The 56,160-nt window shown below is 38.2% G+C and overlaps 1 protein-coding gene across 3 annotated transcripts; it reads right to left on the bottom strand.

The window, feature by feature from the left end:
• Positions 1 to 10,154: 10,154 nt before the first annotated feature.
• On the bottom strand, positions 10,155 to 36,012 carry LOC131928800 (uncharacterized). 3 transcript variants are annotated; one of them, XM_059284930.1, is made up of 8 exons: positions 35,657 to 36,012; positions 26,566 to 26,712; positions 23,527 to 23,689; positions 21,757 to 21,857; positions 20,985 to 21,128; positions 14,944 to 15,145; positions 10,543 to 10,646; positions 10,155 to 10,341 (listed from the first exon to the last, which is right to left on the bottom strand). In XM_059284930.1, exons 2-8 carry the CDS (start codon positions 26,645 to 26,647, stop codon positions 10,226 to 10,228), a joined length of 912 nt encoding a protein of 303 aa, XP_059140913.1. In that variant the 5' UTR covers positions 26,648 to 26,712; positions 35,657 to 36,012; the 3' UTR covers positions 10,155 to 10,225. The 3 variants fall into 3 exon arrangements, with proteins under 3 accessions (XP_059140913.1, XP_059140914.1, XP_059140915.1); XM_059284931.1 differs by lacking the exon at positions 35,657 to 36,012 and adding an exon at positions 34,381 to 34,640; XM_059284932.1 differs by having other exon boundaries at positions 10,156 to 10,341; positions 14,944 to 15,109; positions 35,657 to 36,010.
• Between the last annotated feature and the right edge of the window lie 20,148 nt (positions 36,013 to 56,160).

The following is a 56,160-nucleotide window of genomic DNA, read 5'->3' as shown; positions in this document are numbered from 1 at the left end:
TTTCTTTAGAAAATATATACTTTAACCCCCCCCCCCCCCCCCCACCCCCTTCCCCTTCCCTCCCCCCCCCCCTCCCCGCCACGGAGAATCACGTCCAATGTTCCCTCTAACCTGCGCAGTCGCGCGGCCGCGCAGTAGTTTTGAGTAGTTTTGAACCTGCCTTGCAGTCATTTTTACAAAAACATATATCCTTGTATAAGACTTTTAGAGCACAGCGTACACAAAATACACGTAGCTCTCTAGCTTTTCCCCTTTTCACCACTGGTGAATTTGAAAACTCGTTGTTTAAAAAGAAAATGTTTTTTTTTATCAAAATATGGTTTATAGTTAGTTTGAGATATATATAAATATGTTTTAACGATTTAAAATAAAAATTTACAAAAAACTACTTGCTATATGTGCTAGTGAAAATTCTAAAGTGCTCAAACCGCTTACTGTTTTTGATGTGAGCACTTTTTCCCACGTTTTCTTTAACTTGCTTTCTCTGTGTGTTTCTGTGTTTGTCTTTCCAATCCAATCTTGCGATCGAAATTTCTGGCACTTCCCAGTTAGCTAGCGCGCTGAAATTTTCAGGGAAGCTTTGTTTTGGATGACAATTGAATATTCTATTGTTTTTATTACTAAATTAATCCATGGAAACATTTTATTGATCATTTTAGACCGCTATATAATTGTACCAAAAAACGTGGGGGAAAAGGGACATTACCCAGTAACTGTAATTTGATGAAAACAAGGTTCGGCACTCCCCCTCTTTTTGCTTACTGAGTAGTTGTCACGCTGTGTTTGTGTACAAACAACCAGAACGTAACAACTGGTGGCCAGTATGGGGGAGACGATATGGTCGAGTGGTTGGGCACACGATTGCTATCCCACTCGACACGGGTTCAAATCTATGTGTTCTAGTCAGTAACGTATTCACACAACGTGTTTTTTACGAGTTGTCTTTTTACGAGTTGTCTTTTTACGAGTTGTCTTCGTTTACCCAAAAAAAAAGTGAAAAGATAAAATCGATAGCAAGATTTACATGCAAACAAACAGACAAACACTAAAAAGTAGAAAATAATAATCATTAAAAAAGTTTTAAAAAACCCACGTTTTCTGATTGAACTAAAAAGTAGAAAATAAATACTATACATCACAATAATGCAAGCGATCACTCTACTATAAGCTATCAAAAACGTGGGGCGCCGTGATTTTCTTACAGTTTCTAATACTGTTGACTCTCTACAAGCTCCCTAATAAAAGTCAATAGTATTATCTAATCAATAGTAATATAACTTTTACTTCGGCGACCCACGTTTTTGATAGCTTATAGTAGAGTGATCGCTTGCATTATTGTGATGTATAGTATTTATTTTCTACTTTTTAGTTCAATCAGAAAACGTGGGTTTTTTAAAACTTTTTTAATGATTATTATTATAAATTTGATAAAGGGAACAACCTCGTTTTTTTTTAAAAAAGATTTATTGCCCCTTAAAGTGCTCAAAGCCGGTGTGATGAAAATTTGTCATTTAACCCGTGGTTATCTTCGGTTGTCCTAACTTGTAGAAAATCCCACCTTATTTTTAACCAATGCTGCATTATGATCAGCCATACCATCATGCAAGTATCGTAGATTGATACACCCTCCCTTAAGCAGTTTGTTAACTCTAAAGTAAAGTTTAAAGTAAAATTGAAACTAAACCTAATTAAAAGTACTTATGGTGATGGTTAAACTAAAAATTAAATTAATAAAATTTAATTTTAAAACATATTACTGTTTAAACAAGGGAGACGAATCTCCTGGTATAACAATGATATAAACAATGTTTTTTTCTAAACTCATAAATAAAAACAATTCACCTAGTAGCTAATATGTTGATTTTTGAAGGTGACTTTATTTATGATTTCGGGGGGGGGGGGGGTACCATTAGGGTATTTAAGCACCATCAAGTGAGTTTAATAATATTTATCAAATATGTATCCTTAAACATCCATTAATTAGGATTTCCAGTTATCATCCTGACACCCACACATACACACACACAACTCTCCCTAGCAGCTTGATAACTAACCTCTTTCTATCTCTTCTTACAAAAAAACCCCATTAAAACCCTAGTTTAATGAAGTAGCTTGTGATCTTTAATTAGCTTAATGAAAATTACAGGCGTTTTTTTTAAAGCCGAATAAAATTTGAAAGTTTAAAATTTTCAATTGATTATTATTATCAAAGAAATAAAATATGAAAGATACTCATATTTTGTTAACGCTTATATTTCAAGATTCACGTATAATTTGAAATATTCTGTCAAAGACTTGAAAGAAACACGAGTTGTAATTGGACACATCTATAATTTTAACTCAATTAATTGTATTTGGGTCATTGATATCTATTTGCGTCAGTGAGCTGATGAGATTAATCTTTTTGGCCGAACTCTGCTCATAGCATGTTTGTATGTAAAAATGTGTGTATGTCAAGCTTTAAATTAAAAAAAAAAAAGATAAATAAAATTATATACATCCACATATACATTAAATGGTGACAGGAGATATTTTGTCTGAGATCATTTGTCCATGGTATCATTTGTCCTGATATATTTTATCCTGGTATCTTTTGTCCGTGAGATTATTTGTCCTTGAGATCATTTGTCCGTGAGATATTTTGTCTGAGATATTTTGTCTGAGATCATTTGTCCTAAGATTATTTGTCATGGAACCACATTATATATATATATATATATATATATATATATATATATATATATATATATATATATATATATATATATATATATATCAAAGGAAAATAACATTTTTATTTCTCTGAGTGTAAATCCATTGTCTCAAGAGGCAAAAGGCGCCACATATGTATATGTATATGCATGTATATATATATATATATATATATATATATATATATATATATATATATATATATATATATATATATATATATATATATATATATATATATATATAAAGAGAGAAAGAGAGAGAGAGGCAAGGGCTAAGCTTTAGTCCAATGATTGACAAAGACCCCACAGCGCTACCAACTCGACCAGTCAACTCTCCCGTCAGACCAACAAAATCAATGACGTAATCATCGCCCTTGTAACCAGACACAGTAAAGCTCACCTCACGAAACAAATAGATCGTTCAATTGTATCCAATCCGCCTCCCACGGTCCGCCCCCACCGTCAGGGGTATTTCCCTTCACCCTCACGTAGACCCACTTCATCACTGGACGAAATCATTGTGCCGCTATTAAGTACTGAGCTCAGGGGGAATAACTTATGAATTTCCATTCGGTTTTCATTGCGCTACGCCGCTTCTATTCTAGTTCTTGGTCGAGGGGAGAAAATAAAAGCGAGCAGAGATTACACTGCACACAATTTACGTACATGCTCGCTATTCGAGAATATCGAAGCTGGTTATATAGGTAAGCGATAAAGGCAATATTAAAACATATATGCACAATATACTGCGCACCCATCTGTATTTATGCATATAGAACTGTATTAGTAATTGCATTTTGCATACATATATATAATATTGACCTATACATAATGTATTTTATGCACTTATATATATATATATATATATATATATATATATATATATATATATATATATATATATATATATATATATATTATAATTTATGTTCAACAACCCCTACCAACCTACCACAAGCTAATCTGCTACACTTAGCAACCATCTACCAACCCACTCGTAGTAACGCTTCAAGTAACCCAGTCATTCAGCCTAGTCAGTCGATCCTTTACCATATTACCATATTACATTTGAGACGAACCAGAAAATTTATCGCCACAGATTCTATAATCTCTGGACAATAACAATCCCTTTTAATTACAATCCTAACAGGACAATAACATTCCCTTTTGATTACAATCATAACAGTATACTAATGAACTCCCCTTCCCCCCCCCCCCCGATCCTAATCCGATTCCTAATATGACAATAACAATCCTAAACATTACAATTCTAACAGGACTGTATCAATTCCATAATTCTAATCCCAACGGGTCAATAACAATCCTACAGATTTTAATCCTAACATGACACAAATATTTCCTGCAAATCTAACCTTATACGATAAAAACAATTCCAAAGACTTTGGATTATTGCCATGGAAAAATCTCTTCAGATGTAACGATATAATTTACACGTAAACTCTCATTTTATGAAGATATTGGGAATCATTCAGCTACCCGCTTATTATTATCAAAAGCCATTTATCGTAATTGTATTGTATGTATGTTGATTAGCACGCCAACATCTCCCCGCTACCCTCTCTCAACAGCCTGCTATAGAATTATCTCATGTCGGAAGCTACATCATAAAAACGAGCGAGTTATGTGCGCACTCACTTCATGATGTAGCTTATAACATACATTTTTTTTTACATAAAGGCTGCATGCTATTTATTTTGAAAATGATGCATCACCTATTCAGGATCAGATAAGCCGAGAATAAACACAAACGAATCTTGGTTGTGTTTCTTTTATTAAAGGGGGATAATGAAAGTTTGATGTTTTTGTTTGTAACGTCAGTTGAAAAGATTTTTGAAAAAAAAATGTGTTTGTTTTTATTATATTTGTTTTAGCGAAACCTTTTTCAAAGGCTGAAGTGTTTGTATAATTTTCTAGCAATCTTTGATAACAAGAGCTGAGTATTTTCTCATTATGGATGTGATAATAAATGTAACACATAGAATGTAACTTTCGTCCAGATTGCTTTACATTAAGCATTGAATAATTCTCAAACATGATCGTACTGTTGGAGTATTAAGCCGTTCTCTCAGCCGAAGTGAGTACTCATCACCAGTTGGGGATGACTCATATTCTATAAATAGTACTCACGGACGCGCCTCTGCAATATAGCTAAGACACTGGACGTTGTGTAAGTGACCCGTGGATATAGTGTAAGTGATGTATGGATAGGGAATAATGGCTTCTTAATTAATTACGAGTCATCTATGGATAAAATCTTGTATAGCGTGTTGGTGACAAGGGTTTCAGACATATGCTTAAAGGGCACCCCGTCAAAAGAGCGCACAACAAAAGAGCGCCGACATAAGAGCGCAGACAAAAGAGCGCCGACATAAGAGCGCCGACATAAGAGCGCACTAATTTCCCGACAAAAGAGCGCCGACGTAAGAGCGCAAACTAAAAATCGAAAAACCATATTTAATAAATAAAAAAAGAAAATTAACTTAGATCAGAAGGCATCGTTTGATGTTAACTCTTTATTGTTTCATTAAAAAACTAATTGTTCAGTTTCTTTAACTAAAAAACTGGTACAATCAACGTGAAGTCCAATTATTCAAAACTCAATCTAATAACACATACACAGATTTTAAATGTTAGGCCTAAAGTGAGAATATAAACTGAAATGAAATGTAACAAAATAAAAATAAGTTCCATCAGCATTTGCTCTGTCCTGTCTATATCTGTAGCCTTCGACCAATATAATTACCTTCCCTTTCTGTGATTCGATTTTCTCCATGTTACTTGGGTTAGAAATATTTTCAAACTGCATTCATAACATATTAACCATAATATATAAATAAAGACGTGTTAACCATGTCCTATTCGTTTAGCGTACAACATATGTTTTTTATATGACTGCGCTCTTATGTCGGCGCTCTTTTGTCTGCGCTCTTATGTCGGCGCTCTTTTGTCTGCGCTCTTATGTCGGCGCTCTTTTGTCGTGCGCTCTTTTGACGGGTCACCATGCTTAAAGCTATACAAAATATAAATCTGTCGTTGCTATAAAATATTCGCAGCGGGGGGATGGGGAGGGGATATGGTAGGGTAGGGAGAGTCCTCGATAATTGCCACCCGGCAACACAAGTCTATCTCACCTACGTGTTATGATCAGTGCTTGGTTAGGTGATTAGATCAATGTACCTAACATTAACCAACTGTAGCCTCTCAGTCTATCTCAGTGGTATGATCAGTGCATGGCAGAGGCGTAGCGACCCCTCCCGGCGCCCGGGGACAAACTTTCAATATATTTTTATATTTTTAATTCAAAATAGCAGCTAAAATGAGCTTATTTTAGCGTCCCTAGGGTCGGCGCCCGGTGACATATGTACCCCTCCCCTTCGCTACGCCTCTGGTGCATGGTTAGGTGAGTAGATCAATGACCCTAACATCAACACACTGTCACCTATAGCCCTACCAGTCCCTGTTATTCAACACCTCCAATATTTTTTTCTATTTTTAAACGTCACTTTAGTTCTAAAAACATCACCGCCACACCCAACCTCTGTTTCAGTTCTTTACAGCGGAAGTAGAGCCACGCTAAATTTACATAATCCCATAACAAGTGTTTAGAAAAAAGGGGTCGAGATCACTCTAATTAACATAACAAATAATTACTTTGATTGAGACCGACCCTTAAGCTTAACAAATATCGATAAAAATCAAGTGATCGGGCTGATCGATAAATCAATCGCACGTTTAGAATCCATTCAGGTTTTTTTTTCTTTTCAAGATATCGTAATCGCTGAAAGATCAGGGCGGCTTTTCAACGCAAGACTATTGGATTCGATTTCTGTTTACACTGGAAAAACAACGGAGCGGTGTGGGGAAATCGGTGTTTAGATTACAGCTGGTCGGGTGATATCGATACACATCGGCCGCGACACGCGATACTAGTCAAACACCAGCGAGGTTTAAAGCTTGACGCGGCAGGGGCGATAGAAATGTCCTGATAAAGTTAATAGCCTTCCCTTGTGTTTCTCATATTCAACCCCTTACCTCCCCTTTTTCCTGTTTTGACGGTGATTTGATGATTAAAAGGTCTTTAATCTGTGATACGTTTCAAGCAATGGCTTGTCTAGGGGTCGTCTATAAACGCCCCACCCAGTACAGGGGGACGGGTGGGAATTATGTGAACACGTAACGCTAGGGGGGGGGGGGGCAAAGCATACACTTTGAATCTATTACAGTTAAAAATCATTTTTAATGAAACATGATTCCATTAGAGTTGGGACTGTGTAGAATTGATCTCGGATGTAATATGCTAGCTCAAAAGCTGCGATTTTGCTAAAGTTTTCTAAATAGTTGATGTCTACCTAGGCACTGATATTATATGAGTGCATGTGTGTGTATACAGATGTATATTTTTAATATATATAATTAAAGATTATAAAATTAGCAACACGTATAAATTTAAAAAACCAAATATTTTATTCAAATAAAAATGATAAGACAACAGCTGCTTATATCACGTGACATTTCAAGTACACATGTACAACCAAGCACAAACAAACTTGACATGAGTGTACGTGTACACCGTGTGTGCTCACGAATACATGCTAGATTCAACTTTTGGCACTCACTCAGATCGTACAACTTTAATTTTGGCACTCGTACAACTTAAATGATGCTCATTGGAGAAAAACTCAATTCATTTTCGCATGGATGAGCAGTGTATTAAACATACAAGCATGATGTATTCGTTTTAATTTATTTCCTAAAAATGTTAAGTTTTTCGTGTGTGTTTTTTTTTTTGTATGTTATTTTATTTCTCAAATCAGTTACAGATGTAATTGCTTTATTTCGAACGTTCATATCGGTAGATAACAACAGGCAAAAGACTGCTAACCTGAAAGTGTTGAGTCTGGATCCCCAGAGTTTGAGTCCTTATAACGTCACCTAGTCCACCCAGCTCTGATAGGTACTCACGTTAGGGAAAGAAAAGGCAGCTGGGCATAGCGCAGACCACAATATTCTTTCAAGTGGTGAGTTCACAGAAACAACGGACTGCTAGGTTCAAAAGGTTACTTTTATTATCCTTTTACTAAATCTATGTTTGTTTCTACCATTACAACAAATGCAAGTGAATATTTTACATATTATGAACCCCACATATACACTAACAAAAGGTAAGATAGTCTGGTACCTCACGGCTACAAAATATCTGGAATCGATGTGGTTTTTTTCCCCTCAAAATATCAGACGAGCATCCTAGCTTTAATCAAACAATTAGAGTCTATTCCGTTATGCCTCATCAATTTGTAAAAAAAAATCCAATCAAAATTATATAATTACTCAAATGACATGTTTTCTGGCTATTATTTTGTTTACACACGCTTTCATCTTTAACAAACTGTTACGCTCTTTCTTTTTTACCGCAGAATTTTAATTAGGCTCCACCATTTATCTGAACCCATTTTTGCTCGACCATTTACCTCAAACCACTTTTGCAGGCAGGAAAATATCTTCAACGTCAGCAAGAGATGTAGTTTTGAAATAAGTTGTAAAGAAGCTCATAGAAAATATTTTTGGCTTACAAATTCGGCTATTTACCTGCCTGCTGCTCGTAGACTGTGTAATTAAAAGAACATGCCTCAGATTATTTTCATTGAGTGGGTTTAACAAAGCACATACTTGAGCTAATGTGGTGGGACGTGTTTGTATACAAGTTATTAAAGAAAATATGTTAGAGTGGAATGTCTTTATACAGCATACAAAAATAAACAAGTCAGAAGGCATTTTTAAATGTTTTTGAAGAAAATATGTTTGAATGGGACGTTTTTAAATATGTAAAGAAAATCTGAAGATTTTTTTCCCTATAAGTTGTTCAAGAAAATACATTTGAATGGGATGTCCTTAAATATTATACAAAACCTAACAGAGGAAGATTTTTAAAAAAATTCTTTAAGTTATTGTTAATAAAATCTGTTTGTCTTTAAGGAACATACCAAAAATAAAAAGGCTAAGTGGTTACTTGAGCTACAGAAATTGGGTGGGGGGGAGTAAAGTGGTATGATGATAGTGCACATTCTCCTGGGGTAAACCTAACGCGATGTAAATTGGCAAGTGTGTCCCACAAAGCAGGCTACTAGCAACGTTTCCCGTCGTATACGTAGTCATTGTGATGAAACGATTACGTCATGTTGCCAAAATGTAAACAATGTTGTATATGAATATGTATGTGTAGATAACCGCAGAGGTATCCCGAAAAATTTTGATGCGGAAAAAAATGGCTTAATATCGCGAGTAGTAGCAATTGTGATGAAGCAATCGACGAAATTGAGAAAGAAATGACAGGAAGATGTGTAATGAACAAAATTTGTAAAGGAATAATTTGTGTGCATTTTTGTGTATGTTTGTAGAAGGCTTGGCTTCCATTGGCGTGAATAAATCTCCATTTCTTAATACACGTGTAAGAATTATTTTCATAAAAAACTGGACCATTGTGCATATGAATTTGTGTATCTATTTCTCTGACATCGGCCTATAAGGGTATGGTATAGTGGACTTTTACTTCTCCAAGTTAAGATAGGAACCCATTAAAGCTGAGTGGACTCCGAGATATAAAGATAATCATGTTCTAGTTATGTACCAAGTCACGCTATAAATGTAAATAATGCCCTAATGTCATAAATGGTTATGAAACACGACAATGGTGTGTTTACTTCTGACTACATTGTTGTAGCTTCGTTTCCCCTGCTAGCGATGAATGATGTTATTTAAATGTGACGTCATTTTATTTTTTCATTGTAGACAAATGTAAAACTCGTGAATAAACATGGTGCTTCATTATACAACACACACATATAATCCAGGCTATGTTGAAATGTGTACATGATTACAGCACATTTTAATTAAACACGTCAACTACACACCACAACTACCCACCTCAACTACATACTTCAACTACACACCTCTCACATGCACGTGAGCTACACATATGAGATACATAAACCTCAGATACAATTGTTATGATTACACCCATACTATCTACACACATAAGACACACCTGACACCACATACACACACACACATTTTCACATCTAACACACGTGGCGCACCTGGTACAGTTAACACACATAACACACCTGTCACATTTGACAAACCTGACACACCTGAGACACCAAACGCACCTGACACACCTGTTACACCTAACCAACCTGACACACCTGACACACCTAACAAACATAACACACCTAACATACCTGACACACTAAGCACACCTGACAAACATAACACACCTGACAAACATAACACACCTGACACACTGAACACACCTGACAAACATAACACACCTGACACACTAAACACACCTGACAAACATGACACACCTGACAAACATAACACACCTGACACACTGAACACACCTGACAAACATAACACACCTGACACACTGAACACACCTGACAAACATAACACACCTGACACACACACCTAACACACATCAGGTAAGAACGTTACGGGTACAAGAACTCTGGTCTTGCCGGGCTGCCTATCCAGTCACAGTCCACGTGGACATAGACAGGCCTTGACTTTGACACAGATCTCAGTTGACCGTCCAGCAGGTTCCCGCCTGGCGAGAAGAAAAATTTGTTGGTTAAAAATGTTGGATGACTTTTTTGAAAATTTTGGATCAGAAATATGTTGGATTTTTTTTTTAATAGTTAGATCAGAAACATGTTGGTTTTTTTTTAAATAGTTGGATAAGAAAAATGTAGGATTTTGTTTTAAATGTTGGATCTAATTTTGTGAACTTTGAACTCTATGAACTCACTATTATGTCGCGACATCTCAAATTTGTAGAAGGGGTCATCTGGCATGGGAGTGAACTCAGCACACATAATGGCGTCCTCATCCTTGCTGACATACTCCTTGGCTCTACGGGGGGGAAAAGTCACAGAGTGAAACTATTTTTTTATTGAAGATATCAGCAATTATTGTTTACCCCCTTATAAATAGTATGTTTAGTAACGATCATTTAGGTACCATTTAAACAATAAAAAGCTCGAAAATCATTGGTTGTTTGTTGTTATTGTTTTTGTTGTTGTTGCTGTTTTTTTCGTACGTCTTCGTCTGCATTGGACAGATCACTGGGTTACTAATTATCAAACCTACCGATCCCAACTCTTTTTTTTTTAAATATATCCCAACCACCAGTTTGTTTTAGTGACCCTTCTCTGTGAGTCGCGTGACAACGGGACTCTTCTAAGTCTGTGACTTATAGAGATATAGTGTCGTCTACCACCTCCTGCCTACCCCCACCCTCACTTTTCTTTTTTTTTCTTAAATGGGGATTTGTCTGCGGTATTCCCTCCTCTTTACATCTACCGACCTTTTACAAGATGCTGTCGTCTCAGCAGGGGCGTAGCGAGTGGGGGCGGGGGGTGCGGACCGCACCGGGTGACACCATTTAGGGGGGTGACACCAAGGCAAAAAATAGCAAAATATATAGAGAAAAACTTGAGGGGGGGTGCAAATCAAAAGTTTGAGGGGGGGGGGGTGGTGCAAATCGAAAACTTGAAAGTTTGTCCCCGGGAAGGGTTGCAACGCCTCTGAGGGGGGGGAGGGTGACACCATTAAGTGCCGCACAGGGTGACACCCGACCTCGCTACGCCACTGCGTCTCAGTGATACGTCACTGTCACCTACCTTAGCTACGATGCTGTCACAAGATGACTGACGCTATAACTAACTTTATTTATTGAACTATTCATATAAACCCATAGCTCCGCCGATGAACCCCATAACTTCTCTAATGAATCCCAGATCTCCACCATTGGACCTTATATCTCCGCCAATGAACCCTACATCTCCGTTAATAAACCGTACAACAACTCTAATAAACCCCCACTACTTCGCCAACGAACTACATAGTTGCACCTCTGAACTTCACAACTTGTCCAATGAGCTTTACTTACACCGATGAAGTCTTTAGCCACGCCTATGAACCCCATCCGTCACAAGCCTTTAAATAGCCCTCTCCATGTACCACCAGTCTGTATTGACAAACACCAATACACCCACTCTTTACAGAGTCTCAAACAACCCGCCAACCCTACCTCCCTTCACGTTCTGACGTCACCACCACCCTACCAACCACATCCCCTGTAGACAAATCTGCACCAAAAACCAACGAACATTTGTCAATAGACCTAGTTTAAGACGGTGTCTACAAATTGACACATTTCTACCCGTCTATGTTTATCGTTTCTCTGATCTAACTATAGAGACTCATCAGTCTATTTTAGTCTCTCTATTTAGTTAGGCAAAGATCTCATTAGGCGATAGTTTAAATAGATATGTATGCGATGTCTAGTAAAGTGCTTGTAGGATTATTTATACATATATAATTACTTGATATTCGGCCTACTTAAAGTGAAGGGCATGGTCGGTTGATAGAGCGGTTCTATAGTTGTGAAAGTGGTTCCACTACCCTCGAGCAGATGAAGCTATTTATAGACATAAGACAACTGCTGCTCCGATGTTCTTTGGGAAGCAAAGTCTAAGGAAGTCGGAGTCAAATGGCCATATAGCTCATATCATGTTGGCCAGAGTCAAATGGCCCTATGGCCTATATTATGTTGGCTCATTACACTAATTTACTATGCCGTTGGACTTGTTTAATTTGTCGTTTGATCCCAGTGTTAAAATTAAGAATGAAAAAAAGAAGAATATTTCCGGCTACCAGAAATCACTCTAAGAAACTTAGTACAGGATCGAAAACTTGGAATAAGACTTACTCCAGCAAAGTGAAACGGTGCTCAAATTAATGTGAGCATACAAACAAACACACAGATACACACAAATACAGACAAACTTTCAATCTTACCGACTCGGGAAGATTTACAACGATCTTGGCAAGGTTACAATACCTCTGTACTCCGTATACGAGAAAGAAAAACGATAGCTTTTAGGTTTGGTGAATGTTACAAAAGACTCGTTAAATTTTCTTATCAAATTCATTTTCTGTCTCGAGCTTAAGGAAGAAAATCGGGAGTTGTCTCTAAAAATATTGTCATTTATTTTATTTTCTAGTTTACATAATATTCCAGTAGAGAAAAACTGTGTTAAAAACAAAACAAAACTTAATCTTCGTTTCGAGAAAATATCCCCTCTCTTTTTAAAACTTCCGGTTTGTCTGAAAAATTTCCCATCAATCAATCGTCGGTGACGCCTCCCGTATCAAGCAGCACCAAGCAGTCATTCATGGTCTTTACCCACAATTCCCATCACTTCCGCTCCCATACACTTCCGCTGAATTTTTCAGAACCCCCCGGCCTCATTTCTATTACTCTGTCAGCGCCGTTTAATCCGGCCTGCCTCTACCAACTGCCCCCCCCCCACACACACACACAACTCTGCCGGATGCCGCCAACCTACTCCTCTCCCTGTTCTTTGAAGTTACCCGTTTAAAAAATAATAAATCGTTAACCAGATACCTAGTCGTTGCTATGGTTACTAAGCGTTGGTGATTCTATTTCCGGTAAAACCTCTATGATTCCTGCGTATCTTACCCGCTAATAGTTTTTCACCTCGGCTCTCTAATTAGGGCCCCATTTAACAAGTGGAACAAAAAATTTTGAAGTTGAATTTACTGCTTTGATTTAAATATTTTGTCAGGGGTTGCTGGTAAGCTCTAAGCTAGTGTCTGTCATCACCAACATGATAGTTGTGGATTCGAATACTTTTTGTACCAGAAATTCAGTTGCAATGCTATGATGTTAGCACTTTTATCAGTTAAAATTCAATTCTGAACGTGACCACCCACCTAAATAGAAACACCGCCAACGTGACAACTCACTAAAACACAAACACCCCCAACCTGACAACTCACCTAAACACAAACACCCCCAACCTGATAACTCACCTAACATAAACACCTCCAACGTAACAACTCACCTAAACACAAACACCCCCAACCTGACAACTCACCTAAACACAAACACCCCCAACCTGACAACTCACCTAAACACAAACACCCCCAACCTGACAACTCACCTAACATAAACACTCAACCTGACAACTCACCTAAACACAAACACCCCCAACCTGACAACTCACCTAAACACAAACACCCCCAACCTGACAACTCACCTAAACACAAACACCTCCAACGTGACAACTCACCTAAACATAAACACCCCCAACCTGACAACTCACCTAAACACAAACACCTCCAACGTAACAACTCACCTAAACACAAACACCCCCAACCTGACAACTCACCTAAACACAAACACCCCCAACCTGACAACTCACCTAAACACAAACACCTCCAACGTGACAACTCACCTAAACATAAACACCCCCAACCTGACAACTCACCTAAACACAAACACCTCCAACGTAACAACTCACCTAAACACAAACACCCCCAACCTGATAACTCACCTAAACACAAACACCCCCAACGTAACAACTCACTTAATGCAATCGTCCTAAAATGACACCCCCCTCCAAAAAACAACTACAAACACGTCCAACGTGACCACTCACCTAAACACAAACACCCCAACGTGACCACTCACCTAAACACAAACACCCCAACGTGACCACTCACCTAAACACAAACACCCCAACATGACCACTCACCTAAACACAAACACCCCCTACGTAACAACTCACTTAATGCAATCGTCCTAAAATGACATCCCCCTCCAAAAAAACAACTACAAACACGTCCAACTCACCTAAACACAAACACCCCCAACGTGACAACTCACCTAAACGCAAACACTCCAACGTGACAACTCACTAAACACAAACACCCCCTACGTGACAACTCACCTAAACACAAACATCCCCAACGTGACAACTCACTAAACACAAACACCCCCAACCTGACAACTCACCTAAACACAAACACCCCCAACCTGACAACTCACCTAACATAAACACTCAACCTGACAACTCACCTAAACATAAACACCCCCAACGTGACAACCCACCTAAACATAAACACCCCCAACCTGACAACTCACCTAACATAAACACTCAACCTGACAACTCACCTAAACATAAACACCCCCAACGTGACAACCCACCTAAACATAAACACCCCCAACGTGACAACCCACCTAAACACAAACACCCCCAACGTGACAACTCACCTAAACACAAACACCCCCTACGTGACAACTCACCTAAACACAAACACCCCAAACATGAAAACTCACCTAAACACAAACACCCCACCATCACGTTTGTCACACAGAAACTTGACACTCTCCCCGCTCATCAAATGCAACGTGGCATTCCGCTGCCATATCTCCAGCGACTTGGCGTGCTGGTACGTATAGTTCCACCTCCCCCTGAGTTCCAGAGGAAACTTGCAACCTGGTACTGTAGATGTGATCGATAAGAGGGTAAGAGTTGGGGCTGGAAAGAACACGGGAAGAAAAAAAAAGAAACCAAATACATTAATGCATTCATATAGATCATAGAAGTTTTCTTGTCTGATTGTTGTCTGTCAAGGGGAGAGAACCGTAAGGAAGTCGTCGTTTCTCTCCCTTAGTTTATAGGGATGATAAATCATGTTTATGGTGTTATGAAATGTTTAATATTTGATTTAAAAATTTAATAAAATGTTTACGGATAAGATAACATTTTACACTAAAATTATATAATTTTATTGTGATAACTATAATAATTAAAACTTTTGTTTAGTTCTAGTGGAGCCAGATTTTTAAAAAACATAAGAATCGGCTGTTCTCGACATACAAGGGAGAGAAGCGGCATTGACCGCCCCTCAACCTTGGCAATTATACCATCCAATCTCCAGGGACCGCTGGCTATTTGACCTCTGTAAAGGATACAGATTGCGTCCCTGACCAGTGGTCGTCTAGAAATTTCATCAACACATTTTTTAGACCCAGATAGTATTGCTCTGTCTGACTGTTTGTAAGATATCAGGAAAAAAAAACCTGGTCGTCTTGGTATTTAGGGGTATTCTGGCCTGAACATACCAACATATATTATAAAAGGATTCGAGGTTGGGAGGTTGATAAAAATACACATTATGTGATACATAAAAATATAATAAAATTTTACCAACCGCTGTTAAATCCTTGCATGTTATAGGGGATTAGAGGTTAGCTTTTATTTTTTTTTATTTAACCCATTTTATTCTTGAAAATTAGAAATATTTTTTTAAAGAAAAAACCGGTTCCATATTTTAAATGATTTCTGTATCGTATTTACTTTGAATCCAGAGCAGGGATTAAGTAATCGTACATTAATAAGTTTATTTACAAGTTTTGAGCTGCTGAATTCCACTGAAATAGCTTTTTTTAAACTAGCATTAGACCCCCCCCCCCCCATAAAGTTTTTTATCACATATAAAATATCAACGATAAATCTAATAGACACATACATTTTGTACTTTGTTTGATTGAGATATATTTTATTTTAATTTTACTAATAAATATATCGTGGATTTAGTTTAATGGATACACGTTCATACTCTTAGTATTACTAACATATACTAATGCCTATTTTGTCTACTTAGTTTTACTAGCACATACAGGATGTACATGTTTTAGATAACCCAAATACTTAGTTCTAGCTGCAGGCAAATACCAAACAAATATACAAGCAAGATCGATAACTCATGCACCCAGACAGGTGATCTCCCATTTTACCTGAATATTTGCTCATTCATAGCCCACTGCACTGAAAACGTTGTGTGATATTTGCTCAATGCGCGTTATTTCTGCTACACTGCACGTGTAGAATACGAGGACTCCATTCAGTACAATAAAAATGGCTGCCCATCACTGACAGAGCCCCTAGCCCACCCCACTCTCCACTCCTCTACACCCCCGCTCCTCTATCCCCACTCATCTTTACACTACACTCCCTGATCCTTTATCCCACCCCACCCCTACACACTCAATGATCCCCATCAGTACCAGCTGTCTGCTCATCTTCACTCACTACTCCCCCACACCCCCACACCCCCACACCCCCACCAGACCACACTATTTGTACACTGGCTCCCTTGTCACAAGCCTTCTGCCTTTTTATCGCTGCCTACACCAAGAGCTCTTACCCAACCCCTCACTCCTCCCCTACCCTAGATCCCATACCCTAACTCCCCTACCTCTACTCCCCCTCACTGCTCCCCTAACCTAGCTACCCTAACCTAGCTACCCTACCCTACCTCCCCTACCCTACCTCCCCTACCCTACCTCCCCTACCCTACTTCCCCTACCCTAACTCCCCTACCCTACCCTACCTCCCCTACCTCCCCTACCCCAACTCCCCTTCCCTCTCTACCCTATATCTCCTAATCTTACTCCCAATCTGCTACCCTACCCTAGTTCCCCTACCCTAGCCCCCCCCCCCCGACCCTAGCGTCCCTACCCTGGCACCCTTACCCGAACACCATAGCTTCTTCACAGACACCATTTCGCCACACCGCAGTCACTTCACAGACACCATTTCGCCACACCGCAGTCACTTCACAGACACCATTTCGCCACACCGCAGTCACTTCACAGACACCATTTCGCCACACCGCAGTCACTTCACAGACACCATTTCGCCACACCGCAGTCACTTCACAGACACCATTTCGCCACACCGCAGTCACTTCACAGACACCATTCAAAACACCACTACGATACACCAGAGAAGCGTCAGAGAAAAGTATTGACTTAACGGTCCTTCAGAACTCTAATCCGACCCCCTAGCCCCTCCTCATTTAATCCCCCACAGTCTGACACCGGATATTCCGTGATTTCCATTGAATGGAATCTGGTATTTGAGGGGGCTTCTGGGAAGTGGAGAGCTTAACATGTAAGGGAGGTAAACCCGCCGGTATAATTGCCAGAACAACTGTGGTAAATCCGAAAGATAACATTTGATTGTCGTCCCTTTCTGGGCGATGTTTAGACATATTACTTGAAAAGTGGGGGTATTACGATATTACATTTTGGAGGGTGGTTTTTTTTTCATATTTTGTATTGTGTTCTATTTAAACAAGATTTTTTTTTTTAATTCAAGATAGTTTCTTTTTTTTTTTTAAATGACGTTTGTATTTTTTTACATTTTAGATTTTTGTTTGAAGTCTTTTGTTATCAAAACTTTTGTAGAATCGAATCTGCATCGCATGTTCTACACAGATTCAAGTACTGACTAATCGATAATCGCAGTGGCAAAATCGGTGCCGCTTTGAGCAGTAGCTAGTCCCTTGTTGGCCTATTTGTCTTCGGTAATATTTTTTTTTCTTGCTGTGCTCTTTCCCTTCTTCATTCTAAATTGTAACAACGAAGGGGTTACAAAAGTCAAATAACAAGACCAACATTTTTCCTTCAATGTAATTCAGTACTACGTATCAACATGTAAATGCGTCGTCTTTGCTCTATGAATTCAGTACGTTTTGTCTGAATGTATTGCCCTAAAGTTTGTTCAAACAACTCCACATCAGCGAGATAAAATTGTTTGGTTTCAGAGTTTTCAGGCATAGTCAAGCAGGTTTTATTTTTTAGTAGACAAAATTTTTTGAAGCAAATCCTGATAGAAAAGCAGGCTGCAGTCGGAGTCTATGGATACTATAGCCCCTAACATGTTGAAACGTAATGCTTAATTCTGTTAAAAAAATTAAATTTGATGATTTCAAAGCTTTTTCTCCAAAATGGGTTACTATCGTATAGCTCCACTCCAGTGTTTCTTCCAGACTTTTTTCTCCGGGGGGGGGCACTTGAAATTTTCGGGGGGGGGGGGCGGTAAACTTTCTTCGAGGGGGGGGGGGCGGACACTGTTAAAAGTATATATTTTCTATATAAATTATATAAATTTCATTTCGTTCGGGGGGGGGGGGGCGGTAAAAAGCCCCCCCCCCCCCCCCCGAAGTGATGCCTGGAAGAAACTCTGCTCCCCTCATCCATGTGCTCAATATATTATTAATATAGTTTTTTTTTTTTGTTAGCTTTACATTTCAATTGTATATAAAAAAGAAAAAAAAAACAGTTATGGATTCTAATAAAGAAATGTAGCATTTTTAAAAGTATGTTCTCAGTAGATCGTAACCCTGTTTTACAAATAGTAATATGCTGTCGTATACCGTAAAAAAAAACATATTTCTTAAACGCACTTAAAGAGCACAAAAGGTAAACAAACACACCACATCAAAAACACAACACAGCAAAAACACACCTTGCATTTGTTTTTGGGTAGAGGAGGCAGTGTTTAACAGCATCTATAGATTAACATCATTTATATATTACCTATCGAAACGCTAACCCTAAACTAAATCTCGACCACTACCCGTATAAACACTTGAGATAACAAACTACGGATATCGAACACATCACAGCATTACCCCCTCCCCTCTCATCTCCCCCCTCCCCCACACTTGTGAAATAGTACCCCTAAACAATTTAATTTTTTCTTAGATCAATAAAAAAAAATTTCAACAAAATACAGGGCATTAAAGTAGGCGGAATAACTCCGCGCTAATGCCAAACGGCAGAGTGCTCGGCAACTCTGAGAGAACAGGTTCTGGGGAGGTAGTGGGGGGAAAACTAATAATGGCCTGCGTTATGGTCTGTAAAATGGCACTTGTAGCTCCACATAAAGCCGGATTTAAAACGAATCCGGATAGATCTGGGGATTGCAGTCCGTCTGACATTTTGTTTGAGGAGGGGGGGGGAGAGGTAGGGGATTGTATTGTTCATGTGGGGTAATAAAAGAAAGCATAAAAGATTGTTTAATGGGCCATATAGACAGGAGGGGGGGATTCATAGAGAGATGAAGTGGGTTGAGAAGGCAGATATAAAGCCACGTCTTAGAAGTCTGTTTGATGAACTAATTGATAAACTAGTACATACACAAGGGACAGGTAGACAGAGAGACGGACAGACGGACAGACAGACAGACGGACAGACGGACAGACGGACAGACGGACAGACGGACAGACGGACAGACAGACAGACTGACAGACAGACAGACTGACAGGCAGCCACACCGAAACACACACAGTCGGACAGACGGACAGACGGACAGACGGACAGACGGACAGACGGACAGACAGACTGACAGGCAGCCACACCGAAACACACACAGACGGACATGCACCAACACAGACAGATAAGCCTAGAGGGCTTATACCGATAAGCATGCATATACACATTAAGACATACAAACACATACATCGACACACATGCCATCATTGACAGGCACGCACATACACATGCAGGCTTACACATACACAGATAGACTTACGCATACACAGATAGACTTGCACGTATACAAATACATACACATCAAACTTGCACAAACACAGACATGCATATACACATACAGATGTGCACATGCACAAACTCCAATATACACTTGCAGGTTTATACATACAGACATGAACATATACATACAGATTTGTACATACACATACAGACTTAAACATACACAAACTCGCAAAATAGCAGACAGACTCGCACATACACAGATAGACTTGTACATACAGAGACATACGTGCACATGCACAAACAGACTTACACATACACAAACAGACTTACACATACACAGACAGACTTACACATACACTTACAGACTCGCTCATACACAGACAGACACCAGACAGACGGACAAGTAGTACAAAACCACAGTAGATTTGAATTATTGATTTCTGTGAACAATTAGCGCCGTATTGATCTGTTAGCCTATGAATGAACATAGGGAGAACACACATACATATGTAGATCCTAGACACATACATATGTAGATCCTACACACATACATATGTAGCTCCTACACACATACATATGTATATCTAAATGAGGTAACTCCTTTATCTAGTAACCAATGGTCCTTAAACTACACTGTTTGTTTTAACAGAAATCAGTGGTCCTTAAACTATACTACTAGTCACAACAGAAATCAGAGGTCCTTAAACTATACCGCTAGTTCCAACAGCAACCAATAGTACTTAAACTAGGCTGTTAGTTACAGCTCTTAATTCCATATTTGGCTTTTATTTGAAGCCTATTTTATTAAAGGCTACAAGGGGTGAGTCAAAGTTATGCTTAGCTACTGTTGCTATTTTAAAATCATTTTAATAAGAGTTTTTTGGTTACGAGAAAGAGGGGAGGGCTAAAGTATGTATTAAATTTTATAATCGGGTCGGGGTTTGAAGTCCGAAAATGGCCAAAACATCGTTACATCATAATATTGACAAGGATGAAGATAAAAGTGAAGATAAAAGTTTGAGACTTACGGGCACGTCGTATAAAGGCGTTGGTTGTGTATGCTGGATGGTGCTCGATGTAGGAGCCTTGGACGTCACAGGTGGTGGCTATAGATAGCTTGGTGTCTTTTTCGGATATAACGGGGCTGAGTAGGTTGGGGCCGTCTCCTGGGCCTGGGGAATGGGGGGAACATAATTAGTTAAATTTAATTGGGGGGTGGGGGCTGGGATTTCTTGTCCGTGTTGTCGACTTGACAAAAGGTCTTATAGTCGTGTGGTGTTATGGTGTTATGGTGTCATGGTTTATTGTACTATAGTCAAGCTATCCAATAGACGATGGTTCTTATGCTCGATGAGTATATGGTTGAACGGTCTTATGGTCGTATGGTGTTATGGTGTTATGGTTTATTGTAATATGGTACGAGGGTTCTTATGCTCGCTGAGTGTATGGTTGAGTGGTCGTATAATGGTCAAGTAGACTAATGATGGAGTGTTCTTATAGTCGAGTGGTCGAGTGGTCTTATGGTCGTGATCTTTAAGTCGAGTGGTCTGAAAGTCAAAAGTCACATTGGTAGAAGTAGAATGATCTTCTTGCTTTCCTTCAAAATATAATTTAAAAAAACAAGGAAGAAGAAAACTCCACACTCTTCCCAAAGGTACAGTCACTGAGACACAGAAGATCACCCTAATGGCTTGGAGATAAAACAACGCGCTGACCAGTGTCCAAGATCCCCCCCCTCCCCATGACTAGAAGATAAAACAACGCGCTGACCAGTGCTGACCAGTGTCCAGCGGTACTCACCTATGAGTCTCAGCACCACATACTCAGCCCGAGGGTGGTCGGCGATGTAACTGAACCCCAAGCACAGCACCCCGTCATCCTCGTTCTTGTACTTGGGGCGTCTGGGAAATATTGAAACACAGAAATGTTTTGATATGCTGGAGGGGTAACTCGGGGTTCATGTAGTAGGGTATTGTAAAGGGAGGCGCTATGTTCCATAAGGAGGAAAGTCAAGTAAGTCAAGTATTATAAGGGGAATAAAGCAGACAAAATGGTGGGAGGGAAGCAAGGTAGGTTGTGATAGGGGAAGTAAATACAAAGTGGGGTAAACGAAAATAAACGGGTAAATAATTAAAGGGGAGGTAAGCACAAAGTGGTGTAAGGGGAAGTAAGCTGGCGAAGTATCGCAAGGGGAATTTTTTTTTAATTGTAATATAACGGGAAAAAGCAGTAGTGGATGTTTTTAAAAAACCGACAAGGATAAAACTAACAATATGGAAAAATACCTATAGGAACAAAAGCCTTGACAAAAGACCAACATGGACAAAATGCCGACATAGACAGAAGGCTGAAAATGGTCAAAAGTCTGGCAAAATCCACAATCACTTTACTATTATCGAACAATCAAATAACAGTCATTGCTCAATCTCCAAAAAAGTAAGGAAAAATCTCCACGTAATTAACTGTCAAACCATTTCGTAAGAGACACATTTTACGGCATAATTTACTGCTAATTAATTAATCATAATGTAAGTAATAATTCTGAAAAAGGAAAATTACAGACAGCCATTAACCCAGCTTCCACGTATTCTCTTCTCGTGCAGATTGTTATAACTCTAACGTTAACGTAGTAAAAATTAACGCATTTTACTGATTAACCCAAGACGCTAATTCCAATGCTAAACTCCTTTGTACCCTTACGTCCGAATTATCTAAATGCCTGCCATTACGATGAGCCCGAACATTCTTCAGAAAAATATTTTATTCAAGTAATCTCAACCAGCGTATGGGGCCGGGCCTTCAATTTCCCCAGGAACATTTCAATTTTTTTTCGTCAAGAGTTTTGTAGAAATGTATTAAGGGGGGGGGGGGGGTATTTTACTTAATATAAACATTAAAAAAACCGATTTATCAAACTCGTGAAATAGGTAATTATTTCTGCTCTTGTTCCATTAAAAGAGGTTGCCTAGTTTTCTTACAGTGGGTCGTGAGATTTGGGAACACAACGAAACAATTGTTTTATTTAACACAAGGCGGACTTCCACTCGGGCGATAGGTTCAGAAAAAAAAAGAATTCGTCAAACTACTATTTTAGTAAGTCCATTATGTTTATTTTATAATGTAATGTACAGATCAGATTTTAGTTTAACAAAAAGCAAACGGTAAATTCGATGTGCAGATTGTTGAGGCATAATAATGTAGTTTGAGTATTTTTTGCAGCTTATTCTTTATTTCTTTCTTTACCCAAAAAAAAGCTGGAAGTCGTTTAAAGCTGAGAGTACTCAATTTTTTGCCGGAATTTTATTAGGATTTAAAACTTAATTTCTACCTGCGCTATGTTACGTTTTAAACCTGGACTCATCTGAGCAAGCAAATGTTAACAATATAACTCTGCTAACTGTCTACTTTACTCACCTGAATGTTAACAACAGAACTATGCCAACTGTTAACTTTAGATTCACCTGAGCAGGTGAATGTTAACAATAGGTCTCTGTCAACTGTTAACTTTAGATTCACCTGAGCAGGTAAAATGTTAACAATGCAACTCTGTCAACTGTCAACTTTACTCACCTGAGCAGGTAAATGTTGCCTTGACTCTCCACGCACCTGTACTTGATGACCTTGGTCTTGCCATGCTTGTAGACGACCTGGTGAGCACGGATACGGATGAAGACGTGCTTGCTCTGGTCAATGAAGTGCCACTTGTCCCTCAGGCGTTGTTGCGTCACACAAGCTGCACGTCAAAGGGGGAAAAAGTTTAGCTGGAGTTGTCGTTCGTTTAAAGAAAAAAAAAATAAGTCGATAGTTTCCCTTTAGGGGTTATCCGTAATGATGTCCACGAGAAAAGGAAGGTCAGATAAAAATAGACGAGTGTGGAAGGAGATCGGAAATTATGTTTTGTATTTCATTTATGGTTGGTCCCTTATCATTGAGTTATAGCTCTTTATTGTGTATTCTTCTTCTTCGTTCTTAATTTTTAGTGTTGGAGGGGATCGAGCCTTATCTGCCAGAGGGTTTGAACTCGAGACATTTTCGCATTTATCAACCATTAGCTTTGGCCGACTCAACCACGCCTCCATCACAATTAAGGATACGTGTCAACTGGTTATGCGCCATTGAGGCCATTGACTCCGATTTCAGCCTGCTTTTCTTTTGGATCTGCTTCCATAGCCTTTGTCCAACCAAGAACAAACTACAAGGCAGCAGTTGTTTGATTTTGGAGTTGTCTCTCCTAGAAGAGTTGCTGTCCCAGCTAACGAGACTCATCTGCCCGAAGGTTCGAACTCGAGTATTGTGTATTATTTTGCTAGAACTAAGTTCCAATTTTTATTCAGGTCAGCTTAAAATGCCTATACTTGTACGTAGAAATGCCTTAATGCATTGCAAAATAATTATCAAAGCATGAAAAAAAATAGACCAGCCTAAAGTAATATGCAAATCGTTTATCTTGTATTTAATAACCTCGTAAAATTTAAGCTGTGTGTTTTTCTTCTAGGATTTGACCTTCCGTTCTTGCTACTGTCCCAGTTGCTACATCCACTATGCCAATCTCTCTCTACTACAATCCTAATCCCATACCGGTACCTTAAGTTTACAAAGACAAACTAATTACAATCAGATGTTTTTAATTAAAACCCACATCTACTCAACCGGGTAAACCTCAATCGATGACGTCATTAAAGATTGAAAGAAAACTAATTAACTTTTAAACAGCGTGTCGTGTGCTCTGTCCCCACCCCCACACGCCAATCCCCCCTCCCCCTATGCCCTCCAGCTCCACTTAAAGACGAAACATCAATTTGATACTAATGGATAAATAATTCCCAACAGCGTGCATTTGGATGAGTACTGAATCAGCTGTGGTGAGCGGATATTTTTCTAGAACATTCAGACCTAACCGTGTTTGTCGAAATTGATTGCTTTAATGGTAGTAAAATATAAATTAAAAGGGACGGCGTGGTCGTGGGTTAAGTCGCACAGTTACCAAGCTAGAAGTCTGGAGTTCTGTTCTTAGACCTGATTGTAAAATAAAAAAAGTAAAGTTTCCTTTTCAAGGATGACGGGTCCATTGAGCAAGTGAAGTAGAGTGTTCACCTGTTTCTGTGACCTCGACATATGAAGAGATAGTGAGGTCAGCACTATCGGCCGCCTTTGCTTTCCCTAATGTGTGTCAGGTACTCATTAGTGCTGGCTAGACTCAGGAACGTTCTACTGACTTGAACCCGGATTCGAACTCAAGACAGTCAGGTTAGCAGTCTAGCGCTCTACCGCTAGGCCACACGGTCCCAAGGCCAGTATGTATCAGACACTAAAAGTCTAGAGATTTGTTCTCAGGCCTGGGTACACAAGACTTCTATGAAGAGTACCTGGATAAAGCCTGGGTACATAAGACTTAACTGACGAGTACCTGACTAAAGTCTGGGTACACACGACTTCTATGAAGAGTACCTGGATAAAGCCTGGGTACACAAGACTTCTATGAAGAGTACCTGGATAAAGCCTGGGTACACAAGACTTCTATGAAGAGTACCTGGATAAAGCCTGGGTACACCATACTTCTATGAAGAGTACCTGGATAAAGCCTGGGTACACAAGACTTCACTGACGAGTACCTGACTCAAGTCTAGGAAAGCTAAGGACGCAGATCTGCCTACATTATTCTTTTATATACACCAGTCAGTAAAACAAATACATTAAATAAACTAACCCCCATAAACTTTCTGGTCTAAGAGGGTATTATAATTTCTTTTAACGTTTATTTAACCCGTTAAAGAAAATAAACTATAAAAATATCAAGCCTTTTTCTTAACTTTCAAACGAATGTGCCGTCTGTATAGCGATATGGACCATTAGACAAACAAGTGTTTGGGGGCATTAAAGACATTTGTAAGAAATAAAAAATGCATTCAGTAAGTACATAATGGAATGTGTATGCAACTGTTCACATGAGACGACAGATACTACATCAGTTTAGCGGAGGAATGCTGTTAATTTTTACCTGAGACATGTATTAATTGTAATTACAACTAACGAGGGTTGAGCAATTAACCAGGGTAAGTAAGCCAGACTCGCTACCGCCCGCGACATTAAAATACATTAAGTCATACTTCCGGTCGTTTGGGCGCTGGCGTCCCTCGGTGGTGAAAAATAAAGGGGGTACAAAATGCCCAAGTGTGAACCTTTTCTAGCCATGTTTAGTTTAGTTTAGTAAATCGAGTTTCGTATTTAACAGGTCGGTATAAGGGTCCATAACTATAAATACATTTTATTTTGCTTAATCAAGACAGAGTGGAACGCCGGAGATTTGTTTCTGCCCTATACTCCACAGAGAGTGATGAGGATTAAGTAAGTAAGTTATCGGGACACTGTTTATTTTGGAGTGCCGTTTATTTGGGTCTAATTGAAAAGAAATAATTAGGGACAGTGTGTTTTATTTTTTCTTCGCATCTTAGTACAGCGGCCTAATCCAACAACTTCCTGACCCTCCCATCCTCTCTCCTCCCCTCCCCTCCCTCCCTTCCTCCCTCCCCTTTCTCCCTCACTCCCTCCCACAGTAGTACTGACGTACAACACTGCTGGGGGGTCAAAGGTCAAATGGCGTGTACTTACTTTGACGCCGATGACGTCTGGACCACGTGACCGGAATCAGCAGCAGACAGGTGAGTGCTATGAGAGAACGGTGGATATTCATCCTTCACATTATGTTGGCGGCTGGCCCAAGGTCAAGGTCATGGCCTTTTGTTGTTCTTGTCTTCGCTGTTGAAATACAAAAAAAATTGCCCTATTTTAAAGTAATTTAAAGTACTATAATGAAATTATATTTTTTTAAGTTGCAGGATTTCCTTTATCTATGCCTTTGTTTAAAATTTTATTTTGTTTAATTATTTTAAACTGATATTCATTGCCAGATTAACCCTACAAATAAACCGTGAGTGATCTCCCCTAAACTTTCTCGAATATTCTTATATAACACTACGGGGGATGGCTACTTGTGATATAGACATGATTTTTAATTACTTTAACTTTTTAAAATAGAATAGAATCTCGTGGAAAAAAATTGCGCACCAAGCAAACGCCAAGCAAAAAGTGTATAATAGTGCGGAGTATTATTAGTACTTAATAAATTCACATGGGTTTTTCGAGAAATCGGAAATAGAGTAAATTACTACTTCCGGTCAACGGAAATTACTCAAAATTTGAAATTACTTGAAATTGCATTTATCTAAAATAGTACTCAAGTTATAGACTTTTGAAAAATTTCCATTTACGGTTATCGGAAATCGCTGAAAAGTTGATACGGACCTACAAATGTGATATAATACTTGTATAAGAAATTTCATCAACCTAGCTGTAACGGTACTCAAGTTATCGTGTTTACACACACACACACACAGACATACAGACAAGATTGCAATACAATGTTTTTCCGACTCAAAGAGGTGTAAAACGGCGAGATTTGCAAAAAAACTTTTTTTTGCACTATTACAAGACTTTCACCATACTTCGTATACGAGAAAGTAAAAAGCGGACGATCAGTAGGTCCGTTATTGTTATCTTCGAGCCTAATTTTACTTGGCTAAATACAAAAACATAGCCGCGATTTAGCAATACTTAAACCCAAAGTTTGAGGGATAATATTTGTTTAATGATGAAATATCTTAATATGCGATAGCAACCAAATAAATATGTAAATCTGGCTAATTAGTTTTTTCTTTGTTCTTGTTTTTTTTTTTCAAATAATTTGAGTTTTAAGATATTAGATAATTTTTTTTTCTGCGAAATAATCCTAACAATTCAGATTGCCATACCGCTCTGATTAGCACAATTTCAAACGTGTCCAATCGAACTTTTTTTTTTTCAAATGTACTCTTGTACTTAACATTTATATCCCATCCCAGAATCCCAGAATATATAAATATGTAAAATCATGGGGGGGATTAATTTCTCCACCCGGAAATGATCCGCCACCATGGTTATGGGTGTAGGGAATACAGAGGAGTGCTACCCCCCCCCCCCCCCTCTGTTGTTTACAGCTCTCTGCACTCTACCCTCAACAATCACCACCACGTCCCATGGCGCCGAGTTTTGCATGAATTTTTTATTTGGTCTTTTTTTTTTATTTCGTAAAAGATTATTGTTTTGTTGTAAATTTCCGAAATTTTGAAATAAAACTATCGTTAACCGAAAATGGAACAAAATATTTTGTTCAATCATTCAAGTATCTGGATTTATTTGTTCTCGCTCAACATTAAAGATTTTCTATTATTCCTGAAAGATTAGATATTCGAGGGTAGCTGTTATCAAACATTCATTTCTAACGTGTACACAAACATGTTTGGATATTGTAATTACACCAAAAAAATTGATAATTGCCTTCGTAAAAAAAAAAACAGCCTCTCATTTCTTCATTCACAATTATAAGGTTAAAAATATATCAAGGTTGATGATTTTAGAAAAAAATAGAACTCATTACAAAGAGTTTCATTTTTTCTTTGCGTCGTTTCAAGAGTTTCTCAGTCACATGACTAAAGTTTAGCAACGTCGTAAATGGATGTTATTTAAGACTGTTCATTCAAAAAGTTGTAATTAGTTATTTGTGACTGTCCAATGAAAGGAATACACCCATGTTATGTCTACATGACTGCAAGTATTACGTAAGGCAAACAATAATGTATTGTTACATAACATTAAAAAATAATGTTTCTTTATATAATAGCAACAATATTACATTGTAACAAAGCATCAACAATACTGTATTGCTACAGGCCATTACAGCATTGTTGTTTAGTGTGGTATGCTGTGCTGTGTATGTTTTATGTAGTGTTGTATGCTGTGCTGTGCATGTTTTATGTAGTGTTGTATGCTGTCCTGTGTGTGTTTTATGTAGTGTTGTATGCTGTGCTGTGCATCTTTTATGTAGTGTTATGTGCTGTCCTGTGTGTGTTTTATGTAGTGTTGAATGCTGTGCTGTGCATCTTTTATGTAGTGTTGTGTGCTGTCCTGTGTGTGTTTTATGTAGTGTTGTATGCTGTGCTGTTTATGTTTTATGTAGTGTTGTATGCTGTGTTGTGCATGTTTTATGTAGTGTTGTATGCTGTGCTGTGCGTGTTTTATGAAGTGTTGTATGCTGTGTTGTGCATGTTTTATGTAGTGCTGTATGTTGTGCTGTGTATCTTTTATGTTGTGTTGTATGCTGTGTTGTGCATGTTTTATTTAGCGTTTTTTATGCTGTGCTGTGCATGTTTATTTAGTGTTGTATGCTGTGATGTGTATGTTTTATGTCGTTTTGTATGCTGTGCTATGCTGTGTATGTTTTATATAGTGTTGTATGCTGTCCTGTGTGTGTTTTATGTAGTGTTGTATGCTGTGCTATGGTGTGGTGTATGTGTTTTATGTAGTGCTGTAGCTGTGCTGTCCATGTTTCATGTAGTGTTGTATGATGTGCTGTCCATGTTTCATATGTATAGTGTCGTGATGTGTTCTACACTGTGCTGTGAATGTATCGTGTTACTTCTAGAGTTTTTTTCTGTCTTTTTTTTTTGCGTTGTTTTGCACTGTTTAACAAGAAGAAATATCATTTATCTATCATCAGAACAACCTACCTTAATCTTATCATCAAAGAATTTCTAATTTTTAACCATACATCCCCCGTGTCACCTTAACAATACGGCTTCATGCTGGCTTTATACCGGCATTGTGCCGGTTAAAGCGTCTAGGATTATATAGAGGGAAAAATATCATGCTAGGGATCATTAACTTCCGGTCAAAGCTGCAGGACGGGAAGACAGAAATAAATTCCGCATAAAAATCTGGAATCTTCCCATCAACACTAAGATTAGTTTCCTAGCTATTGATTTTTGATCAGGGTTTATAAAAGAATATAACAAAATTCAATTTTAATTTTTCCGGGGTGAGGTTCTGGTGCAGATAGTTAAACAACCGGATTTTCAACGAGGCTGCTTGTTAGGTGTATTAATTAATGTAGAGTGGATGGTGATAGACAGTGGGTCTAAGGTTGGCTAAAGCAAAGCTGAGAAAATAAAAAGCATGTATCTTTAATAAGAATATTTTCGTGTATTGTGCAGACGAAATACTTTTTCCAAATACACTGGCAACCATAGTTTTGTTAACGTAAGTCTGTATTTAAAGGTCACACACACACCTAGGTATATATATATATATATATATATATATATATATATATAAATATATATATTCCTAGGTATATATATATATATATATATATATATATATATATATATATATATATATATATATATATATACATAAAACCAACGTTTTTTAATTGATGCTTTAGAAATGTGACTTTAAGTTGTCAAGTACAAAGTATTTTATAGTTTCTAGTCTTAAGTGTAGAGTTTTTATTTTAGACGCTTTGTTAATAGTTCCCACACCCTAAACTAGACGGACTAATCTTTAACATCCTAAATAATAAATAACGGCTGGCTTTTATGTTGCAACACCCTGACAAAATAGACTCGTCTTAAACCACATAACTCTAGCTCAGGGGTCTCCAAACTACGGCCCGCGGGCCTGATGCGGCCCGTGAGGTCCTCTCATCCGGCCGGCGGAGATCTTTTTTCCACGGAAATAAGTGTTTGTTGGAGGTGGCTGAGGAACTTTATCCAGAAAATTCAAAACAATTTGGAAAAGTAGCTTTGGGTGCAAAACTTTTGCATCAAAGTACCTTTCAATTTTTGGAACAACATACCAGTGTGAACAAAAAATTTCAGGATTGAAATACGTGAATAATAATTTGAGAGCAAACTTGGACCTCAAATGTGTTGTCGGCACCCGACAGTGTTTTCTCCAGATTTTTTTCCCAGAGGGGTGGGGGTACTTAACATGTGTATATATTTGAGGGGGGTGGGGGTGGTAAACGTTCTGGGGGGGGGGGCTTCGCCACCCCGAAGAGATGCCCGGAAGAAACTTTGCCCCCCCCCCCTTACTGATATTTGATAGTTAATCCGGCCCTCGGGGTGAAAAATTTGGAGACCCCTGCTTTAGCTTGATAGACTAGACTCAACATTCTTGACGCTAACTAACTGAAATAGACTCGTATTAAACCACATAACTCTAGCTTGATAGACTAGACTTAACATTCTTGTCGCTAACTAACTGAAATAGACTCGTGTTAAACCACATAACTCTAGCTTGATAGACTAGATTTAACCTGATAGACAAAAACTAAGTCGATTAATCTTAACCACACAGTAACCTTAACTACTAGATACTCAGCACATACAGTGCTCAAACTTCACAATTTGACGCCTCCCGTGAAATGTGAAGTTTGAGCACTGTATGTGCGCTAGTTTGTGCTGTGTCTCCCGTGAAATACCCCTCCCCTTTACCCTCTTATGACCTTCCTTTTTTTCTCTCTGTCATAGCTGATATTATGCGTCTCCACTGTCTACCTACTTTAGCCTAACAAAATGTCTGTAACATCATAATATGTATAAAAGGACACCAATATGTTTTATACACTGTGACAAGTAGCTGTGTGGTTGTACAGTTTTACGAAAATAAAAAAATTACATAACACATCTAGTTATCTCCCATTTAGCCAATTATATCAGCAAAGTTCCAAACGAATAATTAGATTATCTTTTCTTTAGTATGTAAACCGCTCGCGGTGGTGTGACGTCGGGTGTTCAAATACACACACACACACACACGCACACACACACGTATTACGGGACGTCACGTGGTACTGGTAGACGTTTGAATGAGCCAGTCTGCACCTAGTGAACCTACCCATTGATTCAATGAGACCAGGTCTAATGGGACATCACTCTAGGGGGGGGGGGAGATTTTGTTCTATAAATAACGGCAAGTAATCCTGGCTTTAATTAGAGTAATTAGAGTGAAGGAACTGTACATATTATATACGAGAAAAATGGCCCGTTGAGGAAGGGTACAACGGGCGCTAGGCTGATAGTGCTGTCTCTTTTCTCTAAACTAAAACCAACCCACCCCCCCACACACCACCCCCCATCCCCCCCCCCACCCCCACACACCACCCCCACCCCCACCACACACCACCCCCACCCCACCCCTCACCCCCACACACCACCCCCTCCACACACCGCCCCCCCCACCCCCCCACCCCCCCCCCCCCCCAAAAAAAAAAACATGTCTACCGTCCCATTCAACGAAATATAATTATATACTTTTTCCAGTGTCCGCCCCCTCCCAGAAAATTCTACCCCCGCCCCCGAAAATTTCAAGTACCCCCACCCCTCTCCGGGGAGGAAAAAGTCTGAAAGAAACACTGAAACCAACCCACCCCCCCACACACCACCCCCCACCCCCCCACACACCACCCCCCATCCCCCCCCCACACACCACCTCCCATCCCCCCCACCCCCCACCCCCCCCCACCCCTCCACCACCCCCCACCCCCCAAAAAAAACATGTCTACCGTCCCATTCAACGAAATATAATTATATACTTTTTCCAGTGTCCGCCCCCTCCCAGAAAATTCTACCCCCGCCCCCGAAAATTTCAAGTACCCCCACCCCTCTCCGGGGAGGAAAAAGTCTGAAAGAAACACTGTAACCAACCCAACCCCCACACACCACCCCCCACCCCCCTCCCCACCCCTACACACCACCCCCCCCCCCCCACCCCTCCACCCCCCCCCCCCCCAACCCCCCCCCAAAAAAAAAACATGTCTACCGTCCCATTGCAAGAAAACCACTTTTTAGATTAGACACATTAATTAGGCTGTAATTTTATTATAGAGTATCGATGAGGAAATTTCTTTTGAGTTGGGGAGGGGGGGGGGCTCAGACGTTCTTACGCGGGGGGTGGGGCTTCGCCCCTACCCGAAGAATTGTATGCAAGAAACTCTTCACGCAAACCATTTAGATTAGACAACATTTCCTTTTTTTCAATGTTTACGCGATAATCAATGACGTCATATTACTGTGTGCACTCTCTGGTTTGAGATTATGTTCTACTCTACGCTAAATGTGTCGACGTCATATTTCGTTTTTCGAATTACTGTGCATGTTTTTATTTTGCTTGTGTTTTCTCTAGAGCGTTCTTGTCAGACAGAGCGTTCTTGTCAGACAGCGAAACTATTAGTATTAATTGGATTATACTATATACAGAAAAAGTTTTTTATATCTTTTTTATGGTGTAGGGCAGGTGAAGTAGAATTCAAATGGTTAAGTTACCTCCACATATAAAGGGATAGTTTAGTCGACTTAACTTTATCTAAACTGAGTCAGGTACCCATTAGAGCTGTGTCGACTCTGGGACTCGAGATCCTAAATCCGAACTTAGACTGACGGGCTAACAGTCTTGCGCTCTACCGTCCAACTTTTACGATTGAACGAAGGCTTTACATGAACGGAGAGATGGAAGGATGGACCAGCAGTGTGACTAATTAGATTAATTAAAGATTGATTAATTGTATGGAAAAAAAGTGGTGGACGAGACAAAAAATCAATAAAACTCATTAATAATTAAATCGCATGATTCTTTGAGAGAAAAATCGATTAATAAATAATTAATAGCTTAACTTTTCAAGATTAAGAGGTTGTTAAAATTTAAAGGTTAAAAAATCAAAAGTTAGCATTATCTTTTAGAAAGCATGTTAATTCGTTCCTATAATTGGATGTGGCAAGTTGTTTATAAAACTTACCTATACACCATAGTGGATATATTATGATGGATAGATTGTAGGAGATAAAGTATAGTGGGGACGGAGTGGTCTAGCGGTAGAGAGCTGGACTACTAACCCTTAAGTCTGGATGTCGAATCCGGGTTCAAGTCAGTAGACCGTCCCTGAGTCCCCCCAACTCTGATGGGTACCTAACTCACGTTAGGGAAAGTAAAGGCGGCTGGGCATAGTGCTGACCACACTTTCTCTTCATATGCCGAGGTCACAGAAACAAGTGAACTCTACTTCACTTCCCCTATAGACCGTCAGGTTTGGAAAAAGGGAACTTTTAAAGTATAGTGGACACTTATAGTGGATACATCGATAGTGGATACGCTAAAGTGAATGCTCTATAGTGGATACATTGTGGTGGATAAATTGTTGTAGATAAAATATAGTGGATACTTTATAATGGATACCCAAAAGTGGATGCACTATAGTGGATATGCTAGGCGTAGAACACCTTAGTTTTATTCGTTAATAACGGTTGTTTTTTTTTAAATTGTTTGGATATAAATTCTTAAAGAAATGTCATTACACGCATGCCTACGAAATGACATAAGTGCAGTATATTGATGTATTCTGTAGACAGATACACATTTTAGCATTCATACATTTGCTTTTTTATATATTACAGTATTGTTAAATAACTTAATTACACCTTAATTGATTGATTTATCAACACATGCGTTCAATTAAATACGCACGTGCTTAAAAGGTGCATATATACTTACCTTTCTCTAAATAAACAATTTGACTATAATCCTGATTTATTCGAAATAGTTCAATAATCCTTCTAGGTCAAAATTTTTCAAAAGTACAGCACAGAATTAATAATTTATTTTCCTTTCCTTGAAATCAACACGCAAAGATTATTCCGTCTGTTAATCTCTCCGCTCTAATCCCCATGCCTCACGCCACGCTAAATATTCCGATTAGCCCGGACAATTCTACCGCACTGAAACTAATTTCCGCCCCGGCTGAATATCCACTGTGTCCGTCCCCACACGGCTCCCATCGACCAACCCGCACCAGCGCGGCGCCTCATTCTCCCCCAGGTCGCACCCAGCACCCTTTGCCCCGACCGTCGCGTCCGGTGAATAGCAGTGCACCCCCTCGATCCGCAGACCGGAAAATCGTCCGTGCTTTTCCGATTTCACTCCAATAGGCAAAGCAAAACACTCGATGTGCGGGGAGTAAATAATGAAATGGAATATAGGAAGAAAAAAAAAAACGTCTATACGGGGATCAAGTACACGGTAAAACTACGCGACACAACAATAATACTACAATACTAGCAATGTTCCCGTTAGGAATACGGGCACTAAAATTATTGTTGCATTTTTCGATTAATATCGGCAGTAGTGCTGTTATGTGATATGAAAGCAAAAAGCTTACAACAAAAAAGAAGATACTTTTAATACTGTGAACGTTTAACACACGTATATGTCACATGCAGTGTTTCTTTCAGGCATCTCTCCGTGAACGCTTCTCATATTTAAACCTTTTCCAGCCCACCTCCACCCCCCTCCCAGGAAGGTTCAAGTCAAGCCCTACCCCCCCCCCCCACATTGGTATATCTAAAAGAACTCTTGGATGTCCATTTGAGTACCCCTATATCTTGAGTAGATATTTTTATCAGATGCAGGTTTCAAACCCTCAAACAAAACTTCATATATATATATATATATATATATATATATATATATATAATATATATATATATATATATATATATATATATATATATATATATATATATATATTTATATTTATATATATTTATATTTATATATATTTATATTTATATATATATATATATATATATATGTAGGCTATGTATAGGCTATATATATATATATATATATATATATATATATATATATATATATATATATATATATATATAGTGAAACGCCACCTTCGTTCAACCACCAGCTACACCACTGATCACAAATATAAGAGTACTTACAATTTATTGAATAATAATTGTAATTAGCTGCTACTTACGTTTATATCACGCTGTAATACGTTAATCAAGTACTTGAGAAAGCTACATCCATGTTAACTCTGCCACACTTTAAAACACATCCTCATCCTAGATTACCTCATGTTTATCACACGGCACTTAACATTATCCCAAGTATGAAAAATTTCACCACAAATATTGTATCACAAAAAAATACTATTCACGCCTATATGTGAATTCAGCAAAGAAACTTCGACGTACTGATTTTTATTTTCTTTTTACGTTCTTTTATTTCGATAGGGCCTTTACCACGCACATAGGCCGGCGGTCTTTGGACTTTGAATTGAGGAGTTTACGTGGATCAAACAGGGGCGACAATGAACCTTGACTGCGTCTTCAGCAGTCGGCCAGCTACGCTGTGTGGAGACGCGGGGGTAAAGGGCGGTAATCGAGTGGGAGAAAGCCTGGGTTAGACTGTGGACCTGCTGGTATTCAAACCGTGCTGAATCCAGGTGGAGAATTGTTAAACTGTTCATTCAGGCCACCTCAAGCAAAACGTTCCTGTGTGAACTATTTGTCAAACTTTGCATTTCAGATGTGTATGTGAGATTGACGTAGGGCAGGGGTCGGCAACCTTTTGAAGCGGAAGAGCCAAAAGTTTCAATTTACAAAATTTCCCTGGTTTTAAAGAGCCACTAACATTGTTTTTATTTCAAATATTAAATTTTGTATTGAGATTATTAGTATTTGTTTAAGGAGCTGGAGAGCCGCATCTTGATATCAAAAGAGCCGCATGCGGCTCGCGAGCCGCAGGTTGCCGACCCCTGACGTAGGGTCATTTATATACAAGAAATAGCTTAGAATATAGAAACAAATCATTCATTTGTTGGCTAAATCTGACGAAGACCTAGTGCCGAAGCATACGTTACTGTCTCGTTGCTGACTTTTATTACTTTTACAATTCTTTTTTCGTTATCTCACTTTGTATTGTACTTACTTCATGAAGCCAAAACCTATTCTAAATATTTTTAAATTATTGTATTTATCATAAATTATTCATTTCATGCAACCTAAACCCGTTCTAAAAATTATAAAATTACTGTATTTATCATACTTATATCATGTAACCTAAACCCATTCTAAACTTTATAAAATTTACGTATTTATCATAATTATTTTATGCAACCTAAACGTGTTCTAAAAATTATAAAAGTATTGTATTTATCCTACTTATATCATGCAACCTAATATAAAGCTAGCTTTTTTTCTTTAGGGAGGTCTTATTTTAAATGTCTAGTTTAAAACCAACGTAACAAAAAAATACGAGGTAAATTTAGCTAAGTGTAGTATGTGCGATCTCACGTCTTTCTCGTGAGTATTTACAATGACCAACAAAGCCGCACACAAAATAGATGTCGCATCAAGAACTAGCTTGATATTTTTTTATATATTTAATTTTCTTGATATTTTTTTCAGGTTTATTTAGTGTAAAAATATTTTTGATAAAGTTGTATTTGATACGTTTTTTTTTTAAATAAATTAAAATACAGATGCACTATACTACAATTTTCTGATTTTATTTTTAATTTTTTCTGCATATAAATACAGTATTTTGATGCTTATTAAAGCGGCTTATATGAAAGATGCTCATTTAAGGATTATAAGTTTTGCAAAATAACTACTGTTTACAGGCGAGAATCAAAATTTTAAAAATTTTAAACAAATTTGTTTAGCACACAGGGTCAAAACACCAGATTAGCCCACCCAAGCCCTTGTCCCTCCCAGAGTTTTTTCCGGGCATCTCTTCGGGGGGGGGGGGGGGGGGGGGGCACCCTCAACCCCCCCCCCCCCCCGTCGAAGAAAGTCTACCACCACCCCCCTTCCGTACGAAATGGAATTTATATAGAAAATATATACTTTTGACAGTGTCCGCTCCCCCCCCCCCCGAAAATTGTTGTCCGTCCCCCCGAAAATTTCAAGTGTACCCCCGGAGAAAAAAGTCTGGAAAAAACACGTCCCTCTCAAAACACCATATTAGTCCACCAAAGCCCTTGTCCCTCCCAAAACACCAGATTAGCCCACCCAAGCCCTTGTCCCTCCCAAAACACCAGATTAGCCCACCCAAGCCCCTGTCCCTCCCAAAACACCAGATTAGCCCACCCAAGCCCTTGTCCCATGCCCTCCCAAAACACCAGATTAGCCCACCCAAGCCCTTGTCCCATACTTCCCTCCCAAAACACCAGATTAGCCCACCCAAGCCCTTTTCCCATACTTCCCTCCCAAAACACCAGATTAGCCCACCCAAGCCCTTGTCCCATACTCCCCTCCCAAAACACCAGATTAGCCCACCCAAGCCCCTGTCCCATACTTCCCTCCCAAAACACCAGATTAGCCCACCCAAGCCCTTGTCCCATGGCCTCCCAAAACACCAGATTAGCCCACCCAAGCCCTTGTCCCATGCTCTCCCAAAACACCAGATTAGCCCACCCAAGCCCTTGTCCCATACTTCCCTCCCAAAACACCAGATTAGCCCACCCAAGCCCTTGTCCCATGCCCTCCCAAAACACCAGATTAGCCCACCCAAGCCCTTGTCCCATACTTCCCTCCCAAAACACCAGATTAGCCCACCCAAGCCCTTGTCCCATGCCCTCCAAAAACACCAGATTAGCCCACCCAAGCCCTTGTCCCATGCCCTCCCAAAACACCAGATTAGCCCACCCAAGCCCCTGTCCCTCCCAAACACCAGATTAGCCCACCCAAGCCCCTGTCCCTCCCAAAACACCAGATTAGCCCACCCAAGCCCTTGTCCCATACTTCCCTCCCAAAACACCAGATTAGCCCACCCAAGCCCTTGTCCCATGCCCTCCCAAAACACCAGATTAGCCCACCCAAGCCCTTGTCCCATACTCCCCTCCCAAAACACCAGATTAGCCCACCCAAGCCCTTGTCCCATACTCCCCTCCCAAAACACCAGATTAGCCCACCCAAGCCCTTGTCCCATACTTCCCTCTAAAAAGATCAGATCAGCTCATCTTAGTCTAACCCCCCTCCCCCAATGTTCGCATTAATATCCGTTGAATGCAGATAACAGCTGGCAGATAAAAAAAAAATCTGCAAGCCCTAACATGCAGATAATGCTCCCCACAAGAATCACCAAATCCCAATCCGATCTAGCCGCCATTTGCATAATCCCCTGGGCCTAGCCCGGGCCACGTCTTGGGTGTGGGTGTTGGGGGGGGGGGGGGTGTCTCATTGACGTTCGGACAGTTGCAATTTTTTTAAAAACTTGAGCCATTTAAGGCCTGGCGCTGCTAAGGTCGCAACATCCACAGGATCTTCTTTGGATCTCTGGAATATTCCAGACAACCTTCCACTTCACCGATGGAAGAACTTAGTACATACGCGGGTCTAGCTATTGAATGTGTGTATGTAGGTGGACAGCTAACAATTCCATTCCGAAATCCGTCAATACATATACATACAAACATGCAATAACAAATAAGAACTAGATAGACATACAAACATGCAATAACAAAAAAGAGTTAGATAGACATACAAACATGCAATAACAAATAAGAACTAGATAGACATACAAACACGCAATAACAAATAAGAACTAGATATACATACAAACATGCAATAACAAATAAGAATTAGATATACATACAAACATGCAATAACAAATAAGAACTAGATATACATACAAACACGCAATAACTAATAAGAACTAGATATACATACAAACACGCAATAACAAATAAGAACTAGATATACATGCAAACATGCAATAACAAATAAGAACTAGATAGACATACAAACATGCAATAACAAATAAGAACTAGATAGACATACAAACATGCAATAGCTAATAAGAACATCTCATAGCAATGCAAATAACAAATAAGAATTAGATAGACATACAAACATGCAATAACAAATAAGAACTAGATATACATACAAACATGCAGTTACAAATAAGAACTAGATAGACATACAAACATACAAATAAGAACAACTCATAGCAATGCAAAGAACTTGGAGATTTGGTTACTTTTGATTTACCTACAGCTGTCCAAAGAGAATTTGTTTTCATACATTTTTGTTACATTTCGTATTTATGTTTTGATCAGTATACTTACAAAGCTGGCAACATCTAAAGATCTAAGCTACCGCTAGTAGTTTGTTACTGAACTGCATACTTTTATAAAAAAAAAATCACTATACGATAGACAGTGCGCATCGAATAGCATCTTTCAGTGTGTGACAAATATATTAGAAAATATTTAAGTCTTCAATCTCATTCATAATAAACCGGGAGTGATCTCCCCTGAACTTTCTCGAATATTCTTATATAAAACAACAGGGGATGGGAACTCGGGCTATAGACATGATTTTTAACCCATTTTAAATACTTAAAGTTTTAAAAATAGAATAAAATCTCGTAGATAAAAGAATTGCACACTAAGTGAACGCCAAATAAAAAAGTGCATAATAGTGCGCAATATTATTACTACTTTAAAAATTTACATTAGTTTTTTGAGAAATCGGAAGTAGCGTAAATTAGTACTTCCGTTCAACGGAAATTACTCAAACTTTAACAGAAGGTACAGTTTAGGCTTTAAAAAAAATTCAAACAAGAAAAAATACCACTTCCGGTTATCGGAAATCGCTCAAAAGTTGATACGGATCTACGATTTTGATAAAATACTTATATATGAAATTTCATCAACCTAGCTGTAACGGTACTCAAGTTATCGTGTTTACACACGGACAGACAAACACACACACAGACATACGGACAGAATTGCAAAGCCCAGTTTTTTAGACTGGATTACGCATAAAACCTCTTAATTTTGATAAATCTGGATTGATAATTTTTGCCCGATTAAAATAAGTCCTTTGTACTTCGGATGTGATGAAGGACTGAGGAGTAATACGGTGAAAACTGTTAAAATTTCAAGTGATTTTTGTGCACAATTACAATACTTTCTCTATACTTCGTATATACGAGAAAGTAAAAAGGCACGATCTAATAATTTTAATTAAGTAAAACGTACTGCGAGTAAACAGCATCTATATATCTATATATAATTCTCTTTTTGGATACCCTAGAAAACACCAGGCTGTAAGCGCGCCTAGCAGCCCCCTCTCTTCCTCTCTAGGCATATCCCTACCACCGCCACCCCCACATGGTCTGGTGAGCTGTGGTTCACGCTAAATGTTTACAATCGTAGAGCCGGGTTTAGTGACGGCTATTAGGGGCAGATAATTTAGTTTGAAACGATTTTAAACTTAGGTGAGGTAACTAAGAGGAGGCTGCTTTCACGGGGGTGGGGGGGGGGGGGGCGTGTAAGGTAGGGGTTGGGGTTGGAGGAAAGGAGGGTCGGGGAGGGGTATCGTCCTTAACGAGCTACTGATAGTGTTTTAAAGCAAATATTTTCAGTGGCAGCATTGGTACTGTCGAATTCAAAATTATGGATTACTGAAAAGTAGAAAATAAAACAACTAAATAGCGGCAAATGATACGCCGCGGGTCGGCTCGTAAGTTATAATGTAATAACGCAAAGCACGTCTTTACAAAAAAAAAACGATTATTGTAAGTACTTTTGCACAAAAGTTATGAAAGTTTGTTTCAAAGTAATAATAATTTGTAATAATTGGTAATTTTAGTTCTACACAATGTAAAAGAGAAAAAAAGTATTTAATTGAAATGTTAATATATATTAGTAGCGCCCCATGAACATAATGTACAACAAAAAAACGTAACCAAGGGAGACTACTTATAAATATGTTACTAAACGTTGTTAACAGATATTGAGAAATTAAATCTTAGTAAAATAAAGTTTAGTAATAAATCAATATTAATAAATATAAAATATTAATAACAGAATAGCTATAATTCAATAAAATATCAATATGTATAATTTGTTTCAAATATTATGTTTCAATAGTTTAAAAATAATTTACATTAGCTATCTATCTATCTATCTATATACTACTAAAACTCAACTTTGTTTACATGTTTGAATATTTATTTGTTTGCCTGATCGAAAATTGTGATATGTTCGACTCTATCTGGAAAGCTGTAAAATGGTATGCAGGTAGAGAATAATTTTTTAATGCAGACAGACTGTTAATCACACATTTATTTAAAGACGTTAATTAATTTATTGATTTATTCCTACGCAGAATAACCCATTTTTTTTTTAAATGTTAAAACCTTGACTAAACTTTGTGGGAATAGTGACGTCACAGGTTTTTGTTTACTCTTTAGTACAATAAAATGGCGGCGTCTATTGAAGAAAATTGTGTTCCCATTCAAAAGTTTAACGCGTTCTAAATCTAATTTTCTGTCGGTCATAACTTTAACAATACGTCCGTTTGCTGTATTTATTACGTCCCAACACTTATATCAATTTTCAACTGTCTTTTTCATTTAGTTTTACGATAAATTTCTCTAGATCTAAAGATCAGCTATCGAAGACAATTTATGAATCTAGCCTAGATCTAGATATAGCCTAGATGTAGGTCACTAGATTCAATGTAAATTCTACATCTAGAATCTATTTCAGGCCTTAATTATTTTATATAAATCTTTGTTTGGCTTATTTAAGATAAAATTTAATTTGAAAGTTAGTACTACTAGACTTATTTTTAGATCTAGATCTAGAATCTATACGCGTAAATCAAGTTGCATAAGGAGACACATAGTATAGTATAAAAATTCACTTGTGACGTCACGAGTAAATAGCTAAAATGGTAGCGTAGTCAGCTCTCATGCAGGAGGCACGGGTTCTAGACCAATATGTCAATGAAATTTTTTTTTTCAATTTTTTTTTTTAGATGTGAATGATAACGTTGCCTATCTGAACTTGGCAAGATACAGGGCAGGTGAAGTAGAGTTCATCTGTTTCTTTGTCCTAAGCATATGAAAGGATAGTGTGGTCAGATACATGCTCGGCTGGAATTGTTTTTTAAACGATAAAAACATGTTGTCTGAGACTTGGCAGGACACTGGGCAGGTGAAGTAGAGTTGAGTAGGTCACCTGTGACGTCAGTTTATGAAGGGATAGTCCGAAATCGGTGTTTTCGGTGTTTTTAAAAGATAAAAAACATATATTTGAATGTGGGGTCTGTTTTTTGTGACGATAAGTGACACTGCAGTAGCGTACCGAGGAGGGGGGGGGGGGGGGGACGGGAGGGGAGGCGGGGGGGGGGGGGGAAGGGGGGGGTGGGGAGGTGGAGGGGGAAGGGGGGGGGGACATATGTTGGGGCGCCAAAATGGTTTGGAAAAATAAATTGATAGGTTGAGGGGGGTTCAAATCGAAAGTTTGAGTGGGGGGGGTGCACATCAAAAGTTTGAGGGGGGGGGGTTCAAATCGAAAACTTTGTCCCCGGGCAGGGTCGCTATGCCTCTGAGTGACAGACGTGATGTTTTTTGATGGATGACCCCCGAAACCCACAGTTATCCAACGGATGACGGGTATTCTAGTATACTACTAAAAGTCAAGTTTGTTTACATGTTTGAATATTTATTTGTTTGCCTGATCGAAAATTGTGATATGTTCGACTCTATCTGGAAAGCTGTAAAATGGTATGCAGGTAGAGAATAATTTTTTAATGCAGACAGACTGTTGATCACAAATTTATTTAAAGACGTTAATTAATTTATTGATTTATTCCTACGCAGAATAACCCATTTTTTTTAAAAATGTTAAAACCTTGACTAAACTTTGTGGGAATAGTGACGTCACAGGTTTTTGTTTACTCTTTAGTACAATAAAATGGCGGCGTCTATTGAAGAAAATTGTGTTCCCATTCAAAAGTTTAACGCGTTCTAAATCTAATTTTCTGTCGGTCATAACTTTAACAATACGTCCGTTTGCTGTATTTATTACGTTCCAACACTTATATCAATTTTCAACTGTCTTTTTCATTTAGTTTTACGATAAATTTCTCTAGATCTAAAGATCAGCTATCGAAGGAAATTTATGAATCTAGCCTAGATCTAGATCTAGCCTAGATGTAGGTCACTAGATTCAATGTAAATTCTACATCTAGAATCTATTTCAGGCCTTAATTATTTTATATAAATCTTTGTTTGGCTTATTTAAGATAAAATTTAATTTGAAAGTTAGTACTACTAGACTTATTTTTAGATCTAGATCTAGAATCTATACGCGTAAATCAAGTTGCATAAGGAGACACATAGTATAGTATAAAAATTCACTTGTGACGTCACGAGTAAATAGCTAAAATGGTAGCGTAGTCAGCTCTCATGCAGGAGGCACGGGTTCTAGACCAATATGTCAATGAAATTTTTTTTTTCAATTTTTTTTTTTAGATGTGAATGATAACGTTGCCTATCTGAACTTGGCAAGATACAGGGCAGGTGAAGTAGAGTTCATCTGTTTCTTTGTCCTAAGCATATGAAAGGATAGTGTGGTCAGATACATGCTCGGCTGGAATTGTTTTTTAAACGATAAAAACATGTTGTCTGAGACTTGGCAGGACACTGGGCAGGTGAAGTAGAGTTGAGTAGGTCACCTGTGACGTCAGTTTATGAAGGGATAGTCCGAAATCGGTGTTTTCGGTGTTTTTAAAAGATAAAAAACATATATTTGAATGTGGGGTCTGTTTTTTGTGACGATAAGTGACACTGCAGTAGCGTACCGAGGAGGGGGGGGGGGACGGTAGGGGAGGGGAGGCGGGGGGTGGGGAGGGGAGGCGGGGGGTGGGGAGGGGAGGCGGGGGGGGGGGAAGGGGGGGGTGGGGAGGTGGAGGGGGGAAGGGGGGGGGGACATATGTTGGGGCGCCAAAATGGTTTGGAAAAATAAATTGATAGGTTGAGGGGGGTTCAAATCGAAAGTTTGAGTGGGGGGGGGGGGGGTGCACATCAAAAGTTTGAGGGGGGGGGTTCAAATCGAAAACTTTGTCCCCGGGCGCCGGGAAGGGTCGCTATGCCTCTGAGTGACAGACGTAATGTTTTTTGATGGATGACCCCCGAAACCCACAGTTATCCAACGGATGACGGGTATTCTAGTATACTACTAAAAGTCAAGTTTGTTAACAAATTTGAATATTTATTTGTTTTTTTTTTGTTTGGCTGATCGAGTATCTCGAATGGTTGCACTCATCGTGGAAAGCTGTAAAATAGTATGTAGGTAGAGAAAAATGTTTGTTTTAAGACAGACTGTTAATCACACATTTATTTAAAGACGTTAATTAATTTATTGATTTATTCATAGGTAGATTAACCCATTTTTTTTTAAATGTTAAAACATTGACTAAACTTTGTGGGAATAGTGACGTCCCTTGATGTGTTTACTTTTTGGTACAATAAAAATGGCGGACTCCATCATAGACTTTGTGGCCCATTCAAAATTTTAACGCGTTACAAAGCTAATTTTCTGCCGGCTATAACTTAAACAATACGTCCGTTTGCTGTATTTATTACGTTCCAACACTTATATCAATTTTAAACTGTCTTTTTTCATTTAGTTTTACAATAAATTTCTCTAGATCTACAATCTGTCCAAGAAAGTTATTTATTTATAGATCTAGATCTAGAATCTAGAATCTAAATCTAGGTCAAATCAAAAATTTATTAGTTATAGATCTTAATACAAACCAAAAAAGAAACGAGACTTAAGCAAACCAGTCGTAGATCTAGAAAATAGATAATTCTATCTAGATTTAGATAATAATGAGTTTCTATATACTAAAATATTTTAGACCTTTATTATTTTGTATAAATCTTTGTTTCGACTATGCAAATTTTGAAGTGCTGGCTCCAGGGCGTATTTGCGCAGCTTAAGATTCATACGCTGCTTCTATACCGGAATTTTGCTAAATTATAAACGTAAATTCTAAATATAGCTCAGTCGTAGATCTAAAATATAGATAATTCTATCTAGATTTAGATAAAAGTGATTTTCTATATACTAAACTATTTTAGACCTTTATTATTTTATATAAATCTTTGTTTGGAATATGGTAATTTTGAAATGCTCGCTCCGGGCCTATCAGCGGCTAGCAAGAAAAACTAAACTTAAGACCTAAGCAAGCGAGTCGTAGAATCTAGATCTAGATAATTCTATCTAGATCTAGCTAATTTCAGAACTTCTTTATTTTATATAAATCTTTGTTTGGCTAATTTAAGATAAAATTTAATTTGAAAGTTACTACTACTACTACTAGACTTGCGTGTAAATCATGTTGCATAAGGAGACTCATAGTATAGTATAAAAATTCACGGTTGACGTCACGAGTAAATAGCTAAGTTGGTAGCGGCTCTCATGCGGGTGGCATAGGTTCTAGACCAATATGTTAATGATTTTTTTTTTCAATTTTTTTTTTTAGATGTGAATGATAAGTTGCCTATCTGAACTTGGCAGGATACAGGGCAGGTGAAGTAGAGTTCATCTGTTTCTTTGTCCTAAGCATATGAAAGGATAGTGGGGTCAGAGACATGCGCGGCTGGAATCGTTTTTTAAACGATAAAAACATGTCGTCTGAGACTTGGCGGGACACTGGGCAGGTGAAGTAGAGTTGAGTAGGTCACCTGTGACGTCAGTATATGAAGGGATAGTCCGAAATCGGTGTTTTCGGTGTTTTTAAAAGATAAAAAACATATTTTTGAATGTGGGGTCTGTTTTTTGTGACGATAAGTGACACTGCAGTAGCGTAGCGAGGAGGGGGGCGGGAGGGGGAGGGGGAGGGGAGGCGGGAGGGGAGGCGGGGGGAGGTGGAGGGGGGGAAGGGGGGCGGGGGGGGGGACATATGTTGGGGCGCCAAAATGGTTTGGAAAAATAAATTGAAAGGTTGAGGGGGTGCAAATCGAAAGTTTGAGTGGGGGGGGTGCACATCAAAAGTTTGAGGGGGGGGGGGGGGTTGCAAATCGAAATCTTGCGGGGGGGGGGGGGGTTCAAATCGAAAAGTTTGTCCCCGGGCGCCGGGAAGGGTCGCTATGCCTCTGAGTGACAGACGTGATGTTTTTTGATGGATGACCCCCGAAACCAACAGTTATCCAAGGGATGACGGGTAGTCTAGTATTAACTAAATTCTTTAGATAAATAAAAATTATTTTTAATTGTTGTTACTCCAATACTCATCATTTCATCTAATCAACCCTTTATTTAACCAGAACATTCAATCACCATAGAAACACCTTATTTTAATCTAGTTCTTATGCCATTTTATTTTTTCCCTTTGATTATTATATATGCAATTGATGTTCATTGTTCATGTCTTTGATGCTGCGTAAAATCTATCAAATATATTATTATTAATGATTTAAATGTTTAAAACAATTGAATTAATAAAAAATAAAAAAATAAAATCTACCCCCTCCTTTCTCCCCCTCTATCCACTTTACCCTCAGACATGATAACCCCACAATCCCTTTAACTGTTCCAACGACCCCACCACCCACCGCAACATCAATATCCAGAATTTATTTAAAGTTCTAAATCTTGTCTCTTTCCTCTCATCTTTCACACAGCAACATTTTGAAAACTCAATGCGACCACTACAACACCCTTTCAACTAGTCAACTTAAGTTGTTTCCCTACATAGAAAATGCTTCACTGTCCCATTGACCCTCTCTGAAAAATTTCCTCTCCTCTCCCCACCCAGACTTCTGAAACTTTCATTTGACCTTCACCCCTTTTACTGTCATCCTTTGCAATCTATATATATAATTCTCTTCTGGGATCAGTTAGAAAACAAGCTGCAAGCGCCTCCTTGCAGTCCCCTCTCTTTCTCTCCATCACTATCACTACCACCCCCACCCCACCCCAACATTGTCTGGTGAGCGGTGTTCACTCTAAATTTTTACAAAGCTAAATGTTTACAAATCGTAGAGCCGTACAGCCGGGTTTCTATTATGGGCAGATAATTTAGTTCGATTTTAAACTTACAGCAGGTAACTAAGAAATAACTAAGAGGAGGCTGCTTTCACGGGGGGGGGGGGGGGGGGTGTAGTATCGGGGTTAGGGGAAAGGGGGGGGGTAGTGTTTTGAAGCAAATATTTTCAGTGGCAGCATTGGTACTGTCGAATTTACAAATTATGAATTACTGAAAAGTAGAAAATAAAACAACTAAATAGCGGCGTATGATACGCTGCGGGTCGGCTCGTTTTTTTATAATCAAATACATGACATCATGTAAATATTCATTATGTACATTTGCAAAACCTTTCGTTTTCATTTGGTGTTCTAGATTATGTTAAAAAATTTGATGTTGATGTACTTGTTTTAATTGCAAATAAAAGTATTTTAAAAAAAATTTAAAAAAAAAATCACCATAAAATCACATAATTGAACATACATGTTTAAAATGAAAATTGCTATAAGACGCTTTCTATGGAAACAGTATCAGTCTTCATAAACCGATGATGAAAACTTTAATACTAAAGCGAACATGCAAGGCAAACCGACCCTGTAAATCATAAGTCTGAGGCACATAAAAAAGTAGGCCAATAGTACAAACACATTTAAAAATCCGTTGACGTATAAGCGCTTGTGCATAAGGTACATGTAAAACCTATATAAAAATACATAAACTTATGCTTCTATACTAGCCGTTATCGATAAGACCTTGCTCTGGTCATGCTTAAATTACTTTAAACAAATATGTTAGAAATTTTAGAAATTTTAGATATAAGCATCGCTTTCGCATTATTATAAAGCGAATGGTAGATGTTAATTAGAACAATCGAATGCCATAAATTTAGTGGTACAATTAGTGTAAAACTATTAATCAATCAATTCTAGAGCAGACAATCACAACAGTTTAAATAATCAAATGCATTCTTGTGTAAACTTATGTATATCAAACATAAGACATAATCTTAAACATAAACATCACCTGAAAGTAACCCAAAAAATACACTATATTTCCTACTTTAAAACTGATTTAAAGGAAATATTAAACCCTGCATTTAAAAAAACAATTGTCAGTATGGAAATTGCGCTAAAAATCAGTTAGAAATTGTAAGGAATGCGGTGCTTTTATTTCTCACGTTGATATTTCAGATTGCTGAAAAACTCCACTGCCATTTGTGCGATCTCCGTTCTCGTGCAAATAATTTCCATAACTTCCTTCCCTAAATTTACAGTTAAAATTATCAAAAAAATAATTGATCATATCGTAACATGATGGAAGCATGGTCGAATCAGCAAAGCTCATGGTTGATTAATTCGAAAAAAGTCTCGAGTTCAAACCCTCTGGCAGATAAGGCTCGATCTCTCCCAACACCAAAAATTAAGAACGAAGAAGAAGAAGAAGTAACATGTAAAAGTAAATAGCTTTGGTAAATCCGGACTGTCATCTGCATTAAATACGCAAATTAATTTTCCACCCGTGTTTTTTTTTTCAGGCATCTCTTCAATGGGGGGGGGGAGAGAGAAAAGAGAGAGGGAGAGAGAAATTCCCGCTGCGCATTCTCCCGGTCATCTTTTAAAACATATTATCAAGAAAGGCTACTCTTGCAAATGTTTAGAAAAAAATATTTCAACGATTGTCGTACTTTGTCGCGCCTGAAGCCAAATGTCAAACAAATCAGGGCGTCAACTTTATGAAGTGTGGTATGGTTTGTTGTTGTGGTACATGGAACTATACGTGGTTTATTGTTATATTGCGTCACATGGGGTAGGGGTGGTTTATTGTTATAATGTTTAACATAGGGGGTAGGAGTGGTTTATTGTTATATCCTACAGGGGGGTAGGGGGTGTGGGTTTATATTCATATTATGTACATGGGGGTAGAGGGTGGTTTATTGTTAGATTGTGTGACATGGGGTAGGGGTGGTTTATTGTTTTATTGTGTTACGTGCGTGTGGGGATGATTTATTGTTATATTGTGTTACATGTGGGTAGAGGGTGGTTTATTGTTATATAGTGTTACATGGGATAAGGGTGGTTTATTGTTATATTGTGTTACATGGGGATAGAGGGTGGTTTATTGTTATATTGTGTTACATGGGATAAGGGTGGTTTATTGTTATATTGTGTTACATGGGATAAGGGTGGTTTATTGTTATATTGTGTTACATGGGGATAGAGGGTGGTTTATTGTTATATTGTGTTACATGGGATAAGGGTGGTTTATTGTTATATTGCGTTAGGTGGGGGTGGACTGATTTATAGTTATATTGTGTTATATGGGGTAGAGGGTGGTTTATTGTTATATTGTGTTACATGTGGGTAGTAGCTGGTTTATAGTTATATTATGTTACGTGGGGGTAGAGGGTGGTTTATAGTTATATTATGTTACATGTAGGGGTGGTTTATTGTGTTGTGTTATTGGGGGTAGATGTGGTATATTTATTAATTATAGTACAGAGTGGTCGGGCGGACCAGTGCATGACTGCTTGCCAGAAAGTGCTTGAGTTCGGATCCTGGACTGCATCAGAGTTTCTTCCAGGCATCACCCCCCCCCCCCCCCGAACGAAATGGAATTTGTATAGAAAACAAACTTTTACCAATGTCCCCCCCCCCCCTCCGAAAATATCAAGTGCCCCCCCTCCCCGTAGAAAAAAGTCTGGAAGAAACACTGGACTGGATACAGCAAGCGGCTAGCAAAGAACTGACCATGATATCTCTTTTTTATATGCCGCGGTCACGGAAACCTAAAATATACTTCATTAATTTCTGCCGTACACATTAAAAACGTCAAAGGTAATGTTTTTACTTATTTTTAAAAATTTTAACAATTTTAAAATGGCAAATGAAGTATAGATTATACATGACCCTTATTATTCATTCAATATTGTATGTTATTATACACATAAGCACTACTTACTGATTACTAATTATTTAATCAACGAATTATTACTAATCACTCAAAGCTTAATTAAAACGATACAATAAAAGTCGTATTAATATATGCCTTATATCAATCAATCAATACTGTAAATGCAAAGATAAGGCAAGATTAGTTAAACCCTTTAAGGATAGACTACTAGTCAAAATACCCGTCGGGTTTAATGGTTCATTCAAAGAACGAAATGTGCCATTTCCAAACAAAACGCGATCAATAACCTCAACCACGTCAGGTTGTCTCGTATAATTACCCTCTAATAAAAAGTTCAATGATCGATAATTAATGAATAATTGATGACTATGTTTCTATACACTTCGACAATCAAACACGCTCGATTTACGAGGGGGGAGGGGGGAATCAATACCTTACTGTATATATGAATCTTTTCTATTTGCATAACTGTCGTGTCGACAGGCTTATATGTCTATGCACACGACGAATGTGCTGTTTATCAAATTTAATAGGTATGCGTTAGAAGTGATCATCTGAGAACCGTCTAGGATCGATCAACACTTGAAGATAGGTGCCATGGTCTTTACCAAGTTTCTGATTCAAGATACATCAGCACCGCTATTTGTATAGGGGAGGGAATTCTTAGGTGCAATGTAGCACTGGATTAGCTATCGTTAACTAGCAGTCTATTTATTTGATGAATAGTGGCTCAGTGAATGGTCATTGAATGAATTTTTAGACGTTTCGTTCTTATTGTGGCCTGGTCCTATAAAGTTGTTGTAGATTAGTTTCTGTTGTTGTTGTTGTTTTATTTAACACATATACATATTTAACACGCCAAGATTTAGTTTACACATTAGAGCAAGTACACGCGTGAAAAACTAAGCCGGATAAACTTACATGTAATGATTGGATACACATTGAGGCTTTAGATCTACAAGCTACATGCTTTAATGTTACTTCGGTTGTTAAAGTAATCGCCGGCTGGTCAATATTATAGACAGGATGATTTGCTTTTTATTCTGACTATAGCAAAAGATAATCATCCCTTTTTATGTTATATTCTGACTCTAACAAAGGATAATTTTCATTTTTCTATCTTATATTTTGACTCTAGGGGACGGTGTGAACGGATGGTAGCGCTTACGGCCGCTAACCCGAAAGTCTCGGGTTCAGATCCCGGGCTCGTGTTTGTAGAACGTCCCTGAGTCCACCACAACACTGATGGGTACCTAACTTGAGTTAGGGATGCAAAGGCGACTAGGCATAACGCTGACCAAAGATCCTCTATGCCAAGGGCATTGAAACTCGATTTCATGTGTATTGGGTACGAACAGAAAAATATGATGGTGATAATATTTTGGGGTTAGATTTAAGATTAGGGTTAGGGTAAAGCCCTTAGCTCGAATATTATCAGGATTATCGTCAGGACTATATGTTTAACAATCCTTCTACAATGTTAGGTCAGCGGTCAAACACATAACATGGAAGTTGTAAAATCAACAGTTCCTTTTTTGTAGATTCGTATCCTTATAGTTACTTTCATTATGTATTACAATATCGTATTTTAAGCTCGAGATTTTTATTATTTGTAAACTTGGTGGTTCTTGGGGCAAAGGAAGTAGAGAGTTCAACTGTTTCTGTGACCTCGGCATATAAAGAAATAGTGTAGTCAGCACTTAGTCCAGTTGCCTTTACTTTCCCTAACGTGAGTTAGATACACGTCAGAGCTGGATGAAAGTTCTACTGACTTGAACCTGGATTAGAACTCGAGATTGTCGGCTCTACCACTTGGCCACGCCGTCCCACAAACTCCGGTCAGTAGTTGGACAAAAAGAAATTTTAAAAATCTCAAATTTAAAAACTGCTTCATTGTGGCCGCTGTTCATTATTCCCCCGTACTTTGATATTAATTAAACCATTATACTACAAACACCACCACCCTTAAACTAAACATTTAATCAAAACTCTAAACAATAACTTGATAAAGCAATCTCGAAACCTGAATCGCAAAATCGCGCTATCGATCCATTTATAGCCGTTGAAACTCAATTTAAATTCACAAGTATGTGACACGCTGTCATCTTTTCATGCTATGAAAATAAAAAATCACAGTACCCCAATCAATAAAAGGGTATTTAAATTTTAATAGTTTTGAAGTTTGCACTTCAGATGGTTTAGCATAGACAGAATTACAAGGTGCTGGTTATAATTTTTTTTTTACTTTCTCGTATATACGAAGTATAGAGAAAGTATTGTAATCGTGCACAAAAATCACTTGAAATTTTAACAATTTTCACCGTATTAAACTTCAGTCCTTCATCATATCCGAAGTATAGAGGGCTTATTTTAATCGGGCAAAAATTATCAATCCAGATTTATCAAAATTTAGAGGTTTTATGCGTAATCCAGTCTGAAAAATTGGGCTTTGCAATTCTGTCCGTATGTCTGTGTGTCTGTCTGTCTGTGTGTGTGTGTCCGTGTGTAAACACGATAACTTGAGTACCGTTACAGCTAGGTTGATGAAATTTCATATATAAGTATTTTATCAAAATCGTAGATCAGTATCAACTTTTGAGCGATTTCCGATAACCGGAAGTGGTACTTTTTCTACTTTGAATTTTTCAAAAGCCTATAACTTGAGTACTATTTTAGATAGATAAATGAAATTTCACATGTAAGTAAAAGATCTAATTCTCTACCTTCTGTTAAATTTTGAGTAATTTCAAGTGACCGGAAGCAGTAATTTACGCTACTTCCGATTTCTCAAAAACCTAATGTAAATTTTTAAAGTACTAATAATATTGCGCACTATTATGCACTTTTTTATTCAGCGTTCACTTGGTGTGCAATTCTTTTGTCTATGAGATTTTATTCTTTTTTTAAAACTTTAAGTATTTAAAATGGATTAAAAATCATGTCTATAGCCCGAGTTCCCATCCCTTGTTGTTTTATATAAGAATATTCGAGAAAGTTTAGGGGAGACCACTCCCGGTTTATTTCTTTTTAACGTCTTGTTGAAAGGTCTTATAGGTCGGCGTGGTCGAGTCGGTAAAGCTCATGGTTGCTAAACCGAAAAAGTCTCGAGTTCGAACCCTCGGGCTGATAAGGCTAGTTAGCTGGAGACAGCCACTCTTCTAGGAGAGACAACTCCAAAATCAAACAACTGCTGCTTTGTAGTTTGTTCTTGGTTGGACAAAGGCTATAGAAGCAAATCTAAAAAGTCAGTGGCCTCAATGGCGCATAACCAGTTGACACGTATCCTTAATTGTGTTGGAGGGGATCCCTTCCAACAGTAAAATTAAGAACGAAGAAGAAGAGAAGAAGAAGAAATGTCTTGTTTGTATATTCTCAATTCTACTTTCAAAGGTCTACTTTGTAAGGTCTACTTTGTAAGGTCTACTTTCTAAGATCTTGTTTAAAGGTCTTGTTTATAAAGTTCTACTTTTTAAGATCTCGTTTCTAAACTCTACTTTCTAAGGTCTCGTTTAAGATCTACTTTGTAAGGTCTACTTTCTAAAAACTTGTTAAAGGTTTTCTATATTCTAAATTCTTATTTCTAATGTCTAGTTTCGAAGGTATACTTTTAATGTCTACTTTTTAATGATTACTTTCTAGGAACTACTTTGAAGTCTGCTTTCTAACAACGTGTTTCTAAACTCTACTTTTTAAGATCATGCTTTAAGGTCTACTGTCTAATGTCTTAATTCTAAGGTCATATTTCTACTATCTTGTTTTTAATATCTTTAGTAAGATCTTGTATATATGGTCTTGTTTTTTAGTTCTCATTCATATATTCTTATTTTTTCGCAAAGTCTAAGTTTTAATAACCGCATTTACACACACTTGTTTCTAATGAACAAACTTCAGAATATATATTTAAAGTATAATTAAGTTTAAAAAAAAACACAGATAAAATCATATAAACAGTCTCTCCTAGCCTGCGCTAATTTTCCCTCCAATTATTAAGACCAAAGTGGAAACATTAATCCTCCACACTGACCCCCTCCCCCCCCCCTCCTTCTCTTCTGCCAGACCCACGCTCTACTGAACCAGACTGTGTTGTTAAACCAAGCCTAATTTACCTGTAATTCCAGACCGTTCAAGTCTGCCAGCAGGTCGGTGTGTGTGCCAGGCAGTCTGCGACCAGGTAGGCTCCAAGTGCCCCCAATCATCTGGGTCACGGTGACATTACGGTGCCAGTGTGTTGGGTCGTGTGTATTGATCAGCAATTTGACAGAATAAAATGTTTGGACGGGTTGGAGATTAAGGGCCGCGGCATTAGGGCTTTGGTTTTGAGCTGCAGTTTGTTGTTTAGTGATTGGAATAATATCAGGTGGACTTGGGTGGGCAAAAGGTTAACAATGAAGGAATATTAGCATGAATACTTAGAGGGTTAATGCGGGATAGAAGTTACAAAGGGTTAACAATAAAGGAATATTAGCATGAATACTTAGACGGTTAATGCAGGATAGAAGTTACAAAGGGTTAACAATAAAGGAATATTAGCATGAATACATAGAGGGTTAAGGCGGGATATCAACACGGGTAGAAATTACAAACAGTTAATACCACGGGAATATTAGCATAATAACTCGGATAGAAGTTACAAATAGTAAGGGAATATTACAATAACGACTTGGATAGAAGTTACATATGTTTAATAATAAAGGAATATTAACATAAGGAGTTGGCCACAATATATAAATTCTAACTTTATCCGAAGACGAGTTCTTGAACGTAAATTTAAGACGAGGGCTATTGTTAAATATAAAGAAAGATGAAGAGTTTGGGTTAGTGTTTATTCGTACCAGCTAGTCTCGCATATGTAGGGTACTAAGTGAACTCCGCAGTGAGATTGACCGTACCATAAAATTATTTTACACATAAGAATGATGGGTTGTTTTGTTGGGTTTTTTTTTTTGGTTTTTTTTTTTTGGGGGGGGGGGGGTATTTAGATAAGTTTTTTTAATATACTGTTAGGTTCTGGGTTGGTTTCAAATTCAAGAACGACTCGGGTTAACGTTCAATACGTTTACTCCGTCTTACATATTCACATTACAGAATAGCCCTCGACCTAACCACTGCCAACTCACCCCTGGCAATCATTCACTCCAGCTTTTATACCGCATTCGACCTTGGGATAACAATACACAAACACACGGGGTTAACAATATTCTAGGCTAAACTCAACTCACACACTCACTCTCCCCTAATTCTAGACCATTCTATCCTATTCTAGTCTAACCTACGAATGACCCGTAACATATACAAACTGGGTTTTTTCCCAGATAATTTAGATTTTTCTGAAAAATTTTAATTTTTGTATTAAAGAATATTTTGCAATTGTATTATTCTAAAATTGTGTTTAGATTTTTTATATTCAGTTTGACCAACTCAGGGCACTTAAACGTCTTACTACGACAACTTTAACAAGAGCCTTCGATGTGCATTTATTTATCAAAGTGGCGGTTTTTTTTTTTTTTTTTTTTTTTTTTTTTGCCCTTTTCAGGAATGCAGAATTACCTTTCAGGGGAGCTAAGGGCCGTTCATTTAGGCGATCTCCCCTCAAACATTTACTTGGGACCACCTTGTCTTATGTTGAAAGAAGTCTACGTTAGCTAATAGATCTCGCGAACAAAAAGCATTGGTTGAATAATGCCGCGCTGTTGGTTTAATAAAGTAGAAGAGAAACATCAACTGGGTTGGTTTACATATTGCCACCCCAACCCCTCACCCGCCCCGCCCTAATAATTAATAATTAATT

This window comes from Physella acuta, unplaced genomic scaffold (assembly GCF_028476545.2).
Source record: "Physella acuta isolate Inbredline_101_S28 unplaced genomic scaffold, ASM2847654v3 ptg001550l, whole genome shotgun sequence".
Taxonomy (NCBI): Eukaryota; Metazoa; Mollusca; class Gastropoda; family Physidae; genus Physella; species Physella acuta.
The sequence above is the reverse complement of the archived record's forward strand: the minus strand, read 5'-3'. Positions and strand labels throughout refer to the sequence as shown.

Coding starts and splice junctions, on each gene's coding strand:
- LOC131928800 (XM_059284930.1), bottom strand. CDS start 26,647: ATGAATATCCACCGTTCTCTCATAGCACTCACCTGTCTGCTGCTGATT. Junction 21,129..21,756: donor TGTGGTGCTGAGACTCATAG/GTGAGTACCGCT, acceptor CCCATTCCCCAG/GCCCAGGAGACGGCCCCAAC. Junction 10,342..10,542: donor TGAGATGTCGCGACATAATA/GTGAGTTCATAG, acceptor TCTTCTCGCCAG/GCGGGAACCTGCTGGACGGT.